We start from the raw sequence: 72,089 nt of genomic DNA, 5'->3' as shown, positions 1-72,089 counted from the left end.
CTTGCGGGGATGTGCTTACAGTAACGTTGAAAATATTTTTCTAAACAGCATCCATATAAACTATCTTTACTGCTTTGTTACTATCCTTACTGCTTTGTTAAATTAGTTTCCCTTTTAGTCTCTAGTTGCATTGATTATATTGAGTTGAATGAATGATTTGTGTGAACATCGCAATGACTTATCATTATGGTTTTGGGATAAGCATTGCGATCTCGGTTATACAATGCGATGACGAGTATGTATTGCGTTGGCGGGTATGCTTTGCGTTGATGGGTATGCATTGCGCCCATCTTCCATTTAATAAAAATAAAATAAAATAAAATTTACGGAGAAGGTAAATGTGTGAACGTTTAAACTCCCGAGGTTCATTATTGCATAGCAGACGAAAGGACGTCTTTGTCTGCTAGGTCATAATGGAGAGGGGCGTGACAAGCTTTTTGGATTAGTAAGGCCCGTCGAGCGCACTATCGGTATGCGTTAAGCCTTTTAAGGCCCAACCTATAAAATCTCTCCTCAGCCTTATCAACGAGAGTACATTCGCATTTTTCAGCAAACCTCCCCAAAACCCTCTGCACACTCAAACCCTACCATCCGTTCTTCTTTACCCAAAAAAGCACCACTCTCTTTTTCTCCCTTCACCTGAACCCATGGTCGGACAATCGTCGCATTCTTCTTCCCTATCATCATCCCCATCCAAAGCCCCTGTCTCCATGCGGAAGGCGGCCTTTCTTGCCACCAATCGCCGCCTCGCCACCCAGCTCAAACCAGTCCCCATAATTGTTGGAAAACCCAAGCAAAAACCTTCAGCGTCAGCATCTTCGTCTACCCGTCGAGAGGGGCCGAGCACAAAAAGTGCCCCTGCCACCAGTCTTGAGGTGGCGCTCCCATTACCTCCAACTGAAAGTGAACAACAGAGAAAGGACGACAAAGAGGTATTTGGAAGTGTCTTAAGTTATTTGGAGAAGAACGGGGGGTTGCCGGAAGCAGGAGTGGTAAACCAGCCCCTGCCGTCGGAGAAGGAGATGGTTTCAACATCGCAGAGGATGGCCCTCACAATCTTGGATCCTAAAGAGAATGCCTTGGCAGACTCCAATGAGGGACCCATTAGGGCTGTTGTGGAGGTCATGGAGGCGCGGAGGCGGATGGAGCTCGCCGAGAAGGAGGCGGGGAAGGGAGTCGATGATCAACGAGTAGAGAAAGATGAAGTTGCCTGCAAGAAAAAAAAGGAGAAGATGAGAAGTGAAAGAAGGCAGCACAGGCGGGAAGAGAAGCGCTTAAGAAAATAAGAAGAATGGAGGCAAAGGGCAGAAAGCCCAGATTTCGAAGGAGAATCCACCATCGCAAGGGTGGAAGGGGGGATGTCAACGCAACTTGAACCCTCATCGCAACAACAAACCTCATGGCCGCATTCAATATTAGTTGCAATGAAGGCTCAACTTCGCGGTTCGGACGACAAAGAAGATCCTGACATCTCCCCACTTATGCAGTGTCGCAAAGGGAATGCACTGGAAGGGTACACAGAAGACCCAACAATAGATGAGCGCATAGAGAAGGAGAGAGAGGAACGAATGAGGAAATTGAAGGAGAAGGAAATATGCCAAAGGCACACCAAATCATTGCCTCAGCCGATTTGGCTAGACGGCTACATGACGAGGAAGTTTGCCTTACCAACGCAAAGGCGGAAAAGGAAGAGAAGAGAAGGCTCGAGGATAAGCAGTGCATTGCACTCACCTTCCAACAGTTTGAAAAAGAAATGCAAGAAGAGAAGGAAGCAGAGAGGAAAGAGAATGAGAAAAAAGAGTTGCGCCGCAAAGCCAAAGTTCAGCGCAATATGGAGTTGAAAAGAAAAGAGAGAGAAGAATGGGAAAGGGAAAAACAAGAGTAGGGCAAGGAACGGGAACGCATTCTTCGACAAAAATCCCACCTTGCGTTCGCTCAAGAAAAAGGAAAAGAGAAGGTGGAAGGTAACAAGTCTTCGCCGGCCAAGAGGCGCCCAAAGGTCCAGAAAGTAAATGATGATTTATTAATGGAAATGGGTTTCTTCCCTACGCCGGCCCCACTACCAAACCTTGTCATCAGTATCATAGTGGAGCATGGATAGGAAACTTTTTGCCAATGCCCATCCATAGTCATCCCCACGGTAGCGCGGGCTTTTTACCACGACCGGATCCACGACACCGAAGATGCGGTGGTCATTGATGGGAGAGTAGTGTCTTTTAGCACCAAAGACATCAATCAGCTCTATCAGTTAAAGAATTTCTCGGAAGCACCAGGCAACAAAATGATTGATGATCCTGTTGAAGAACACATGGAAGACGCATTGAAAATACTGGCGCAATTGGGCACCAATTGGATGGTGTCCTTGACTGGCATTAGGACCCTCTTTCCAACCGTCTGCTACCAGAAGCACGACTTTGGGTCTATTTGGTGAAGAGATAGCTCATTGCAACCTCTCATGATAAGACAATTTTAAGGGATAAAGTCTTGGTCGCATATTGCATTGTGTTCAACATTCCGATCGACATGGACAGACTTCTTGCAAGGCAAATTAGAGGTTATCTAGGCCGCTCAGGGGCTAATACTTCTTTCCATGGACTGTCTCTAGCCTATGCCTATCTGTGGGCGCTGGCATTGGAAGAGCCGATGACAGAAGTGCATGGCCTCATTAGCACAAAAATCCTGAGAGTTCTTAAGGATTCGCCGCATTGCCCTGAGCCTCCAAAGCGGCCTCTTATCGATCTGAATGCGCCACAACCACCCAGACCCAAAAGATGGCGACGCAATGACAAAGGAAAGGAAATAATCTAAGGCAGTGCATCGCATCGGCCAACCAATTTACCCTTAGAGGATACCTTACCTTTAGTCATCCGGCCACCAAGCCTCACCACTGAGCCCCTTTCTCCTCTTCCCGATCATTTTACAAACCTTCTTCTTACGCCCGACTCCAACCCCTCATCCTCAGCAGCATCCATTAATCATCCATCGCCACTCCACCTTTTCCCTTGAACATCACCGCATGTTGATGACCCACACGGTTTGGGTGCAGGCCCTTCCACTCAGCCCCAAATCGATGCAGGTGAGACATTGACAGCACTACCCCCCATTGCATCCATAGTTACTGCCCTTAAGGATATGTGAGGCTTATTATCCTAAGACTCTCCTCATTCCGCCAAACCTTGATGGAGTTGTGAGAAAGCAATGCAGAGTTGCGTTAGGCGATGATCAACATTCAACGCAATATCTTTACTCTTCGCCTGAATCAGAGGCAGTTGGCAGACTGCAGCCACAAGTACTTTAACTTATTGACCGCATATTTACATGGTCTCGTGGTTCCTCAACATCTACAACGACCTTTTTTCTTTCAAGAAGCACCGCCTGGAGCTCCTCTGCAACGTCCTCCCCACAATGAGCCCCCGCCGCAAGTTTAAATTTGGAGGTATACCACCTTCTTTCTTACCTTTGTATTTTCTTTCTTTAATTATTATTATTATTTTTTTTTTTTGAAATTTTTGTGTTTACGGTCATTACAATTTTTTTGTACTTAGTATATTTGTATATATTGAATGACTATCTTTCCTTATTCCTTGGCCTTTTTATTTATGTCATCCTTTGTCAATTCAATGCGGTATTTTCTTTTTTTTTTTTCCTTTTGCGTCGTTTATTTGCACTGCTATGATGAGTATTATGCGTAACCTTAGCGCAATTTCTTTATATATCACATTTTCTACCTAACACTTAGACAATTCATCGCAATAGTTTCAACTTTACCTTCTCTAGCACAAGACTCTGCTCAAACCTTCTTTTCAAACTTTTGATTAAGTGTTTTGCCTTTTCTATCCAAAACGACGCAATGAGGACCTTGAAACCCTCTAAATTGGGGGTGGAAAGGGTCTGAGCAGATGCAATCAAGTAGATGCGTTCATCTTCAAGCAAATGCATTCATACCACAAAAAAAAAAAAAAAAAAAATTTGCTGTCAGCGCAAAGGAAAATCCCAGCTTGATAAGAGTTAGGTCGTGAAAGGAACCTGCCTGTAGTTGGATATTCGCATGACACCCGTGGGAGCAAGCCAAAACAAAGTTAAGTTACCAAGATCGATGCAATACAAAAGAAAAAAAAAAAGAAAGAAAGAGACAACTCCACTAACCAGCTAAAGTAAAAACTTGGCCAAGGGACAAGAGTTGAAGTTAAGCTTGGTACACAACCAAAGTTGGATATTCGCATGACACCCATGGGAGCTGTTGGCTTTTTGGCCCTTAATCTCAAATTAATTAATTTTAATTAATTAATTAATCAATGTTTTGATGATAACAAACTCAATTTTTAATTACTAAAAATCTTAGTGTTTTAATATTAATAGCGTAGAGCTCGGAACAACGATTCCAACACCTCTTGAATCACTCAAATCAAAGCTAAAACGAAGACGATATGACCGAAACAAGTCTATAGAGAAAATACCGTGGTGGATGACGTGGCATAACCAGACCATTTGCATGTAGACATGTGGCATCATATTGGTTGAATGGTGGATCATTAAGAGATTAACATATGATGGACTTTTGATTTTTGGATTAATTTAAAATAAAAAAAATGAAATTTAAAAGGAAAATAAATTTAATATTATTTTATGTTTGTATCTAATGGCTAGTTTTTTACACATGATATGTTTTTTATTTTTGGATTGACTTGAGAATGAATTTAAAAAGAAAATGAATTAAAAGCAAATTGAATTTAATATTAGTTTATGTTTGTGTCTAGCGGCTAGTTTTTGACACATGGTATGTTTTTTTATTTTTTGGATTAATTTTAAAAATAAAATGAATTTCAAAAGAAAAAGAATTTACTATTATATTTTGTTTTTATCTAATGACTAGTTTAGTTTAAAATCTCCACCGTTGATTTTTCTTTTCCAAAATCCAATGATCCAAATTAATTGTGGTTTCTAAAAATTTTTCCATCTCTATATAAACCATCTTCCTCTCCAAATTTTAAACCAACAAATTTTATATTTCATAATCCTCCAAAACTCAAAAGTTCCATTGTTGCTCTCTCTAAGTTCCCAATTTTTTTTTCTTTTCGTCTTATTCTTGAGAGAATGTTATTGTATTGTGAGGATAAATTTGTTGAGTGCTTAAACTTGTAAATCCACTCTAGTGAGAGTTGTATTGTGTTCTTCAAAAATTCCAACATTTGTAACGGTTTGATCCTAAACCGTGGAAAAGATCGGGTTTGCTCTTGAACCCGTAAAAGGAGCGGTGGTGTAACGGTTGGGCTCTAATCCGTGGAAAGAGTCGGAAAGATTTTATTCAAATTCCTAAGAGGCACTTGGGGAGTGAAGTAGGTCGAGTTTGACCGAACCACTATAAAAATTACGGTGTCTTCTTCTCTAACTCTTTCCTTTTTATTTTTGCAATTAATTTAAACAATTAATTGTATGTTTTAGTTTGTTCTTATTTATTTGCTAAAATTTGATAGAATTAAATTATCACATTTTTTGTCATCTTATTTGTTGCATAATTTGAATTTTTCTTATTATTTATAAAAAGTGTATTAATTAGTTTAATTGGGTTAATTTAGAAAAAAAAAGTTTAATTAAACCCTATTCACCCCCTCTAATGTTGCCATATCGATCCAACAGGAGAAATCCAAAACGAAGAGTGTAAACATGATCAACGATCTCTATGATAAGACGCAAACCAAGCTATAACATAAAAGGCGCATTTCGTGTTTTTTTAGAAAAAGAAAAAAAAAACATCTTTTCAAAACAAGAAGGGAACTTTGAGCAGATGTTTGTCTAAGGTAAGACTAAAGTAAAGCATGTTGAAGAAATGTTCGAATGATAGAAGGAACTAGTGATTTTGAAAAATTATGTAGAGGAATAGCATTCTGAGTAGCCGATTGGCACAAAGCAAAGACAGGACTTGAGCTGAATTGCCTTAGTAGAGGATATGCTTGAGAACAAGCATATATCTAAATTTGGGGATGTGATAACTTGTAAAAATACAAGTTATTTATATCATCTTACTTAGAATATGCGGCAATAGGAAGGAAAAGTTGCGTCAAACATATTAAAATTGGCTTAGAAACGCAAAGATTGTAAAAGTATCGGAAACATACCCGCTGACCACATTGCGATGGCAAACATGATACCCAAATTTTTGTTTTTCAGGTAACAGGTATCACCGCATGCGACGATTGCTCGTAGACGAAAAGAGCAACGTATTCTCAGAGATTTTGTATCACTGCATGCGACGATTGCTCATGGACAAGAAGAGCAACGCATTCTCGGGAATTTCTGAAATTGTATAGCTTTTCTGATGTACGACCTGACAAATTGAACGTGGAGCAGAGCGGACATTCCCACCAAGCCTCGAAAGGAAAAAGTAACTTTTCAGAGTGGGACCACTAACGCATGAGGTGCTAAGGTCTATAAATAGCTATATCAACACTCGGCAAAGGAATAAGAAGAGAGGGGAGAAGAAATCACACGGAAAAAGTGACACTCTTCCCTCGAGAACTCTCCTAAGAAGAAAGTTCTCTACTTTATTCCTCCATCATGCCGGCAAGCAAAGTAGCTCCAATCGGGATCCGTGCCAAGACATTGACATGCTGCTCTCATTTATTCTTACTTTCTGTTCATTGATTGTTGTTCATTTCTTGTCTTTCATTCATATCTCTGTAACAAACGCTTTATCTTTCCCAGTTAATATCATTATCATGTTCATCTTTATCTCTCTGTTCACCTTAACGCATTCATCTTCCATTTCTCTCACCATGAGTAACTAAACCTCGAGGGTCTAGGGGAAGGATTGAGCGAGTGAGTCAATCCATGTTGAAGAAGTCAGCTAAGTTTAGTTAATGCATGCTCAATGGCATTTTCACTTGTGAGAGCATAAGTAAAGATGCTAATTCATCTCTCGAAATAAGGTTGATAGAATACGTTAACTAAAGCAAGAAGTATTTCTAGAGATGGAAACAACCTTGTGTTTATAAACGTTCATCCCTGATCATCATAGAGATATGGTGACACAGGCGATCACCGAGAGGTGTAAGCCGAGGGAAGACGTAACCTTAGTTGTGTCCTCAACAAGATTGACAAACTTGCGATGTTCTTTCCCCAAACCTATTCTCACTCTGATTCTATCCACAAGACTTGTCATAGCATTCCCTCATACACACTTTGTGCAACTTCAGATTTATTTACCTGTTTATTCATTTATCATCGTATTTTACTCTTTAACTGTTTATTCATTTATCAGCACATTTTACTTTTCAGCACCTCACAATATTAATTTAATTACGGTCACATATATCACATCATTGTCGCATTAACATCGTAATCCCCATGTTCAACCTCAGATCACTCTAAGAAACTTGCAGTGGAATTATACTTGGTTTCAACGTAAGAAAACTTGTAACATGCATAAACTACATGAACGCATTCTACAGTGAATTTTGTAGCATCGTATATATTATCTGGAAGCGTGATTAAGATATCGCATCGCATAACGCATATAGCATATCATCAAATCTTGTGGTGGCATTACATCCGCCACACAACAAACAAGTAGTTTTTTACAGACAACAGCCACTCAATCGAAAAATGTTTTGTACTGAACGAATTGATCCTCAAATTGGCCCGTGAGAGGAAAATAGAGCTGGATCTAGACAAGGTGGTCCAAACAAATCATACTGCAGTGACGATAACTCCAAGCGTGGTAGCACCAATCATATATTATGAAGAGCTCGGTCTAGTTTGAGACCTTCGAACCTGTGGTAGTGCGGTTTCAGCAGGAGGTCCAAGCCACAGATACTCAAAATAGAAGAGAGTGTGCTGACGATGACGATAACGAAGGTTGGATCCTTATGGCATGCCGTAAGAAGGAAAGACTAAACTCTACCCAAAAAGAGTCACGCTCTCATAGAAGCTACGGGAGATGGACCAAGATGAAAAAAGGAAGGATAGCAAGGAGGCTCGGAAGCTCAAGGCTGTTGACGAGAAAGACGAGGATGTTTCTCGTCCCAAGCGACAAGTGACATTAGCAGATTTCCTCTCGAAGAACTTCTGCAATTGGGATTCAGCGAAAATGTCAGAGGCTGTTGCATGTCATTCTGTCAATACCATGGAAAAAAAAGATACCATTCCATACCCATTAAAATCGATATGACAGCCAAGAGGTTTGCCACCATTCAACATAGACGACCTACTCTCGCTCTCGCGAGAAGCTAAGACGACCCTTATTGAGGCGCTATTAGAATCCAATGCATCTGGTGCATCGACCTCCGCAGCACATACGTATGCCTCGTGTTGCACATCCATAGGCTTCTCAGACGAAGATTTTCTACTGGGATCCAAATTGCATAAAAGGCCTTTGTACGTCTCTGGATACATTCGAGAACAGAGAGTAGGTCGAATCCTTATTGACAATGGATTTGTCGTCAATATAATGCCTAAGACGACTATGAAACAGTTGCGCATACTCATGGAAGAGCTATCAAACAGCAAACTAGTAATCCAAGGTTTCAATCAAGGCAGCCAAAGGGCGATAGGCATGATACGCTTGAAGCTCCTCATTGGCGATCTGAAGGCTGACGCGCTGTTTCATGTGATAGACTCAAGGACCACTTACAAGCTGCTATTGGGACGACCTTGGATTCATGAGAATGGTGTGATTACATTGACACTACATCAGTGTTTCAAGTTTTACCAGGATGAGATTAAGAAGGTTGAAGCAGATTCTAATCCGTTTTCCGAGGCCGAGTCTCACTTCGTAGATGTAAATTTTTACCTAAAGAGCGAGAATTCCAGTGAGACTATGCCAGCAGAGGACTTGTTGGCTAAGAAAGCAGGTGGATCGCGGTCGAGGTCGCCAATAGACACAAAAAAAGGGGCAGGTAGCAAAGTACAAGCCTCCAGCCCAAAAGAGAGTAGGACATCCCTCGGCATTGGAGAAACATCTGTGGTGAGGGGCAAAAAAGCCTCAAAACCTTCGATTCTGCACTATGTCCCTTTGTCGAGACGAAAAAATGGTGAGTCACCTTTTATAGAATGCTCAAAAGGTTTGTAGGTCGGTGACATAGAAATTTTAAAGGAGGGTTTCGCCACACCCTTCACGCTGATAACGAAGTAGGAAGTCCACAAGCTGGAGGCGAAAGTGATGGGGTAAAAGCTGCCCGTGAGGCGAACTGAAGACGGATTTGATCCCAAGGCTTAAAAGTTATTGGCGAAGGCGGGCTATGACTTCACAACTCACACTGAGTTTAAGAGTTTGAAGATTTATGAGCAACCCCGACTCTCGCCGTCCCAAAAGAAGCTTTTTTAAGAGGGACACTCTATACCCATGTCGAGGGCGGGACTCGAATATGAACCGTCAGAGCCGGTCCACATAATCAGAAAGGTGAAGGGGAAAGTAGCCAACAACAATCATATCACTATAGAAGAAGTCAATGATACAGGAGAAAAGAAGGGCAAAGATAAAATAGCCTCAGCCTTCGACCGTATTAGGTCGTCTGTCACACGTGTCTTGGTCTTCGAGAAGTTAAGCATGACAGAAGCAGAAAGAGGAAGCCCACATACTATTCCCAGAGCTACTCGACACTCAGTCTTCTGAAGGTTGACTCTGCCGAATGAAGGAAATGAGGAAATCATCTGTCAATCGTCGGTGGTGGTCACCGTCAGCCTTCAAGAGACTATGTGCAGTTCCAAAGGAGAGGTAAGAAAAACCCTGCCATTTTTTATCGCCTGAACCACGAGAGGGTTGAAGATCCCCTCGACTAATATGTCCCTGATAAGACAAAAGGGAAGGGAAAAGCCTACGCTGACGCCCCCGAAATGACTGTAAGAAAGAGGGGGCCGATACCCTTAGCGTCCATCTGGCGACGAATCGACCTTAAAAACGTTGAAGGGTCATCGGACCAGAAGCCATCAGAAGAGGCAAGAAGTGATGGAGATATCTGTAGTACCGACCTCTCACGCATGAAGAGAAATACCTTCGTTACTCTAAAAACAAGTGAGGGCTCGCTCAAAGTAAAGAGGCGTGACATCATTTTCACCAATCCTCATATGAAAATTTAGAGCAGGAGGAAGGCGAAACTTCGTCACCACATCACCATCATAGAAGAATACAAAGAAGGTATGACCGAAGAGGAAGTGGAGGACGCTCTGTGTCACGGTATGCTTGTCTAGGGCGTGTTGCCCATGGCCGTATGACCTCCTCCACCTCTTTTTACTATGCTTTCATCCTATGTATTTCCTTTTGCTAGGTAGTTAAGTTTATATGTACTTTTCTTAGTGAGTGACCGCTCACCCATTTCCATATGCAAGGGTGGCGGATGTATTTTTGTTTAGAATGCACTATATGGGGATAAGACTAACCATCACTTCCCCATACCTGGAGTAGTATGTTATAAAGTTGTTGTTGCTTATTGCTTTCTAACCTACTACAATCTTCCGCTTCTCTATTCTTATGATTAAAGTGTTTGTTAAAACCTTTTCTCCAAACCCGTTTTATAAAACTGTTTTATCCAAAACGAGGGTGGAGGTTGCGAGAGGCACTCGGTGTGCCATTGGCTATTCATATTTGAATTGGCTGACTTGTTTGTGAGCGGGAACAAGTGCCGCACAATCGCTAAGTGAAGCTTCAGAAAGCACAATTGTGACACTCCGCAAGGTCTAGAGGATGGTGATCAATCCACGGTGGACGAACTAAAAGAGGTGAATCTGGGCACCGTAGAAGAACCGTGTCCGACTTTCATCAATTTGTCCCTCTTGGAAGGGGAAGAAGACGAATACATGAGTTTGCTTACCAAATGCAGGGGTGTTTTTGCCTGTCATACAAAGAGATGTCAAGACTAGATCCAAAAGTAGCAGTCCACCATCTCGCGATCAAACAAAGGTGTCGACCCGTTAAGCAGGCTCAGTGACGCTTTCGACTAGAACTTATCCCCAAATTGAGGTTAAGGTCAATAAGTTGATTGAATTCGGGTTCATTCGCGAAGTTAAATATCAACATGGATAGCCAACATTGTCCCAGTTAGAAAAAAGAACGGACAGCTTCGTGTCTGCATAGACTTTCACGACCTAAACAGCGCATGCCTGAAAGATGATTTTCCATTGCCCATCATAAAGATCATGGTTGATGCAACGATGGGGCATAAGGCATTATCCTTCATGGATGGATCTTCTGGGTATAACCAGATACGAATGGCCCTCACAGACGAGGAAATGACGGCATTTCGAACCCCAAAAGGGATATATTGTTACAAGGTAATGCCCTTCGGGTTGAAAAACGTTGGCGCTACTTATCAACATGCCATGCAGAAAGTGTTTGAGGATATGTTGCACAAACACGTGGATTGCTATGTGGATGACCTTGTGGTCAAGACCATTTGAAAGATCTAAGAACTGTGTTCGGTCGTTTACGAAAGAACCAGTTAAAGATGTACCCTCTCAAATGCATGTTCAGCGTAACTTCAGGAAAGTTTTTGAGCTTCATTGTGAGACATCAAGGGATAGAGATAGACAATCCAAGATTGATACCATCCATGAGATGCCAAGACCAAGGAATCTACATAAGTTGAGAAGTTTGCAGGGACGTCTGGCCTACATCCGGAGGTTTATTTCTAACCTAGCAGGGAAGTGTCAAACCTTTCAAAGACTGATGAGAAAGGAAGAGACATTCGAATGGGATGAGGCCTGCCAGAATGCTTTCGATAGCATAAAGAGGTACCTGATCATCCCTCCTATCTTAGGAGCCTTAGTAGCGGGCAAGCTGTTGATATTGTACATTGCAACGCAAGAGAGATCACTGGGGGCACTATTGGCACAAGAAAGAGAAAAAGAAAAAGAACGCGCTCTCTATTACTTGAGTAGGACCCTGAATGGAGCCGAGATCAATTATTCCCCTATAGAGAAGACGAGCCTTGTGCTCTTTTTCACCATAGATAAGTTGAGGCATTACATGTAGGCCTTCACAGTCCACTTAATTATGAAAGCCAATCCCATCAAGTACGTCCTTTCCAAGCCGATCATCTCAGGACATTTAGCCAAGTGGGCAATCATGCTTTTGAAGTACGACATTGTTTATGTACCGCAAAGGGCAGTTAAAAGGCAGACATTGGCCGACTTCCTGGTAGATCACCCAGTTCCATCGATTTGGTAGTTAAGTGAAGATTTGCTCAATGACGAAGTTCTCTTCACAGATACCTTAGGGTTGTGGGTTATGTTCTTTGATGGTGTGGCACGGAAAAGTGGTGCAGGGGTAGGTATAATCCTCATTTCGCCAGAAAAGCACATGCTACCTTATAGCTTTGCACTTGCCGAGTTATGCTCAAACAACGTCGTTGAATTCCAAGCCTTGATAATTGGTCTCCAAATGGCCTTAGAGATTGGAGTAGCTTGTATAGAGATCGTCGGTGACTCAAATTTGATAATCAATCAACTCTTATGCCAGTACGAGGTGAAGCATGACAAACTGAAACCCTACTTCACTTATGCTCGCCAGTTGATGGAAAAGTTCGAAAGCGTGACGTTCGAATATGTCCCAAGGACGGAGAATAAGAAAGCGGATGCCTTGGAAAACCTAGCCACTACCTTAACAAACTTGGATAATGTGCCCCTTAATATATTGCTTTGGCGGAGATGGGTTGTACCTCTAGTTGGGACTTCATATGGGGAAACGAATGCAATATCAGTCTACCTAACCGATAAGGAAGATTGGCGGTAGCCCATCATAGATTACCTCGAGCATGAAAGGCTTCCAGATGACCCCCGCTGTAAAATCGAGGTTCGAAGGAGGGTCGCGTATTTCATTTACTACAAAGGGGTCCTATACCATCGATCCCTTGAAGGAATTTTCCTTCGATGCCTCAGTAAAGAAGAATCAGAGAAGGCTTTAGAGAAAGCACACTCAAGCATGCAGCGCGCATCAAGCTGGACCAAAGCTATAGTTCCAGCTAAAAAAAAGGGGTTACTATTGGCCGAGAATGATCCAAGACTCAATGGATTATGCAAAGAAGTGTAAAGCTTGTCAATATCACATGAATTTCATTCATCAACCACTCAAGCCTCTGCATCCAACCATAGCCTCGTGGCCTTTCGAACCATGGGCGCTTAATCTGGTCGACCCTCTAACATCTAAGTCGTTAGTAGGGCATACCTACATCCTCGCAACCACTGACTACTTCTCAAGATGGGTTGAAGTTGTCGCTTTAAGGGAAGCTAAGAAAGAAAACATGGTGGATTTTATATGCACTCATATCATTTATCGGTACGGTATTCCCCATCGGATCGTGACGGATAACAAGAGACAATTCTCCAATAGTTTGATGGACAGATTGTGTGAAAAATTCAAATTCAAGTCGTACAAGTCATCCATATATAACACCGCCGCAAATGGGTTGGCTGAGGCATTTAACAAGACATTGTGCAACCTGCTGAAGAAAATTTTTTCCAAGTCGAAGAGAGATTGGTAGGAGAAGATCGGTGAAGCGTTGTAGGTTATCGCACTACTCATCGTACCCTTACAGGAGTCACCCCGTACTCTATCGTTTATGGGGTAGAAGCTGTCCTTCCTTTGGAAAGAAAAAATCCATCGCTAAGAATGGCAGTGCAAGAAGGGCTGACTACAGAGGACAACGCCAAACTGCGGCTCCAAGAGTTGGAAGCACTTAATGAAAAACGATTAAAAGCTCAACAAGCGTTGGAATGTTACTAGGCGCAAATGTCTAAAGCCTTCAATAAGCATGTAAAGCCTCGGTCCTTTCAAGTCGGTGATCTAGTGCTCGCCATAAGAAGACTAATTATCACGACAAGACATACGGGGAATAAGTTTACACCTAAATGGGATGGGCCCTTCGTCGTCAAAGAAGTCTACACAAACGGAGCGTACAAGATAGTTGATCAAGATGGGCTAAGAATTGGCCCAATCAACGGCAAGTTTCTTAAGAAGTTTTACGCTTAACAAACGTAGTAAAAAAAAAAAAAAACAGACACACACACATTTGTACGAAATATGTTACGACTTGATCCCTATCATTATAAAGGGTACGTAGGCAACTTAAAGAAATTTAAGTCCAATCGCGCAAAAAAAAAACATTCTTTTTTAACTACGTTATGACTTGATCCCTGTCATTATAAAGGGTACGTAGGTAGCTTAAAAGAATTTAAGTCCAGTCACATGATAAAAAATTATATATATGTTCATGTACATGAGTCTAATGAGAGATAAGCAAATAAGAGAAGCAGAAATTTAAAAGAGGCTACAAAACGCTAGAAAACATCGCTGAGGAAATAAATAAATAAATAACTTTCATATAAGAGACTTCGGCGCTACAATAGTCGACTCCAGTAATTTTTTTTTTAAAAAAAATAAAATAAAAAACCTCCAAGGCCACTGCCTACTGAGGTATGCCTAGTCCAATAGGACAAACAACGTCAAGTCAAGGTACCTAGTTGTAGCTCCTCAGCTCCTGTTGCATGGCTTCTAACACATGATGTAGGACATCCAAAGCCTTGACGTCCTTGTCAGAAAGGATTGGGGTGGTCTCGATCTCGTTTACCACCTCTCGCATCTCCAAGGCCTCAAGCTTATGCCAAGTCAAAAGGCCTTTGCTCTCGAAAATCAACCGCGATATTTCGGCCCGTTCGGCCCTGATGGCCTCCAACTTGGCTAACAGTTTCTCTTCTTCTTGTAAGGCCCGAGAGTCGCGTTCAAGGAGCACCTTTTATTTAGCAAAAGCACTACTCTCATCGTACAGTATCTTCTCTAAATCAAACTTGGCCTCCTCCAAACATTGCTCCTTACTTGTCTGAGTCAATGAGAGGAATAAGATAACTGGAACTGATTATACTTCTCCACGTTTCAGAAGTACTCATCTACAAGTTTGTTGAGAGGAGAGAGGTTGGCACCACAAATGTCGGAAATGGCTCGAAATATCTCATGCATTTCTTTCTCCAGGCTAAGAACCTTCTCGAAAGGAGTACGCATGATTTTCTTATGCATAGTCTCCCACATAGTCAAGGCTGCGTGGCGTTGAACGTCAGAAACCATAGTGGCAGCACAAAATTTGAAAATATTGGGAATAGTCAGAGGTGGTGCCCTATTTGCTCGCCTCAGGAGCTCACTATCACTTGGATTCGCCAAGACCCTCGATGCTTCTCTGGGTTGGAGAACCCTTCCAGGCGCAAGCGTCAGAGGGCAACTAGTTTCCTTGGCTACTAAATCTGACATTTTATTGTTCCCGAAAACCATCGCCTCCTTGGCATAAGGGATGTCTCCAGGGATAGCACGCACTTGACAGGACCTTAGCACGGGATCCACTGGCAGCGCTTCAAAGATACCAACTCCCTCAATGGCTGAGTCAACGACAAAAGGGCTCACCAAAGATTCTTCGCTTCGTGATGCTTCAAGTCCTTGGAGAGAGAGGTTCATAAGCGACTACAAAAACGGAGACTAAATGTAAATTGTATAAAAAAAATAATAAAAATAAAAAAAATGACGTACCAGTGAGTTGAGAGCGTTAGGAGCCATGGGATCATTGTGAGCCTGCTCAAGAAACTTAACATCCGATGCCTTGTGTTTTTTGGAGCATCACTTCCAATAATGGTCACCGGTACTACTTTGACTGTCCTCCTCAATTGGTTTGGAAGCGTCTTTTTGTGCGATCGTTGTTGCCCCCTCAGTCAGGCGAAGCTACTTCCCTCCATGGTTGATTCCTTTACCTTTAGGTAGTCTTGGTGGCGTTGGGGGAGGGATAGCACTGGTCACTAACAGATGACGTTCTCTTCGAAGTAGTTCCCATGCTTCGTTAACCACCAATCCTTGAACCGCGAGGTAACATGGGTGTACAGATCCAATGTAGGGGCCGACAAGAATACCTGAGACGAGGGCTTATGTCTCATGTATACTCTCTAGTAATATAAAATTTTCTTCGGCGTAGGGGCGGGAGGTATTCCCCCTATATCATTCGGAATGTCCTGATGGAAGCCAAATTGTTGACCGAAGCAAAAAAAAAAACTATACGACTCTATAATTCGAACATTCCCACACTGGGAGGATAAGTAACTTGATCGCATGCTGGAAAAATAACTGGACTTCAGGAAAGGTAGGTCTCTACTATCAGTTAGGCGTTCATGCCTGCTCTTGTTGTGAATGCTTGCATGCCACTGAATACTTACGCTGCTATGGATCAATTCCAGTTCCTCATGCTCGTTGAAGTAAATCGAGCCACCTTCGCCAGAAAAGTGAGCCATCTTGGGACTTCGAACATCTGCAGGAATGGGGTAATGTGTGTTGAAGTAATGGGCCAGCCAACCATGGACATAATGCATAGGGAAGTGAAATTCCATACGCCCGATGAGGTTCGAAGCCTCTGTTATCAACCCTAGGCCATGATAGATGTTGGCCAGGACCGAAACAGCGAGACTATAAATAGTTTCGTAAGCTATCAAGCAAGCCATTCTAAAGACCCCAGGGAGAAGATAACCTCCCTTCTGGGAAAATACAAAAAGGCATAACTAGCAAGATAGAAAGGCGGCCATATAGGTCTTGTCCTTCACCTCGTCTCCTACCTCTACCTCTATGAATAGCATGTTCTCCCTGTTCGACCAATCTCGAAACGTGATCTGCATACAGTCAAGATTTTGCATGGACCGAGACCGAGAGGCTTTCTTTTGCTTCCGTGTAATGGGTTTGTCATATTTTCGAGCCTCCAGGAACCAAAAAGAGATCAATGAGCTGATAGACACTGAGGAATCATGCTTCATGGGAGTCATGCGATTTTCTCTCTACGAGCACACTATCAAAAAATACGCTCGAAAAAAGGTGTTCGCACGTTTTCGACAAGTATTTCTCTTTGTCATGGTGACCAGTTAGCTCTTTGAGGGAAGGAATCACTTCTTCGTAAAAGCGCCCTTTGATCGAAAGGCCCCCGAACAACCAAAAGTCCCATAAGGAAATTGGCACTTTGCTCGCCACCGTATGAAAAGTGTTGGTTGAAGGGCACCAGGCTTCATATAAAGCTCGAACTATGTCACCGTTGCGATCATATGTGTACAGGAAGGCCATCACTGCGCCAAGCAAATTAATGTCACGAAGGAATCGCTCGTTTCGACCTACTACAACCTCAAGCCACTCCTAATAATAGTCAACGAAGCCTAATTCTCCAGGGACTTTTGTCACAACGGTCCAGCGGACCAACCATCAATTATGCGACGTCTGAGACTTAGCACTCGATTTAGGTTAGGAGTCTCCTCATGAATAGAAGATCGTAGGATCCATGCATGCTCTCCTCGGGTCAAGGGTACTTCCGTTGATAATTTGGAAAGGATCATGTTGTCATCTAAACTTGGCTAGCGATCAGCGAAAGGACTGGCAAACGATTTTACCACAGGAAGGTTGAGTCCTTCCTTCATGGGCTGACTCCAGTCTTTAAGAATCACAAGGTACCTCTCATCAAATGAAACATGCTGAGTGAAGTAAATCATTGTTTTGCAAAAAAAAAAAAAAAAAAAAAAAAAAGTCACAGGGGAATGAGCTTCAACCATAGGGTTAAAAAAAAATCAAATTATCCCTAGGGCGATCGGGATGCTCCCAAGACGATCAAGATGCACGAATGGTGCCACAAGATAAACCTTATCGGGATCCTCCCTAAGGTGATAGCGTGGGAGAGCTGTAAGCCTTGGCGAGGCCCCTCCCACGACGATCAGGATATGCGAATGGTGCTACAAGGTAGACCTTTTCGAGATCCTCCCTAGGGTGACAGCATGGGAAAGTTATAAGCCTTGGCAGGGCCCCTCCCATGACGATCAGTATGCACGAACGGTGCCACAAGATAGACCTTATCGTGATCTTTCCTAGGGTGATAGCATGGGAGAGCTGTAAGCCATGGCGGGGCCCCTCTCATGACGATCAGGATATGCGAACAGTGCTACAATGTGACCTTTTTTGGATCCTCCCTAGGGTGATAGCATGAGAGAGCTGTAAGCCTTGGCGGGGCCCCTCCCATGACGATCAGGATGCACGAACGACCCTATAAGGTAGTCGGTGATCGAATGAGGGGGTCATAAGCCTTTACGGTCCCCCATGACGATCAGAAAGCACTAACAGGCATACAGTAGATAGACCATACCAAGGTCATCCTTATGTGCACCAAAGATTCGGTCACGCGGCCGAATATTTCTACAACAAAAAAAATAGAGATTTTTTTTTTGTTACAAAACCAAACTTATAAGAGGAGAAACTCACCCTTCTAGATTATGACGGGTTGGCTAAAAAAAAAAAATTGATTGTGTTCCCTTGAGTTGCACTTTAACTCCTACAAAAGAGTAAGGGGGACAAGTTAGTAAACTTACACAAAAAAAAAAAAGTAAGGGGGCCAATTGGTAAAAAAAAAAAAAAAAAAGTGATGATGATTGCAAAAAAAAAAGGGCAAAAAAAGGAAGAAGAAAAAAATACGAAAATTTTCTTTATAAAAAAAGGGGAAAAAATGGAGGACATCTTTTTGGAAAAAAAAAAAAAGAAAAAGAAAAAAAGAGAGACAGAGAAAAAGAGTAATAAAAAAGGAGTAAAATAAAAAAAAGAAGAAAAAAAAAAAAAAGGAGAAAAGAGGCGAAAAATGGGGGGGTGTCGGATCCTTATGGCGCCCCCGTCGCCGAAGTGTATGAGCCCGGCGAGCGGTAGCACGAGGGCGGTGGCGAGCCTCGGCGAGCCTCGAACGATAAACGGTTGCGGCGACCAGTGTCTGCAGCAACCGAATGAACAGATCGACTTCGACGGCGATCGACGTTTGCGACAGCCGAACGGATGAGCAGGTGGTGGCCTTCGAGGAGCAGACGACAAATGCGGCTTTAGCACGATCGACGGTGGAATGTGCGTGGTAGCTGGGCCGGACGAGCAGGTGGTGGCCTTCGACGAGCGAACGACAAGCGCGCGGTGGCTGGGTCGATTGAGCGAAGGTATGAAGAAGAAGACTAAATGCGGCTTGACTTGATGCAACAGAGGCGTGAAGGCACTAGAGATGGCCGAAAATGGCTCGGCTCGGTAGCTGTGTGAAAGACTGAGGCTATCGCATGTGGCTCGGCTCGGCTCGACTCGACTCGCCGGTTGAAAAAAAAGGAGAAATGAAGGAAGTTTTTTTCTACCTTTGACACCTGGGGTGAAAATACATAAGGCTTTGAACCCTATTTATAAGGAGTCCACTGAATCCAGAATCCAATCAGGAAATCTTTTGATTAAATTTAGATTTTATTGGTTAAATCTAGATTTTATTAGTTAATATGATAATAAAAAAAATTTACTACCCAAATCTTATCTTTCATTTTTTCTTTGTCCCTCATTTTCTAAAACTTTTGGCCATGCACTGAACCTTTTGTTAATCGCATTTTTGGCCCCGAATTACATTAAATTAGGGATGAATCCTTTATTTATTTATTTATTTTCGTAAATTCGGCTATATCTCAAATTTGATCCCAAACTCAAGTTAAACTTATGTACTAAATTCATAGTTTGACTGACACATCAATTGAGGTCAAATTCAAGAACAGATGTATTTAGATTTTGATTCCAGCTTTATATTTTTCGAGATTCATCCACCCATATATGTACATAAATCTCGAAAGGGGGCATTTGTTGAATGAAGAATTTTGGACCAATCACAAGTTGCCACGTCGTTTACTAAATTAATGACGACATTCTAAATCATTAAATTTGGGTCCAATTAGAAGTTGACATATGTCCCAAATTGAATCGAAGACAAATTTCGATGACGCCACGCGGTTGGATCAGATGAGATTAAATGGGTCTAATTTGATGAATTGGACCTAAATTTCAAATTAGGCCTAAAACTAACTAATTTTGCCCAAGGGCAAGGCCCATAAATCAACTAAGCCCAAGTTCAACTAATTGGGCCCAAGGGCCAGGCCCATGGACTAACCAAGCCCAAGCCTACGAAGCCCACTTGAGAAGTTTATAAATAGAGAAGTTCTCTTCATTTGTGGGGGTCAACATTTGTTACATTCAGAGAGCCCAAAGAGAATTCATCAATAAGCAGAAGACTCTTGAAGCTGCAATACTAGAAGACAGAAGACTCTTGAAGACACAAAGAAGACACAAAGATTCAAGAACGTTCGATACTTTTCTTCTTCAAGTCAAGCACATTCACCCAACTGAGAGAGAATCAGAGGATCAAGTATTAAAGATCGAACCACATCGCATCAAATCAACCTCAACATCCGCACCAACTCAAGTTTAACTCCACAAAACACGTTTCTCTGGAAACCTCGTGTGAACACCTAGATTTTACAATGTTGCACATTTAGTCCTTGTTTTGAGTTTGGTTTCACTTCAGTCCCTAAATTTCAAAATTCTACAATTTTATCCTTGACATTTAAGTTTTGCTTCAATTTGGTCCCCATGTTTCAAGATTTACACTTTTATCATTGATTTTTCCACTAAATACCCACTTTTCATTTTTAGAGTTAATTTATGTTAATAAATTTAAAAACGTTAAAATAATTTTAATTAATTAATTTTCACCATTTTTAATACTTTTAAAATAAATTTTATGTCACATCATAATTAATTTTAATTAATTAATAGAAAGTGACGCCAATAATTGAAAGTGAACATTTAATGAAAAATTGAGGCAAAAAATGTAAAATCTTGAAACACATGGACCAAATTGAAATAAAACTCAAATCTCAAAGGTAAAATTGTAAATAGAGCCAAAAAGTAGGGACCAAAAAGATATTATCTTTTTTTTATAAAAAAAAAAAAAAAGAAAAAAAAAGAGAAAAGTAGTAATGGTTTCTATCTATATACTACCATAAAAGTATTTTTTTTAAGGGTAGATATTTTTGAAACAAAGTAGCAATGATTTCAAACTAAAATTAATGGTAATGATATATGTTATTTCTTTTAGAAAGTTTAAAGATATTATTGAAACTTTTTAAAGTTTAGAAGTATTTTTTGAAATAAAGTATAAAATTATGTAGTATTTTTTTAATACATTATTTAGCCAAAAATATTTTTTTAAACAACTTTATAACAAGTAAAGACTCATGTGATTAGTTGAATTGGTGAACAAGTGAGATAAAGTTTAATTGAAAGGTTGAATTCTTTTTTCCATTTATTGTAAAAAGAAAAAAAAAACTTTTAGTTTTAGGTGTACTCTTGAAAATAAAAATATATTAATATATTCTTACATTGAAATAAACTTACCAAAAATTTTTAATTTATTTAAATCAAATGAGACAAACAAGCAAACTTAAAAAGTCAGAGCTCACCAACTCAATCGATTTGGATTGATTCAATCGGTCAAACCGAATTTTTGTTTGTAAAAAATACATAATAGACATGTGAACCATCCATTCCATTCCAGGACGGCGAAGAAGAATAGTCAACGGCTAAGCCCCCAAAAGTCATATTAATCAACGGCTGCAAATTCATCACATCATTTCCCTCTTTTTTAACGCACCGGATCATTTCCTTTCCTTGCCACCGGCCACCACGTGTATAAATTATAAAATGCCTTCTCTGTCTCTTTCTCCTACAGCTTTCTACTCAACTTCTAACAAATTCTCCCAACTCCGCTAAGTGAAGAAAAATGAAGAGAAGAGGCAAAATAATTCAAGTCAATTCCAACACCTAATCTTCGTAGCTAAGTCTTCTTCTTCAAAATCTGAGTTCTAATCGGTACTTGAAACTTGATGATGAATTTAGCGAGTGCTATGGCCTTGGGGGATGCCTCGTCTTTGTGGAGTTTGATACCGAAGCCGCTGCCGTTTGCCGTCTCGTTGAAGCTGGAACTCAGAGGAGGGATTTTAGGATTGCCGGCTTCCTCGATGACTTGCTCTATTGAAGCTGAGAGGCCGCCGAATCGAACCACGGAGTTGCAGCCGGTTATTGATCAGTCTGACGGGAATATTGTTCGGAAATTGAATAAGGATGTCGCGTCCTTGGCTAGTAAGTTTTGTTTTGCGAGAAGATGAACGTGGTAGTTTGATATTGTATAAAACGTTCCGAGTAGATTGTGGTGTTTTATGAATCAATCATAATGCACACTAAGAAATACTTCTGGTCTCTGGATATAATGATTATCTGAAACTGTAATGGATGCGACTCTTTTTTTAGTGAAATTTAAAACTATTCAGATGAAGATGTTGGTTCTGGTTGTTCGGCTGCAAGTTTAGATGTAGGTCAACGAGGAAACCTTGGTTGAAATGATTGGCCAGGAGGTCTAAGACTTGTTTGGGAGATTTTTTCAGAATAGTTTTTGAAACAAAATCGAGGAAAAACATGTTTGGATAACTTTTTCTTTGAAAGTGATTACGGGAATATGTCCTTAATGTTGTTCTAATCTAAGTTCAGTTAGAAAATCGGTGTGACAATGCAACCATTGGCATGAATAAATTAGTCAACCAACAGAACAGGAAGTATATTTTCGTAAATCAATTCTTCAAGAGCAAATAAACTTTAGTGCACACGTTTAGGAACAGTCAGTCTCATCAAGCCAGTCTTCCCGATGTATGCTCCCTTATCATCGGTCTTTTCATTTTAACTTGTTATGTTTTCATCATAATTTGTTTAAATATAATGGACAATGGACATCTTCAGTATACTTGAGTTTAAACTTGCTAAATTTTTGGCGATATTTGCTGCATCTAATGCATTTTTTATTTTATATAAATGGTTGCAGAACCATTATCTGTGTCAAATATATCAGCTTATCCAAATGATGATAGGAAGGTTCGAATATCATTTAAGGTAGGATTTATACTCATTTAGTTCACCACCAATTTATTTAGTAAATTTTATCAGCCTTTTCATCTTAAGTTAATGATGCAGGGGTTGCCAGGTTCATACAGTGAGGATGCAGCACTTAAAGCATACCCTAATTGCGAAAGTGTTCCTTGTAATGAGTTTGAAGATGCATTTAAGGTTTATAACCTATTTCATCTTGCTGGTTTTGTTTATGAAGATGATATGTGATTATAGAAAATTCTTGCCCACATTATGGGTTTCAAGTTTCAACTTGCCATGAATTCACTCTACTCAAGTCCTCCACAAATACTTTGTCATGATTTTCCCTCTTCGTAGGCTGTTGAATTATGGATGGCTGATAAAGCTGTTCTTCCAATCGAGAATTCATCAGGTGGGAGCATCCATCGCAACTATGATTTGCTCCTTCGACACAGGCTACATATTGTTGGTGAAGTGCAGTTAGCCACCAATCTGTGCCTTCTAGCTCTGCCAGGTGTGAGAGCAGAACAGTTGAAACGTGTTCTTAGCCATCCACAGGTTGAGCTTCTGGCTTCCATTCCATTCTTGTCTCTTCTCTTTTTTTAACTGCGGTCTCATGGCTGCAAGTGGTCAGGATTTGTTTACTTCACATACCAGTTAAGGTAATAGTTGAAATGGCTGTACAGAATTTGGTGGATTATAGCTGGATTCGCTCTTAGAATATTCATGAACGGCACATCAATTTGCACCCTCCCCAAAAGAAGTTATTCCTAATATTTGCTCCGTTGCATCTTCTCCATGAATTTTTGGGTATTATTTGAAAATAAAGTGATTTTTTTGGAAGTAGAAAGTACAGACCTTTCTAACCATAGTATCTTCACTGGGGGAATTTAGTTGGTTCTATTCGGTATTTGGTCTCTGTCTTCATTAAAAAACACAATGACACTTGAGTGTTTGTTTGGACAGGCACTTGCCTTGAGCGATACTGCCTTGAATAGGTTGGGCGTTGTCCAAGAAAATGTTGATGATACAGCCGGTGCTGCTCAGGTTCTTATATGTTAGTTCCGGTTCTTATTACGAAGTTTCTCCTACTAGGTTAATTTTCTAAAACAATTTGTACATCTTGATTTTGTATCTAGTACGTAGCATCAAACAATCTCAGGGATGCTGGAGTTGTTGCCGGTGCTCGGACTGCAGAATTATATGGTCTAAACATACTTGCAGAAGGAATCCAGGTAAACATTCTCTCTTTCTAATCTTCATTTCCTTCTCGTCTCATCTTACCATATGGCCTGGTCCTTGCTTTGCTTAATTAAAATTGTGTGCTTGACTTCCTTCTTCTATCTTTACAAAGGATGATTTACGTAATGTGACCCGTTATCTGGTACTTGCAAGGGAACCAATCATTCCAAGAACTGATAGACCCTATAGAGTAAGTGACAATCTCACACGCGCTGATCACAGTGCCTCATATCTGCTGAACTCATAGCTTTAATAAACTTGTAGTTGAATATTCTGTTTGTTGCAGACGAGCGTTGTTTTTACTTTGGATGAAGGGCCTGGAGTCTTGTTCAAAGTCTTGGCGTTGTTTGCTCTAAGAGAGATAAATTTGACAAAGGTACATTGCTGCATCATCAATCGAGATAATCTAATATTTTCTCTAGAAGTATTGTGATATTTATCTCAAAATTAAACTTATATAAGAATTCTACATGCATGACTAGATTGAAAGTCGACCGCAGAGAAATCGCCCCGTACGGGTAGTGGATGACTCTAACATGGGTACTGCTAAGTATGTATCATCATCATCATCTGTGTCTTGCGGAATACTATTAGCAGACCTCAAAATTCTAAGATCTTCGTTAAAAGCTAATTTACCTCAAATGGCTGGTGGTCTTGATTGATGAATCCTTTTAACATTTAATGTTTGCAGGTACTTTGACTACTTGTTCTACATTGATTTTGAAGCTTCTATGGCTGAACCACGTGCGCAGCATGCCTTGGGGCTTTTGCAGGTTTGTTGTTATATTAGTTAAAGATGTCTTAAACGTAAATAAGAATAGTATTAACCTATCTGCATAATCGTGTTTTTTCTTTACATGCTAGACTTCATGAATTAAATTAATATCCGAGCCCACACATACATGAAGGACAAGTGTGGTAAAAATACCATATTTGAACATTAAACATTTTTATTTTCCGACCCAAGGCTTCTCGTCATTGAACCCTTTTCACTAGCCACGCTAACAACAACCCAGATACACATCTTTAAATCATATATTCTTACACATCCTTAAAACATATATTCTAGGCCATGCTTTATGCTAATAATTACACACTCAAATCACTGATTGACCGAAAAACTTAAATTGATGGTTGAAGATAAATTTAGTATCATGTCATCTAACACTCTTCCTCACTTGTGGGCTTAACATATGAAGAAGACCCAACACGTGAAAATCAATATTAATTGGGAAGGAAATAACATTGCAGGGGTTTGAATATAGGACCTCCCTGGATTACCTGCTTTAATACCATCTTAAATAATCGATTAACCGAAAAAGCTTAAGTTGATGGGGAAGGAAAATTCAACATCATATCATCTAACATTATGCTTTTACAAACAGTCTCAACAACAACATACTAATTACCACAACACATCTCACCATGCTAAAACATCACAAAATTACTACAAACATCTAAGGAAACAGCAAGCTTAAACATTATTTCAACACCATAACAAACATCTCAACACTTTACATATCAGTACACATAAAACAGTACAAGGTTAGCATTCAACTAAATCATATTTGTCAAACATGTCATATAAAGCATACTAGTGTTGCATTCACACATAACATAATCAATGTGTGATGTCCACTACTTCCAAGTCCTGTAATGAAAATTCTTGTGTTCCTTTTCTTGTAGGAACATGCAACATTTCTTCGGGTACTTGGTTGCTATCCCATCGACATAGCTAGCTAGTTAGCAGCTGCATTCGGAGCATCTATGTTCTTCAATTTCAGACCATTGCCAGGTAGAGTGGTTAGGTCATGTTCCAAAATTGGCATCTTCAATTGGAGGTCAAAATGGTAACTTCCTCCAACCTACTAGATGTAATGTGACCATAGTGTCCGTCAAATAATAAGAATGTTAATAATAGTAACAACATACTCAAAGTATTATATGTAGTCTTAAGGTCTACCCCGAGTAATATTTCTGCTTTGGTGGGTCTTTATCCTTTGTATTTTTCCAAAGTATGTCATTGTCTCACAGTTTTAATTAATTTGTATTTATGAAATTTCAAGTCCAAATAGTTTATGTGCCAAACTTGTAATCTTCTTTAGTTTGACTATGTGGGGTATAAAGAGTATATATCATATTTACCTGATTCGTGTGCTAGGTTTAATCTTCGATAATATACTTTTTATAGTTTTCATTTTGACATGTGATTTTTTTTTAATTCTGACTTCGAGCTAGCACTATGTTAGTTGAGCCATGCGCATTTTAGTATCTTGATATGTGATTCAGTTTTCACATTAGATACTATAGTATATATACTCATCTTTTGTCATCATGTATTTATAATTTGTTCATATATAAAATTTACTGTTAATACTATGTTAGAAAAGATCAAATTGATTACATCCTACCTCATTAACATTTTTTGTTTATGGGTGGTTTAATACATTATTAAAAGACAATTGATCTTATATTAAAATCTTAAATTATTTGGTCTCCAATTACTCAGCTCTCTTGGATTTTTCCAAACCAAAAATGAGAAAAATGTGTCAAAATTATATTAAATGCCTTTTGTTTTGTTGAAGATTAAATAATAAAATCTGTACAGTATACCAAAAAAAAAAAAAAGAAGAAAATTAAATTATTTAAGTTGTCTTGTGATTCAAATGGACTCTCTTACTAAAGAAAAATATGAACTTACCACTTATTTATGATAGTGACTTTTGGAATCATAATGAATCTCGACTCAATGATCATTATTCATCTTCGAACTTTAAGTTGGAGCAATTATGTCTAATACCTTCAATCTTTCTTTCTACATCTCCTTAGTCAGTTTCTGTGGGCTGAAATTTTCTACATGAAACCATCTGGTTTCGTAGGATTTAGGGTCTAAATTTTGTATAATGCTCAGAAAGATCAATGTAAAAGCTATTTGAAATAGTGAAAATTTTCCACGTCCTTTTTTTGCTAAAGGACCAGACGAAAAATGTTGGAAAATTGTCAAAAATAACATTGTTAAGTTTTTCATCTTACAAAATTAGTACTTTTTTTAAAACTTGTTCAAATAATTTTTTTTGGTTGTGAGATCTCCAAGATTTAGTTAAAAAAAATTAGCCTTTTCTAATTTATCGATTCTTTTATCCTTTTGGACCTTTCTCGGTACATCTTGGAGAGATTACACCGAGATTCGAATAATTTTTTCAAAATATTATGTGATTTTCCTAAATTTTATACCAAATCTTATATATTTTCAAATATTTACTAAATTCGATTATCTTTATCGAATATTATATCAAAATCTTATGTAATTTTTTAAATCTTCAGCCCAATTTCTAATTTTCAAATCAATTTAAATTATTCAAATGACTTTTTTAGATGAATCTCAAGGGATTGATTTTGATTTTTAAATTTTTGGAAAGATTAAAATTTTCACAAAAAAAAAAAAGATAAAATATGGAAAATATATAAAATCTCGATATGAATACCAAGATTTTATATATTTTCCATATCTTACATTTTTTTTTACAAAATTTAAAAATCAAAATACAATTATCCATCTAAAAAAATCTAATTGGGAAATTTATTGGGAAATTTAGAAATTCATATAATAGTGGAAACAGAAATGGGCCTAAAATTTTGTAAGAATTGAATATAATATTCCATAAAGATAACCAAATTTGGAGAAATTTGAAAATATATAAGATTTAGTATAAGATTTAAATAGATTATCTAATATTTAAAAAAATACTAGAATCTCAGTGTTTAATCTAGATGTCCCGAGAAAGGCCCAAAAGGGCCAAAACAATCAATACCTTATAAAATGTGAATTTTTTAACTAAATCCCAGTGGTTGATCTCACTACCATGAAAAACTAGTTTAACAAATTTTTAAAATGTGTGATAGTTTTGAAAGATAAAAAGTTGAAGATGCTAATTTTTAGCATTTCCCAAAAATGTTGAACAACTTGTTTTAAATATTCTTTGGTCTTAGAAATATAAGTCAATTCAAAATATTAAATCGTTATTTTGTGTTTGAAAATCAAGGTATTCACATTAATTTTCCTACAAAATCAATATTTTTAGTTATTTATTAAAAAAAATTTGCAAAGAAAAAATTAAGTTTATATTGATTTACTACGACGTTTTTTCTCCAAGGAAAGCAATATATCACCTTTTCGCCGCCTGTGGGGATCGAACCCACAACCACGTGGTTAAAAGCCACGCGCTCTACCACTGAACTAAGACGGCCTGTTTAACTACATCACATTTTAAAAATTATGGTAAGTCACTGATTTTTGGACTGCATCCAATTTTATGTCCATGTTTTTTCCATTAAACCTAACTCCAAATTTACTTTTCATTTGTATTTAGTCTTGTTCACTTAAGTAGTTAGTAGATATAATTTTTTTTCATGAATTTAATAGCAAGATTTTTCGAGAATTGTTTTTAAAAAATTTCAACATGGGTAGATTAAACTTTTCGAGGTTGTTTGGGACAAGGAATTGTTATTATAGTCATAGGTTATTATAATTGGGTTATAAAAGTTTGTGTTTGGGTTGTAGATTATTTTAGTTTGGGTCATAATATTTTGTGTTTGAGGTGTAAACTATTTTAGTTTAAATAGTAAATAGTAAACACTCTAGCAAATAATAAAAAAATTGATAAATATAAAATAGTAAAAATTGTAGCAAATAGTAAATAAATACTGTAGCAAATGGGATTGTTATAGTCTTAGCGTAGTCCTTACTCTAAACACCTTTTCAAGGTTGTGTTATAGTATTGTTCTTTATGTATTATGTATGTGATGTACATAGTGTTGGATTGCAGAACATCTAGACAAGGGAAAGTGTGGTGTGGCTAGTGTGCTAATTATTTGAATTCGATACCAATGGGTATCATTTCTCCTCAAACAATGTTCTCTTTCAAACCTATCAACGAATTGATACTTCAAGTAGTGCGAGATGGGCTAATCACCATGTTGCTATAAAATATTTTAATCATCAAAGTCAAGAGAATGGAAGGTATATTTTTTCGAGGTTTGGCTTAAAATCTTATTTGTTTTTGTCTTTCTTCTCTTGAACCAATGTCAAAGGCTTCGGCATGACATATGTATGGGAAAGTCATAAAGGTGATGAAAGTTTAAGTGCCCTTATAGGCAGATGGAGAATTGTAATTGTAAAAGTAGGATTTTTGACAAGTAATAAGCACTTAAATAATACAATTCGATCTTCAGCTCCAAAAATGTTAGGACCAAGCTGCTTTAGGTTTAATTCCTATTTCATGCACGTCAATGGACTTTCCATCTTTTTTATAACTAGTAATGGACATGTGTATTGCACGTGAGAATGTGGAAATTCTAAGTTTTAAAATAGTTTTTATTTGTCTAAAGAAAAACCTTCAATGCAAATACATGATATAAGATATATATAAAATACACAAAATGATTTCTTTTTTAAAATTACAATATAATAAGAAAAACAAAATCGAACTCATATATTACATTATTTATGCTATAACTATAAGCATCCTAAATTTCAAATTTACCCAAAAGTAATATGGAATATAAATAAGGTTTGCTGTCATAACAAAAACAAATTAGTATAATTTGTTCATCCGTCTAGACTTTTCTTTAATATCTCTTACTTTTCTCCATTTTTTTAGTATTTTTGTCAAAAAAAAAAAAATCTTTAATTATCTATATTTTTTTCTCACACCTATGCATCAGTTTGATATGTGAAATATAGATGATACGTGTTTTTTTTTTTTTTTTTTAATTATACATGCATCTATTCATAAAGTGAAAGAATGCACCAGTTCAACATATAATCATCTCCACTTGAACTGTCGCAATCTATTGATACTGATTAAGGAAAAAAACAATTTTATTAAAAAGGTAAGGGCAAAAGAGAAAATAAAAGATTCTTCAACATTGTCCCCTTTTGTGTATATATATATACATCCCTTTTGTGTGTATATATATACACATACATACCGATAAAAAGTGTGTGATGCACGTGATCAAAAATTTGTAGAACATAAATTTTTGGGATAAAATTTGAATACTCGATGGAATATTTTACATTTATTTGAAATAGTAAATATTTAACATAATTTTACAAAACAAAGAAAGAAAAAGGTGAAATTCGAATACTTAATGACATAAAGTTTGTCTATCCGTCTCGAGCTCATAGGGTCAATTCTCTCACCCTACAAATTGTATAAAAAAAACACAAGTTGTTTATAAAACAAATATGAAATGTGTTAGATGTAGTTGAAAATCTCTCTATTGTAAATTGTATAGTAAAATACAAAATTTGAATGAATATACGTTTTTTTCCGTTCAAATTATAAATATTTAACATTAAATTTTGAAGTAAGGAAAAAGAGAACAAAATGAAAAAAATGATGAGCTTATAGATAATGTAATTAAACTAAAATTTATATATTAATTTTTATAAATAAAAATGACATAATGAGATATCTTACCTCATTAGTAATTATTGTGTGATTTATTCTAATGAGTTGGCTTATGAAGAAAAAAAATAAATAAATAAGCATTTTATATAAGAATTACATTCCTTGACATTTTTCAAATAATTAAATAAGTCTTTAATTAAAAAAAATATATTAAACAAATTAAACATTCATAAAAAGAATATAATAAAAGGAGAATATATATAATAAAATAGATTATGAAAAAAGAGGAAAAAATAGTTGATTGGGATTTTCAAATTAAAAAAAGATTAAACTATTTTTTTGTTTTTTTTACCGAAGATTGTCCTAAAAATCATTTATATGAACATCTTCCAACAAAACAAAATAAACTTTTAACTATCGAACATGCTAATTGTCCATAATTGATTATGCTTTTCACTTTTGATTATCATTTGAAGTAAATTTTACCACAAAACTTTGCAACAATCATTCAATAATCTCTTTCTATATTTGTAGATTTGTTTTTCTTCTCTTCTTTGTCGTTCTAGTGGGATATAAGAAATTGTGGTTGGATTGAAATATGTATGAAGTAGTAAAACATTAAATCTAATCCAATTCAAATTTAAAATCTATCTTAATTCTTTTTTTTTTTTTTTTCCATTTTCACATTTTTAATCCTTTCACTTAAAAAAAAATTCAAAGCATGCAATCATTCGATAATCTCTTTCTATATTTACAAAGCCTCATTTTGATTTTCTTTAATGTTTTCATTCTGAAGAACAAAATTTTTTAATCTCACAATTTTTTGAAAGATTTATTTGATGATAGGAACTTTTTGTGGCATCTCATTAACATGAAAATTGACAATGAGATTATCAACTTATTTATTTTTTGATAGGTAGAGATCACATCATACAATGGAAGAGTTGTATTGTTTTTAGTTGGAGGAGTTGTGTTACTTTTATTTGGAGGAATTGTGTTGTTTTTAACTTGGAGCTGCTTTGGGAAGTTTTTTTTCTTTTTTTTCCATGCACCTATTCATTTGTAAACACTATGGGTGTGTTAGTGTTTAGGGGCAGGACTAGTATAATAACCACATTTTGCTATAGAAAATATAATTTCGTAATCCCCAATTAACTATAGTTAATACTATTTCAAAACTTCCATTGATATTTATCATTTTACATTCATAATTTTTTTTTATTATTTCCTATAATATTTACTATTTACTTCTCAAACTAAAATAGTTTAAGATAATGTAAACAAAACCAAGAGTATAAGTATTATAAAAAAATGTAAGGGTTAAATGAAAAGATAAAGATCGTCCTCGATTACCCTTTTAATTGTAACAAACATTATAGATTTGACCAACAAATATGAGAAAGATACCAACTCCAAAGACACTAGAAAGTAGAATCTATAACTTTAACCAAAATTTTAACAACCATCCACGTTGCTCATCTCCAATTCAAGAAACCAACTTTAAAGTATAACTTGGAAGACATCATCGGAATCGAAACTTAAAAAAGAAATAAAAAAAAATAAATTACTATTTTGGTCCCTATACTTTGAAATTGATTTAATTTCAAACTCTATACATTCAAATATGTAATTCAATCCATGTACTTTAGCAAATTTTAAACTTAATTTCCATTACAGGTTTATTGTTGATTTTTTCTTTTTTAAAAAGAAGTTATCCATTAACATTTTCGCTATAAGTTTTGGAAAAATTTTCACAATGTTATATTTTCTTGCTTGCATATTATTATTATTTCATCGATTTAATTTAAACTTTATTGAAAGTATATGAACTAAAATTAAAAAAAGATAATTGCATCATATAGTGATTTTAGAGATAATAATTAATTTTATAGCAATATTTTTAAAGAATTGCAAATATAAAAGAATCCAATCAATTATAGACTCAATAACTAATATGCTCTAACTAGTGGTATGATCAATTGCGGATAGACTTTTACTAACGATATGGTCTCTCACAAATATTGAAAATAAAATCTAAATTTTGTTATATCTATGAATTCTTTTACAGATATGTTATATCTACAAATACTCTAAGTCTGATGGCTATATTTGTAATTACTCTTTAAAAAGTTAAGGAGAAGAGGGATGGAAATAGGATTCTTTTTATAAAAGAAAAAGGAAAAAAAAAAGAAAAAAGAAAAACAGATTGAGAAAACACCGGCACGTGAAGGCAGCTCCCAACAAACATTCCCATCGGACGTACGCCATTGAGGCCGTACAGTCACAGAGCACGACCAGGTTCACTGAACCTCCGACTCCGTCCCCTCTTTATTTACACCCCCTCCACAAAAATATTTCATAAAACACAGAAAAAAAAAATCACTCCTCATTTCTTCTTCTTCTTCCTTCTTGCCGCAATGGGGTATTTCCTATCTTCCCTTTACATTCTTTTTCTTTTCCTTTTTTTTTTTTCTGTTCTATAAAGTAAAATCAACGTATCTCTAGAAAACGTTTGTGCCTATGACGATTTCTATGACATTTTATTTGAATCCTGAAAACCCTAGATCAATTGTTTGATTTGCATCTAGTTTTTCCTTTTTTTAGTTTCTAAAATTGAAAGCTGGAAATTGAAGTGTATGGAATTAAGTCTTGTTGTGGAGTGGTCTCTCTCTGTTTGTAGATTGGTGAGATTTGTGATTGTGATCAAAAGAAAGGTCATTTCCTTTGGATTTATAAAATTTTCAAGTCTTTTGTTTGCTTAATTTAAGACCATTGCTTTCCATTCCAATAAAATGGAGCCCATTTTCATGTAATTGTCTTTACTTTCAGAAGGGCTTTCAATTTTTTTTTTTTTTTTGAAAAAAATAAAATTACAATAGTTGCCTTCAGATATGCTTTAGATTTGCCAATTTGGGGATAATTCATGGATGTTAAATTGAACTTTCTCTGTGGACTTTTCAAACCAAATAGTTGGCTTTGTTTGAGTCATTTTCCTATAAAAATCCTTATAAAACTCTGCTTTTTTGTGTTGAGTTTATCCCATGAGCCAAATGCCCAAATAATGAGAAAAAAGTGTTTTAAAACATTTAGAAAATCAATTCAAATGGGCCCTTATTTGGTTCATTGCTGCTTGAAATTTTGTACCATTTGGTGTTTGATCATCTGGTTTTGTCTTCTTGTTTTTCTTCTATTCATGTAGGAGATTTCTGTCAAAGTATACTAACAATTTTTTGTTCAAAATTTAAGGATTAGGACAAATAAGAACCAAACTTCAGAAATCAACATGGTTTCTTTCAATTACATCATTGTTATATGTATGGAGTATGGAGTCCAAATAATTGCTTGTACATTGGCTAATTATTGTTCATGGATGCAGGTAAAGCAACTCAGCATGAGGCATTGCTTTCTTATCCGGAGAAAGATAGTCAAGAATGATTTGCCAATATTCACATCTCATGAGACCAACAACTTTCTTTAGGCTTTTTTTAAGATGAACAGAAATCGCACTTTTGGACTTGGAATTTGCAGCATCTCTTGTAGCCATTTGACTGCTTTCCCATTTATGTTGCTCTTGAGTTCAGCTATTGTGGCCTTGTCATGCCGTCGATGACCCGGGAGAGCAAGTCCAACGGCAGCTATTCGCTCGGTCCGGTCGCTCTTCTGCAGGAATGTGATTGAATAGCAGAGCAGAGAGAACATTTTGTTGTTCTTGGAAGAGTTCCCCCTATTGAAACTTCAAATGCTTAACATTTTTTCTGTCCTTTGGCTGACGATGTTTTTATTTTCGTCATATGGTTTTTCAATAAAGCGTCTGTTGTAGTCTCCTTGATATGAACCGCTCAAACATCAAATTGTTATTTATATTTTATTTAATAATTTTGATGTAATTTTAGCATTTTTCAATTTTAACCTTTTTATGACATTTAATTAGGGATAATATGATCTTTTTATATTGTATTAGGATTTTTATTGGAGGCTATTTAAACCTTGCTATTAGGTTGTTTTAATCAAGTTACAATGAATTGAGTTTTAGCTTTGTGCAAGCGAGTTTTTTGAATTTACAATTCATTTGAGTTGCATGCCAAGAACATTTAAGTGGAATTGATCATCCTTGTTCGGGAGTGTTCAAATCTTGGATTAGGGAACTTATTCTTTGTCTAAGATATTTAATCACAAGATGATATGTGTTTAACCTAATCCTTAGTTTGAAATCATATTGATTTGAGGATTTTATAATTTGATATTAGGGGTTTAACATTTGGGTTCTTAGTTTTCAATAACTAAGGTTTTCATATTATTTGGTATCAAAGCCTAGGTGTGCGATCGGATAATGATGACTTTAATAATTACATTGGTAGATTTCGCTTCTTGTTTATTTCTATGTTGAATCTCGTTGGGAAAAAAAAACATGAGGCTACAAAATTGAAAGGAAAAAAAAAAAAAGGAAATCCAGGGGGCGACAGATTTTTAAACCGGAAGAAAGAAGACAAAATTGTTTGAAATTGGAGAAAATTAGGAAATGTAAAAAAAAAAAAAAAAAAAAAGAAAGAAAATTACGGCTGCCAAAATTGAGAAGTGTTGAAGAAAGAAATTCTTCAAATTGGGTATGTGTGAGGGCAATTGATTGGAATTGAAGAAAAAATAAGATAAAATTGTTTGAAATGGGAGAAAATCAAAAAAAGAAATTAGAAAAAAATCGAGAAAGAAAAAGAAACAGGTAGGTCAATTAAATTTTTCATGAATTATAAGAACCTGAATTTTGTAAGTCATATATACACAAGGACGGGTTTTGAAGAATTGCATGAGTATCTTCATTGGGATGAAGAAATTGATGTTGTATTTGATCACCACCACTTTAGTGAAAAAAGAAAGGTAAAATTTATTTTGTCTTATGCACCAATATGGTGGAATCATTTATTGTCGAAAAGGGGAATGAGCGAAAATCATGCAATACCCTCATGGAAAGAAATCAAGGTTCTTATGAGGAATTATTTTGTACCTAAATCTTTCCACAAATTGCAAACTTTGAAATAAATGAGCAAAAATGTGGAAAGGTACTATGAAGAGATGTTGCAATTACTTGGGGAGATGACTATATATGAGGATGGGGAAGCTACCATAGATCGATTCTATAATGGACTTGATGAAGAGATTGTTGAGATGCTTGCCGATCTTGAAGAAATTCGACCTTGTGAGGATTTGGAAGAAATGGTACACGTTGACATTAAGATAGAAAGACAATTCCAAAGGAGATCTTAAAGATACATTAACTCTACATCTACTACTAATACCAACAAGTTAGTGGAAAAAGTTAGTTTATCTACTATATCTGAGTATTTTGATAAGGTAGGAAATAGTAAAGAGAAACTTAATAATGTTGTATCAATGCATGATCATGATGTTTTGTCTAGTAAGTCATTAGATTGCAAGGACTCACATGACTGTAATTTTGGAACTGTTGTTGAACCACTTATTTCTAGAGAGACATGTACCAGTGGTAGTGGAGTAGAGAAAATAAATGGTAGTGAATTTGAAACGAGCATACTTTGTGCTAACATTGCTAGTCCATTGGAGTCCAAAGTAACTTTTGATCCTATTGTTATATCATTACTTCCAAGAGAAGTAAAACTTGATGTGTGTGAGTTGGAAAACAAAAGGCATGAGACTGAGACAAAAGCAATAGAAATATATGTTGAAGAAAAGCATGTGAGTAATACTCAATCTATAGACAAAAATGAGAGAAAAGCCAAAAATGAGAGTTTAGAAATTTGTGAGGTTAACAAAAGTGTTCATTTTCTGACTAGCAAACTTTCAACAAGTTTGCCTAGTTTATTCTTTGAGGTTTTGCATGATGTTAAAGCTTTGACTATGAAGCAAAGTTCAATGATTGTGCCTAGTTATTTTTTAAGGAACGGTGAAGTTCGATTGCGGAAGTGGGATCGTTCCAATTTTAATTTTACACAGAATTGGAAAATTACAGAACAATAATTTAGGCATAATACAAAAAATTACAGCATGTTTTAGAAATAAATCAGAGAAATGATAGGGTTAGAAAGTGCTTACCCTTGAAGGACCGTTATTCACGTAATCCCTCTTCTTCACGAACTATCGCGAACAAGAAACCACAATGGTCACCACCACAAGAATTTTCTCTATGTCTTTTGTAAAAAATCTTCTGTGAAGAAGATGAAGATCTCCTAGAAAAACTACCTCACACTACCACACGTATTATTCCACTCAAGAGAAAACAGGGGGAGGGAGTTACTCCCTCCCATATTAATTTTAAAAATTAATATAAAATTTTAAAATAATTTAAGAAATATATATATATGATAACCATCTTATCATATAATATACATTAAACTATATATTATATCAAATATAACATATAATCTATAGTTTTAATATCGTATCAAATACAATATAACATATAGTTTTATTTCTCTCAATAATGCATGATATTTAATATAAATTATATTTATACTAAATTTAATTATATGAATCTTATCCATATAATTAGTATTTTAATCAAATTCAAATTTTTACTTTCTCTCATAATAAACTTTATATCATAATGTATAAAATACATTATATTAATTATATCACATATAATTAATTTAATTTAATTATGTCACATATAACTAATTTCCTCAATTAATTTGAACAATTTAAATTGATCCAAAATTAATTCTTAATAATCCCCGTTAAGCTACAAAAGGACCTTATGGACTTGTAGATTGAAGCTCCAATGGTACTTGAATAATTAATTAAACTCCTTTACCATTTTCCCCTGTAATTACATTAGATATAACCAGTCAATAGTACGATGACTCTTCACAAATTGTTTGCAAGTACAACTGGGTCTAAATTACCATTTTACCCCTGTAATTACATCTAACTCCTTAAGTACCACTGATCCCTCTAATGAACAATAAGTCAAGTCCAGCTATGACCAAACCCCTCTCGGGCCAAGAGAGGGCGTGACGCCACATTGTTCAAGCCTCGGAATCAGTCCTTAAAGGAACAATTTATCTACGTATCCCGTCATTAAGGAATGAGTGAATTCTGTCTTGTGTAGCTGTGTTCCCAGTTTCCTAATAAAATGAATCCCCAAAATAGTAGGCTTATTGAGTCAACGATTTGACCACTCTCACCCATACAAATCAAATTACTGCCTTCATAGGCAGGAGTTCACAACTCAATCAGGGTTCATGTCATGTCACCTATGGTCATGTTGGTGAAATGTAAGTCTTTATTATTAAAGGTGTTATATAATGAGACTATTCATTTCATGGTCCGATTTTATACAAACCCTTTTGCATAAAACACCCCCGCTCACATATCTCCACATGAATGATCAGGATCAGATCATTTGTACCACTTTACAACAATTATAACATCTACAAAGCGGGTCGTATTCATATTGTTACTAGGATAAAGTATCCAATCTTGTCCATCTACTACAAATCATTTAGGTTATCACTTAAACATGATCCACTTGTATGTCTTTACATATATATTTAAGCTAGAGAAGATAAAATTGGATGATAGTTTATCAGTTTATGGGTTAATGCTACTAAATGTCGAATAAAATATCTTAGATTATATTAAGTAATAAATCGTTTGTACATTACAATTACAAACTACAGGACCCATAAGATTTAGGGCATCAACCCTAACACTTTTGATGGTCACAATTAGAATAAGGGTTGGAAGGATCAATGTTCTTTCCAAACTAGATGAAATCCAAGACAACGTCAACCTTTGACATCTCATGATTACAAGGATGCTTTACGAGGGAGACTATCTAAGAGGAATGCTAAGAAATTGACATCATCTTCTTCCCATGACTTCAAAACTGCTTTACAAGTCTTTAACTTGGATTCGAGGATGAATCATTCAACAGAAGGAGAGGATGATATGAACCGCTCAAACATCAAATTGTTATTTATATTTTATTTAATAATTTTGATGTATTTTTAGCATTTTTCAATTTCATCCTTTTTATGACATTTAAATAGGGGTAATTTAGTCTTTTTATGTTGTATTAGGGTTTTTATTGGGAGGCTATTTAAACTTTGCTATTAGGTTGCTTTAATTAAATTATGATGAATTGAATTTTAGCTTTTTGCTTGTTTTTTAAGAGAGCTTCTTGAATTTGTAATTCATTTGAGTTGCATGCAAGAACATTCAAGTGGAATTGATCATCCTTCTTGTGGAGTGTTTGAATCTTGGACTAGGAAACTTGTTTTTTGTCAAAGATATTTGATCTTAAAGTAATTTGTGTTTAACCTAATCCTTAGGATTGAAATCATATTGGTTGGAAGGTTTTAGTCATTGAGAATTAGGGTTTTTTCATTCGAAAGGGTTTCTAATTCTAATTCGATAGGGATTTCATATCATTGTAAGAGTTAATCCTAGCCTCAACATTAGGTTCAAAATAAAAGTGATTTGCATAAGAAAACTATTTGTTTCATTTAAGTGTTTTTTTAGTATAGTTTCGTTTTAAGTATTTTGTTTCTTTAAATTACGTTATTATTTCTATTATTTTCTTCCTTCTTTTCCTTTTTATCTTTTTATTTTTACTTGCTAATTCTCGTATTGGTCCAATAAGAAAAATACCATAGGTATATGATTAAGGATCAACCATCTCTCTAAAACTAAAAATAAAAATCACAATAACTTGTAACGTGGAGATATGGAGAGAATCGTTATCCCTAATAATTAATATCAAAGTCATGTTATTGATTGAGATAAAATATATGTATAACCTTATTCACTTAAAATAATAAAAACCATCATTGGTTGAGTGGTAAGTGAGGTAGTGGAAACATGGTGGTGTTCTAGAGTCTTGTGTCTGAATCCCACAAGGGTGAAATTAATGTCGATTTAGAGTTTCATAGGCTAAATTTCATCACATTGGAGTTTAGTGTTTGGCTACCTAAAATAGACGTAAGGTGCTATTTTTGGCCTAACATTTATTTTTTCCCACATTTAAGGTAAAAACTACGATGTACATCAGTTTAGAATATAATTTATCGGAATTGAATAGTTTGTAGATGGATAACATTTGATTCGATTAGATTAAATTGCAAGTTTAGTCTTCCATTTTTTTTTTAATTTTTTAAAAATATCTAATAGATATTAAAATTTTAATTTTGTTTTCAATTCATTAAACTTTGAAAATTCCATCCAAAACTAATGACAAGGGCATTCTTTGACACTTTTTGAAAGTTTAATGATATTTTTGAAAGTTTAAGATATTTTTTACACAAAAGTACAAAGTTTATGAGCATTTTTTATAAGTTAATCAAACTTTTAATTGTATGTCTAATATTTCAATTTGTATATAATAGTCCAATGACTTATTGAATATTTTTTGAAATTCATGAATGACTTGATACTAAGGAAATGTTTGAGACACTAAATTGAGTTGTGAAGTTTGGAGTTAGATAGTGGAAGACGACTTTCTCCATTAATGTGCATACATTAAGGGGGCGTTTGACGTGCAATAAAAGTACAGAGTTGAGTTGAGTTAGTAATTATTGTCTGGGGAGTTAAATTATTTAAAAAGTTAAATTGTCTGTGTTTGGGGTGAGAAGTTAAATTAGTTGGAGAGTTAAATTATTTGTGTTTGGGTTGCATAGTGGTGTTGAGTTGTTAATTATTATCTATGTTTGGATACTGAGGTTTTTGCCATATTTTATCATCTCATAAATCTAAGTCAGAGATATATGGATATATCCATTTCATGTCAAAACGGATCCTTTAATTTTATTTTTATGTGTATATTGTGGGTGGCCTTTAGGGTTTTTTTTTTTTTTTTTTTTTTTTTTTTTTTTTTTTTTTTTTTAATAAAGATTATCCTTGTCTTTATTTATGTCTCGGATTGGAACAAATTACCATAATTTGTCTTCGCCTACAAATCAGGCGACATTTTTCACAAATTTTTCGAATGGAGGCCCTTATTTTCATAGTTGAATCAGAAAGTCTATGTTTTGGAGTGCATAGTTGAGTTGAGTTGAAATATCTGGTGTAGTTTTTCTAAATTAAATTGATTTTGTCTTTGTCTTTTTTTTGCTAGTGTTGATTTTAATTTTCAACAATACACATATTTTCCAAACTTTTCTAAGACAAAAACAAAAGAACTTCCAATTCTTTTCCATTTGCATAACATAACAAATTCTCTATAAAATTTTTATACAAGAGACCTCAAGATTGTGTATATCTCTTTCTTGGCAAAATTCCAACTCTAAAAAATTAAAATTATCATATGAAAATTTTGTAAAACTGAAGTTCAATTTCAATGTATAAAATAGGAAGAAAAGAATACTAAAATCAATTTAAATGGAAGCAAAAAAAAAATCAATCGATTAGTTAAAAAATGGCAGACTGATTAAGATGTATAAACATAACAATTAGAATACAAGATTTGTAACTGATCATGAGGAAACCAAAATGAGAACATACAGATCCAAACCTAGGACATAAATTCCAAAAAACTTTAAAATTGTGGATTACAGAAATTGTACAACCATAAAAGGAAAATAAAAAAAGAGAAAAGAGGAGTCGAGGAAGAAAAGGAAAATAAAACCCGTACAAGCCAAACAAAGTAAAAAAAAGAGAAGATGAAAAAGGCGAACTATATAACGAGAGAAGAGAGACGATGAGAGAAGAAGAGCACATGTGAAGAGATGTATGAGAGAGATTAACTATAAATTGGGAGAGTAATGAAAATACATGAAAAACAAACGAGAGCGAGAGTGATAAATTGATGATTATTAAACCTATCGTTTTATTTTTATCCGAACAAAAAATACGGGTACAACTTGTTGTACTCACTCAACACAACTCGAGTCGGGCTACCAAACCGTCCAAATAGAATTTTATCATTGAAATTGAGTTTTTTTTAACACCCTTTCCATTGGGAAAATTGAAAGTTGTATTCGACATAATGTGGAGGGTGTAATTTGTAATTTAACAAGTGTTTCTGAACTAGAGAAATTATTCCAACATCAGATATCTCACGTGATGTAAGTCACGTCGGAATGGTCGGCCGCCAATGTAAAATAAGCACACAAACATTTACTACTAATACGATAACTTGTTGGGGAAGTTTTAAGCGTCTTCTCGGAATGAACATGAAACGCACCGTTTGGTGGACCCCACTCTTTAACTCATAAACATGGATTTTCGCGCTCGCAATCACAGTAATCATAACCAACCCCTTTCCCGCCGATCCTATCACACTCATTCAACTTCAACGCATCCTTCACTCTCCCTTCGTTTTCTTCTCCGTACTTTCCCTTCGCTGCCGGTCCTTTCTCACTGCACAGCTGCTGTCGCCTCCTCCTCCTCCTCTTCTTCTTCTTCTTGCTGCTGCTGCTGCTCAAGCGTCCGTCATCGCCCGGAGAGGAGAATTAAAGAGGAGAAGATCGCAGCGTTTCGTTCTTCCGATGAAGCTTCGTCCTCGTAAAACGACCTCCAACGTATTTATCGAAGGTACGGTTTCGATTTTGTGCGTTTTGTTCATGTATCGTATACTGTGTATTTCTTTAGAATTTTCTGTTTCTTGAAAACCTAATGTTTAATTTACTAGAAAACAAGGAGGTTTTGCTATGCTTTTAAATCCATTACGGCATTGTAGGATTTAAGATTATGTTTGGCGTGTTTTTGAATTAAGATTGTTTGAGTTATTTGATATTGTTGTGCCGGAGGAAATTCTGTTTAGATGTTGTGAATTTCTTGTACTGGAATAAGCGATTGTGGCGCAACGAGGATGTATGGCTATGATTTTAACTCGATTGCGGCACTGCAGGATCTAAGATTGCGTTTCAGCGTGTTTTTGAAAACAAAATGTTTTGATTTTTTTTGATACTGTTGTGCTGGAGGAGGTTTTATAGAGATGTAATGTCTTTCGAACTAGAAATACACAATCTCTCTGCACATTCTGTGTTTTTTGTTTCCTCTTTTTCCCACTGTTTTTGGGGGAAAGATCGATGAATTGTGAAATAGTTATGTGATTACATCGTTTTGTTATTGGAGCAGGAAACGGAGACCGAGATGCCTCTGATGATATAGACGTGTCATCTCTTGTTTCTGACAGCGGATGTGAAGGTATCGTGGTTTCTTTTGGCTGTAGATATTTTAATTATGGTAGTCCTGGTAAGAAAATATGTTGCAAGCTGGATCAGTTCTGGTGTCAACTATTTCTGTATAGGTTTTCTTTTTCTTTCTCATTTCATCGGTGTACGTGCATGTTTGTTCGGTTAAGTGAACTTTTCTCTCGAACAATCTCTTCAAAAATCTTTTGTTCACGTCAGCTGTGCCTGCAACGCCTTCCTTTGGTTTTACTCATTTACCTAACAGGTTATATCATCATGAACAAATAGTATAACTGGGATCGACGTTAAACCATGAGTTGACAGTTTTAATTGGGCAGTTCTTTCCTCGAGTTCTGAGGACTCCGGTGAGCCTTCAATAAAGAAGTCTAGAGCAAAGACACGGAGAAAACGTATTAAAAAGGAGGGGCCTAGCATTGAGCAGGAAGTGGGAAGCAATGTAGGTAATGATGAAAACATACACAATCAGAAACCAGAAATTGCCAACTCCCAGGGTGTGGTTGATATAGAGAAGCCAAAGACCAAGTACTCAAGAAAGAAGAAGCCAAAACCTACCCTTTTGTGGAATGTCTGGGAGGAAGAATATGAGAGATGGATCGATGAAAACATTGAAAAAGATTTTGATTTGGCTAATCAAAATGAAGTATTGACTGAAGCTGTAGAAACACCCTCTGCACTTACGATGCCCCTACTACGGTACCAGAAAGAGTGGCTAGCTTGGGCACTGAAGCAGGAAGATTCTTCAATTAAAGGTGGGATACTTGCAGATGAAATGGGAATGGGAAAAACCATCCAAGCTATTGCCCTGGTACTTGCTAAACGTCAACTATCTGGAACTTCTGGACTGAGGAGACCCTCAACACATCCAAGTTCTTCCAAGGACTTACCTTCGATCAAAGCGACACTTGTGATATGTCCTGTGGTTGCTGTGAGCCAGTGGGTAAGTGAGATTGATCGTTTCACATCAAAGGGAAGTTACAAGGTGCTTGTGTATCATGGTCCAAAACGTGTACAGAGTCTTGAGATTTTATCAGAATATGATTTTGTTATTACCACATACTCTGTCGTTGAGGCTGATTACAGGAAACATCTGATGCCTCCCAAGGATAGGTGCCCCTACTGTAATAAACTATTTTATAAGAAGAAGTTGAAGTTTCACTTGATGTACATTTGTGGGCCTGATGCTGTCAAAACAGAGAAGCAGGCTAAGCAACAAAGAAAAAGGCCTATACAACCACAAATATATAAACAGGAAGAATCTGCGAAAGGTAAGAACAATAATGTTCACAAGCGTGGTGGCCAGAAAAGCACTCTTGGACAGACAATGGGGCAGAATGAGAATGATGAAAAACCTTGTGGGAAATCAGTATTGCATTCTGTGATATGGGACCGTGTCATTTTGGATGAGGTGAGATTCTAAAACCATCTGTTTTCTTTTTGTTTGTTGTTCTTTTTTGTATGTTTTTTTTTTTGGGTAAGAACAAGGGAAAAAAGAAACCTGCACAACTTGATTTCCATCAGTAGTTTGATTGGTTCTAGTTGCTGTTGAAATATAACAAAATTTTATGCAAACGTAGGCGCATTTCATAAAAGATAGGCTGTCTAATACTGCAAAAGCTGTTCTTGCGATTTCTTCTTCATTTAGATGGGCTTTAAGTGGCACACCTATCCAGAATCGCGTAGGGGAGCTTTACTCTCTTGTAAGTTTTGCTTTGTTTAGAACATTGTCTACCTCTGAGGAAAGTGTTCCTTCTTAAATTAACGTGTTTTTGGATACTCTCAGATTCGCTTCCTGCAAATTGTCCCATATTCTTTCTACTTTTGTAAGGACTGTGATTGTAGAACACTCGATCATAGGTATTAGTTGAGATTCAAGATTGTTCTGCATTACTTCGTAAATTTTCATTTGAAATTTTTATAAGCTTCCTTGTTTTTGGACTCATTAATTTTCTTATAAAAAATCATGTGATGTTGGACCCTCATGGGCAATTACAGTTCTCCTACCTGTCCAAACTGCCCTCATAAACGTGTGCGGCATTTTTGCTGGTGGAATAAGGTAAGTTCTGCAATGTGTGTCATTTTTATATCTCGGTAATGTTAAACTATGTTTTTTGATTATTATGTTTTGCTTTGGAAGAATATTACTCTACGGATTCAAAATTTTGGGAGAGGTCCAGAGTTTAAAAGAGGTATGATATTGCTGAAGCATAAGATTTTAAGTAGCACTGTACTCCGACGCACCAAAAAGGGTAGAGCTGCTGAACTTGCTCTTCCTCCAAGTATTGTAAGTGGACATACACACTTAAGTTTGTTAGTTCTTATCGATGGAGAAACTAACTTTAGTTCCTACCAATCCTCTCATAGGTTTCAATTAGGCGAGATACCCTTGACATTCAAGAAGAAGACTTCTATGAATCATTGTATAATGACAGTCGAGCAAAATTTAATACGTGAGTGACCATCATTATCTACTGCCTTTTTGTTTTGTTTTTTATTAACCTGTTTACGCAGCTTTGATCCATCTTAAGATCAAAGTCTCTTCAGTGCTTATGAATGCAGCTGCATTTGATGCAGGCGATTAAAAATGTGGGGACTACTTTGGAAAATGTTTTATTACTATATGAAGTCTTCTAGTTCTGGAATTTAATTTGAAGATGTGTGAATATAGAAAATGATTGCTTTTGTAGTTGAAACTATTCTCCAAGTTTTTGCTATCACTTTACTTTTTTACCTAGGCTAAAATCTTAGATGTAGAAGCTTGAGGCTTTTGTCAAGGCCGAGACTTGGTAATTTGTCTCATTTGAATTGCATTCTTTTTTCCTGGTTCCATTTGAATCATTTTTCGTTAGATAGCTATGGTGGAATTTACTTTGTGTGGGTGAATATGGAATGGCTGCATAGTTTTTGGAAGGAAGATGTTACTGTACCGTGAAAAAAAGATCAAGGGGCAGGAAGTAACTGAACTGAGAATTCATATTGTACTACTCTGAATGCATATTTAATGTTATCAATGAAAATGTTGATTATTCAGAAAGCTATTCTCTGAAGCAGCACTATAATTGAGAAAGAACTGAAGCGTGTATGAAAATTTCAGTTTAGAATTGGTTTTTACCAAACACTCAAATTAGTTATTATTTTTATTCTATTTTATTTAGGAGATCAGACATAAATTAGTTAAAATGATTGAAGGGGCACTTTTTAAGAAACTCAAAATAATTCCTAAATCCTGCCTCAGTCTGCTGAAGGGAAAGAGTTAGGGGAATGGACTTCTATATAACCTTGATACTCAATTTTCCTACTTGACAATTGGCAAAAAAATGCCGTTGGTCTAATCTGCCATTTCTTGTGTGTGTGCTTTGGAGGTTATTTCCAATCATTTCTTTAAAGATTATGTTTTCTTCCACTATTCAGCCAATATGAGAATGCAAACATTGATGATAGATGCCATGTGAGATTGTTTAATGTATTTCTCCTTTTAGTTTTGTGGCAGCTGGAACAGCAACAAGTAATTATGCACACATATTTGACCTTTTGATTCGCTTGAGGCAGGTCTGTGGCTTCTGGTTAGGCTTGGAAATTTATATTGATTGTTAGTCTTTGGAGTTTGAGGAAGTACTAGAATTTAAATTGAGCATTAGATTCACGAGTTTGATATGTGAATTGCCCAACATTGTTTAGAAGTGGAATAAGTTTCAGCATGGACAATTTCATATAATGGAGATGTTGATCTTGAGACATTATATCGATTGTTAGTCTTTGGAGTTTGAGGAAGTACTAGAATTTAAATTGAGCATTAGATTCACAAGTTTGAAATGTAAATCGGCCAACATCGTTTAGAAGTGCAATCAAGGGCAACATGTGTAATGATTTTTTGGAGTAAAGTTATGTCAAAGAATAAAACCATACTAGCTATAAGTTTCAACATGGACAATTTATATAATGGAGATGTTAATCTTAACAGAACTCAAATAAAATGATTAAAGAACTTAGTACTTTTATTTTGAGAAATATGGATAAAGAATTTTATTGCTTTCTATTTTCTCAATTTATGCATTGGATTGAATTTATCTTATGATGATTCCTTACTTCTCTCACTGGCAATTTAAATAGATGTATTTTATCATGTTAACCTCAATTTAACAAAAACTTTTGCCAATAGATTTGTTTTAAAAACATTCCATAGTTGATCTACTAATGATTTTTATTTATTTCATTTTCTCATAATGTTCCAGGCAGTTAATCATCCATATCTCGTGGTGTATTCTAAAACTAATGCCATAAGTTGTGGAAGCATTGCTGATTCTGATAATAACAACCAATTATGTGGAATTTGTCATGAGCCAGCAGAAGAACCTGTGGTGAGTGTTTTTGTTGTGACAAGAAGCTTTGGTGAATCCCCACTATCCCTCCCTTTCCTATTTTCTTTTTTCTGCTGTTTGAGAATATAAATTTTCATTGAATGTATGAGGTTTCAAATATTCATCTTTTGTGTGCTCCAGTGTGCTCAAGGGAGTTCAAATCTCTCCCTTTCCCTCTAATGCTCAAAAGAGCTACAAAACAGTATGCCCAAAAGATAATAAGTTAAAAACTGACTCTGGGCATAAGATAAAAACTCACTGCCTCCCTCTCTGCCTCTATATAGACTTTTCTCCAACTAACCGAATCCCATGGACCCCACACAATCAAACACACTCACCCAGGTAAAACAACTTTCACTCCTCATGTTTGACATTATTTTGCTCGCCCCTTTTCTCCTTATTCCTCCGAGTGTATACCTTAGTAACTGGGGGTCTATCAGAGGACGTTGCTGGAAGTGGAACATCTGGTATTTGATCGCTACCATACTAAACTGAATTTGTAACGGTAGCAAATTACTTAGAATAAATCCCTCAACTAGTCTTGAAATAACTAATGTGTTGAGATTGAATCTCTAACAGTTAATATTGAATTTGATGTCATTTAATATTATTCTAGAGAGAAATTTATTGTTCATTATGTTTGAATTTAATACCATGATTATTGCTTCTGTTCACTTCATATATGATCTACAAGCCACTTTAGTAATGTCTTATATTCTATCAGGTTAGCTCTTGCGAGCACACATTTTGTAAGGCCTGCATAATTGATTATACCAATGATTTTTCGAAGCGTGTCTCATGTCCTTCTTGCTCAAAGATGCTCACCATTGACTTCAGCACAAGTCTGGCTGTTAGAGATCAAACCGTTAAAAATACAATCAAGGGGTTTAAATCTTCAAGTATACTTAACAGAATACAGTTGGAAAATTTTCAGACAAGCACAAAAATAGAAGCTTTGGTATGTTTTATTCAAGACTACCCTATTTGTATTTAGTCTTTGAATGTAAATGAAGAAATGAGCATTTTGTCATGTACGTTACGTTTTATGTATTTGGTGACACTTTGACTTGGTAGCTGCTAGCTTAATATTATACTTGAAAATTTGTACCGTGCTGTTTTCTTCCAAATTGAGTAAGTATTTCTGGATTTCTTTTTCATTGTAAGAGAAATGTATCTCTGTTGACGAAAGAGTTTGTAGTACAACACTCTGGAGTCTTGTCTTGATAAAGATCACTCCAGTTGAGAATGTGTGGTTTTGTAATTTCTGTTGTTTTTATCTTCATAAGATTATAGCTATTACACAAGACTCCGGAGTCTTGTCTTGATCTCATTTTTTCATGTCTTCATTTTTTTTCCTACTCCAGAGAGAAGAAATTAGATTCATGTTTGAACGAGATGGTTCTGCCAAAGGAATCGTTTTTAGCCAATTCACGTCATTTTTGGATCTCATAAACTATTCCCTAACCAAGGTGAGTAGAATAAGCATTTAGATTCCTCTTCTGATTTCAAGTACAATAATTCACTTTATGGAATGCAACGAACCCTTTGCAGTCTGGTATTACCTGCGTTCAATTAATTGGAAGCATGTCCTTGACTCAAAGAGGTGATGCTATTAATAGATTCATTGACGATCCTGATTGCAAGATTTTTCTAATGAGCTTAAAAGCTGGAGGGATTGCCCTCAATCTCACTGTGGCATCGAATGTAAGGAGTTTCTTTTGATTGATTATGCAATTAAACATGCACATGACCTCAATAATATGCAGATGCAGCATGGTGCAGTTATTTGTCGTGCATAAATATGTTTTTGCTCATCAAATTAATCGTTTGTGTTCGGTGATGAATACACTGTATTTTCCTCCTTTGATCTTCACTTCAGGTCTTCATCATGGACCCTTGGTGGAATCCTGCTGTGGAACGGCAAGCACAAGACAGAATCCATCGAATTGGGCAATATAAACCTATCAGGTGCAGTATTTTGATAAATATAATTGCCATTTTTCTACTATAGTCTCAAAATACAGGACTAATATGCGTTTGACATCAACAGAATTACGAGATTCATTATTGAAAACTCTATCGAGGAGAGGATTTTGAAGCTGCAAGAGAGGAAAGAACTGGTATTTGAAGGGTACGTTAGAATGATATAACACAACTGACACATCATTCCTTGTCGTGCCTGCCTTTTGATCTTACAAAAATGCTTTCTGCTTCTCTATGCAGAACTGTAGGTGGCTCTAACGAGGCCCTGGGAAAATTAAGCTTGGATGACATGAGATTTCTGTTCCTTTGACCAAGTTCACAACAAAATAATACCTTCGCTCACAGAACAGACCTAAGGTTATGTTCATGTACATGCACACACTCATACCCCTTTTCTCCATCTAAATCCAAATTTTGATTCTGTGTAAATGCTTTTGATCATATTTTGGTTGAGTGAGTCCATTTTTGTTTACGGGACTGAGGTCTGTCAAGTTGTGGGCTGAAAGTGAAAGCATCAGAACATTAGTTCAACGATGCTTTCGACATTTTCTGTAAGTCTCTCTCTCTTTCTCTCTTAAGCACACATGACGCAATAGAAGGAAAAGGAGTTAAGAGAATAGGATCTTGACTTTTCTGTGGCAAAGTTCATAGGTTCTCTAATGCCTCTACATTCATTTAACAGTTGCTGAAAATATTATTGATTAGTATTGTTTTTCCTAGGAAGAGAACAAACCATCCGTTGGTTTATTGGTTCATAACTTGGATATCTTTTAGTTGAACAAATGTAGGGGAGGAATTTGATCATCTATTCTTTAGTAGTTCATAACAAATTTGAAATGGTTTTGGAACTAGTCATTTAAAAAATTGTAACCATAGAAACAAAATTGATCTGTTAATGAAAACGTCTTTGATGCATAGATTAATCTCTGATCGTATATTATGGCTTACTACCAACGGGGAGCTCAAAATAGAGTGCATCCCATAATTTGCAAACTATGCGTTTTTGTCCAGTCCAAAACAAGCTTAGTAGTAGTAGTAGATGTTTTACGTGTTTTCGATATGTTTGGTAGTAATGGCTATCAATTGATGGACAACCTTTTAGGTTTTTTTGTTAATTGCTCTATGACGGAGAAAGTCGGTCGGTAAATTTCTCTCTTTTTAATGTATCACCAAGCCTTTGGCTGATGTGTTAAGTTAAAAGACGTGTCTAAGTGTTTGTTTAAAAGACCAATTATTAGGGTCGGTTTAGTAACTATTTAAAACTTATTTTTGTTTTTTGAAATTTGATTAAGAATACTACTCATCTTAAGATATTAAGAGAAAATATGCTTAATTTTCAAAAATAAAAAACATTAGTTGAAATGGTTATCTAACCGTTTGGTTTTTTAGACTTTATTTGGTAATGATTTGTTTTTTGTGTTTTTTTTTTTAAAAAATTTAAAATTAAGTCTATTTCTACCTCTAAATTTATTTATTTGTTATCTACTTTTTATCAATGGCTTAAAAGTAGTTTTTGAAAACTTGTTTTTGTTTTTAGAATTTGGTTAAGAATTCAATCATTGTACTTAAGAAAAATGTAGATTGTTATAAGAAATGGGAAGGAAATAGATTTAATTTTTAAAAATAAATTACGAAATCTTTATCAAATATGACCTCAGTTTTTAGTTTTTGAAAAGTAAGTCTATAAACATCTTTTCTACCTCTAAATTTATTGCTCTTTTATATACTTTTGACCATTGTTTTCAAAATCCAAATCAAGTTTTGAATACTAAAAAAAAATAAATTTTAAGACTTATTTTTGTTTTTGAAATTTGGTTAAAAATTTAAAAATTTTTTTACTTAAAAAGATGGAAATCATGGTAAGAAATTAAGAGGAATTAAACTTAATTTTCAAAAAAAAAAAAAATAATAATTATTAAATGGACCTTATTTTTTATTTATATATTTTTTGTTACCTATGTCCAATATTTGAAGTATATTATCTTTGAGCCTTATAGTATTTTGATTATTGATGGATTAATATCATCAGTATCATTTTGTGCATATTGATAGATTGTTCTTTAAATTTAATCACTTTGGTTTCTTTTTCTTTGAGAGAGAATGGTTTTAATCACTTTGGTTTTATTGATAGTCTATTAGCAATCAACCTCTATCTATTGTCTGAGATAGACTTGCATCATTGATTTATGTGCATAGTTAATTTACACAATATCATTTTTATGTTGATATCAACTTAGTTTCAATTTGTTGGATTGAGTTTCATCCTGAATGGAGCTACGTAGATCTTGACATGAATATACCTCTAGTTGTTAAATGTCAAGCAGGATAACACCAAAGGCAAAGGATGTACTGCCAATTGGTGAAAAGAGAAATAAAACTTGTGCATGTAGTCCATCAATGATAGACTTGAGCATCCTAATTGAATTCTATCAGTGATAGACGACTTTCGTTTGTAGATTTCAACCAGAATACATATAGTCTATCAATGATAATTAAAAACATATAGTCTATTAGTGATAACCTACTATTGTTAGACAGTTGATATTCTGATTGAGGCCTATAGTTGATAGACTTCAATTAGGAATGTGTGTTGTTTATGAATGATAAAAATCTATTTCTATCGCTAATAAATTGTTAGCATAATGACGTTTATGACAAGTCATTTGTATCAATGATACGTTTTCATGGCCAACCAACCACATGCATAGAGGATGTTTTCATGGCAAGTGCACAAGAGATGATATGTCAAGTTATGTGATCAACTAGCAAAAGGGATAAAACTTTATCATTGATTGAAGCATTTGTGATAGGCTTCTATTAGTAATATATAGAAGCATATCACATGTATGCAATAAGTGATGTGTTATGCTTCTATCAACGATAGTTACTGATATAATTCTATATATAACTTATAGACTTCAATCACAGATATATTTTGCTATTGGTGATATAAATCTATCACTTATAGAGTTTAATTGGGCATTTTAGAAAATTTCTATGAGTAGGGATGTATATTGTGCTATGTTTTCTAATCTTTTTGTATTGTACTATATCTACTATTATTTTAGGTCTGATTGTTATATTTATGTTGTTCCTAATATATTTATTAAAATTTTCTATCTTTTAATATAAATTTACATTATAAATTTTAAATTTAAAAATTGGATGCAATGAAAATATAAAATCTTTTCTTTTAAAAAATTGCATTGTTTAGATCTTTGAATTTAAAATAGATTTAAAAAATACAACTACCAAATTCATATTCAGTAAAAACTCTATGAATCCAAACACATTATTTTTTTTATTGCTTACCAAAGAAACCATTCGAGACTAATTTGGGCTCCAATTTCGAATGAGTTGAGTGGGGTTATAAATGACCACCCAATATTTATGGCGTGTGTTAAAACATGGGGTAAGAGTTATTTTAATCCCTTGTTTGAATGTCCATAAAAAATTGCGCCTCTCCCAAATCTTTCATTTAGAATTAGGTTACTAGCCAATTCTTAATTTCAGTCAGTAAACCTACATCATTCCTAATGAGTAGGATATCGTCTACATACAACATTAGAAAAACTACTGAACTGTTGATGATTCTCTTGTATATACAAGGCTCAACCACATTTTGATCAAAGTCATAAGATTTGATCATAGTATCAAATCTTATGTTCCAAGATTGAGAAGCTTGCTTCAATCTAGACACGAACCAATTAAGCTTGCAAATCTTTTGCTAAAGACTTTGGGTTATGAATCTCTCAGGTTGCTCCATATAAATGATCTCCTTAAGATTACTAGTCAGAAAAGTAGTCTTAACATCCATTTTCCAAATCTCATAGTCATAATATGAGGCAATGGACAGAAGGATCTGGATAGACTTCAACATGGGAATAAGTGAGAAAGTTTTCTCATAGTCGACTCCCTCAACTTGGGTATAACCTTTTACCACAAGTCTAGCCTTGAATGTTTGCACCTTCCCATCAGCACCCCGTTTTCTCTTGTAGATCCACTTACAACCTATAGATTTAACCTCATTAGGTTGATTTACAAGATCCCAAACCGAATTGAAGTACATAGACTTCATTTCGAGATCCATAGCTTTGATCCACTTATCTTTGTCAACATCCTCTGTTGCCTTCTTGTAAGAAAAATGGATCCTCAACATTTCCATCAGTTATGATAGCGAGAGTTTCTGTTAAACCTATATAACGAACAGGTAGGTTCACAACCCTCCCACTACGTCGAGGCTCCCTCAGCACTTGAGGTGGATTTTACCTACTAGATGATCCAACTTCAACAACTATTGTTGAGGTATTGGGTTCTTCAATAACTCTTGTTGAAGGTTCAGTAGTTTAATTGGAAAGTTCACTTAACACAATCTTACTGCAGGGTTTATGCTCTCATAAGTGGTCATCTTCTAAAAAGGTAGCGTTTGTCAACACAAACACCTTATCATCCTTAGGATCATAGAAGTAACAACCTCTCGTTACTTTAGGGTAACCTATAAAGAGGCCCAATTTTGAACGAGATTCCAATTTCTTAAGATTTGTCTCAAGCACATATGCTGGGTAACCCCAGATCATGAAATGATGTAAATTACCTTTAGGATAATTCCATAATTCTAAAGGTGATTGAGTAACACTTTTGGATGGAATGCAGTTTAAAATGTAAGCTGCAGTCTGTACTGCATAACCCTAAAACGAGTTCGGTAGGGAAGCATAACTCATCATAGAACGAACCATGTCCAACAGGGTTCGATTTCTCCTTTCTGATATACCATTCTGATGAGGTGTACCAGGTTCTAAGAGTTGGGATATAATTCCACGTCCTATCAAATAGTCTTGGAATTTTAGATCCAAATACTCTCCACCTCGATCAGATCGAAATGTTTCAATAGTTTTATTCAATGCGTTTTCAACTTCAGCCTTGTACTCTTTGAATTTTCAATGGTTTTAGACTTATGTTGCATTAAATAAACATACCCATACCTAGAATAACCACCAATAAAAGTGATGAAATATTCAAACTCTCCTCTTGCTTTAATATTCATCGGACCACAAAGGTCCGAATGTACAAGTTCTAAGGGTTCTTTGGCTATGTGACCTTTTCGAATAAAAGATCCTTTTCTCATTTTTCCTTCAAGGCATGACTCACACACAGATAAAGATTTTTTTTCTAACTCACTTAGAAGTCCATTCTTGACCAGTCTCTCAATCCTTTAAGATTTATGTGTCCTAATCTTAGGTGCTAAAGATGGGCAGTTTCCTTAGTGAAAAATTTAAGTCTTTTATCATGAGTTACCGTAGTTTTAAATAGTTTAGTATTTAAGAGGGTTTTAGTTGCTAATGTTACTAGCAGATAAAAATTATTCAGCTTAGCAGAACAAAGTTCTATACCATTCTTATAAATAAATGCTTTATACAAAGAAAAATGTATAGAATATTTTTGTTCAATCAAACACTTTACAGAAATTAAGTTTCTTTTTAAATCAAGAACAACAAATACATTTTCTAATAAAATATATCTATTCTATAAAGTAAGCTGGAGTCCTCCTACTGTCACAGATAAAACGATGTGCCCAGTTCAAACTTGCATTGTCATCTCCCCAGCCTCCAGTTGCTGCTTGGAACTAATTCCTTGAAATGAAGAACAAACATGGTTCGTGGCACCTGAATCTATTATCCAGATTGAATCATCATTCTCCATTAAACAAGTCTCCAAAACAAGTAAATCATATTTACCAGCTTGGTCTTCTTCTTTTCTGCCAAGTATTTGAGACATTCCTCTTCCAGTGTCCTTCTTGGTTGTAATGAAACTAGAGTCCCTTTGCAGCCTTGGCCTTTTTGCCCTTCTGGGTAGCAGCTGGTGTGTTAGCTATCCCCTTTCCACCTTTCTTCTTCTTCTTCTACTTTTTGGTGTCGGAAGAAGAAAGTACAGACTTAGTTCTAGAAGTCGAATCTCTATAAAACTTTTTAGAGGATGAAGCAACATTTGTCTCACCCTTTTGTTCCTTGGTTTTCATCAAAGATTGGAAGGTTTATAGCTCATTGAGCAAAGTGGTCAGATATAATCAATCCTGTTCATAGCAGTATTATTACAGAACTACAGGAAACTCTTAGGTAAATATTCTAATATAAAGCTAACTTGGCTGGCTTCATCGATGACAAACCCATTCATCTCCGCCACGTTGAAGTGGACCATCATGTTGAGGATGTGTTCTCTAATAGATGCCCCTTCTTACATATGGGCATTGAAGATGTTTTTTAGAGCGTCATGCCTGAGTTGTGTGGACGGCTGTCCGAACATCCCCGCAACGACTCCATGATCTCACGTGCAATGATCATGGGCTCATGCTTCTTGGCCAAGACTTCAGAAAGACTTGCCAAGATATACACTTTGGCCTTCTCATTTGTCCTTATCCAACGCTCATATGCCTCTCGAATGTTTTGAGAAGCATTTTGAGCAGAAACAAGAGGATAATCCTCCATTAGGACAAATCTCAAGTAATCAGTGATTAATATTGTGTTGATTGTGTTTTCCATGTCGTGTACTTTTCGCCGGTAAGTTTGTCAACTATGAGTAAATTTAGCATTGCAGAAGTCATAATGAAAAATTGTTGAAACAAACAAATTATTTGTATTAGTATTTAAGCATTATCCATTTGAAAAACCAATCAAATTTAGCAAAATAATTTAATGCACCCTGTGTGAGATCTATTTTGCAATGGTGTTTTAGTGAGGTAGGGTAAAAGCCTGTTGAGATTGGTGTCCTAATTCTCCCAGAATCTTGTTGTTTTATAAAGATACACATTGTTTAAGGAATAAAATAAATGTTATTTAATTCTGGCATTTACTCATATCCAATAACCAAAGCTCCTTGGTTATCTTACGTGAACTTAAGTATGTATATGTGATATACAAATGGATCATGCCTTAAGTGATAACCTGATCCTGGTGATACTACGGATACGACCCGCTTTGTAGAGGTTTGCAAGTATTGTAAACTAGTACAGATGGTAGATCCTAACCATTCTTGTAGAGATGTGCAAGTGGAGGTGTCCTATACAAAGAGTTTGTATAAGACCTGGACCACGAGATGACTAGACTCTATACATAACGCCATTGATACTAGAGACTTACATCTCACCTACGACCATAGGTGACACGACCTCAATCTTGAGTGTTTTGGGAACTCCTGCCTTTAAGGGCAGTTCTTTAATTAGTATGGGTGAGAGTGGCTAGATTGCCAACTCAACATGCCTACCTTTTTGGGGACTTGTCTGATCTGAGAGCTGGGAACTCAATCCACAAGATGGAGTTCACTCGTTTCCCAAAGCAGGGATAAGTAGAGAGATTGTTCCCTTAAGGACTGATTCCGGGGCTTGAACATAGTGGCCACAACTTTTTTTTGGAAGAGAAGACTCAGTCATAGTAGGACTATGACTTATGTTCATTAGAGGGATCAGTGATACTTAAGGAGACAGATGTAACTACAGGGGCATAACAGTTATTGGCCCAGCTGTACTTACGAGCGATCTGTGAAGGGTTGTTGCACTGCTGATTGGTTAAGATGGGCACATAATATATCTGTGGTTAGGAGAGTTCAGCTGTCGGCCTTTAGTGGAGTGCCTGACAGTTAACGGATGGTGGATCCTGTGACTAAAGAGTTTAGTCAGTTATTCACGTATCGTTGGAACTTCGAGCTACAGGTCCATGAGGTCCCCTTGGTAGCTCAATGGATTCAGTTGAGGATCAGTTCTTGGTGTTGATTTGAAATGTTAAAATTGACAAGATGTATTTTGATTATATATGATATAATCGGTTTGATGTATGAGATACATCTAGTGGAGGATTGATGTAAATGAGATTTACATTAAGTACCATGAAATAGAAAAAGAACTATGGTTTATATGTTTCATGAGATGAAATATTAAAACTATAGGTTATAAATATAATATGATAAGTTGGTTATCATTTATATTTATAATAATATTAATTATTGAACAATTAATTCTTTTTCTTTAATAACCAATTGAGTGAGTGGTTATTAGATTCATGGTAATCGTGAGATAAAAGGAAAATGATTTTCCTAATTTTAGTAAAAATTAAAAACTGTTGAAAAGTTTTCATAAAAAAGTTTTGGAGATTTTCTCTCGGCATAAAAGGATCTCACGGAGTTGTCAAGTAAATACAAATTTACTAAACGGCAGCTTGAGCTAGCTAAATGATCGTGCAGTGGCGAGCTAAACGATCGTACAGTATTTACTAAACGATTGTATAACTTTTGCTAGGCGATCTCTTGCCCAAATTAAACGATCATGTAGTGTTGTAGGCGATAGACCGAGCTAAACGATCGCATAGCTTTTTCTAGATGATCACTTAGCTTTAGCTAAACGATTGGGCATTGACCTATACGATAGATCTCCGCCATCTCCCACTTGCTTAGTCGTGTACACGATCGATGTTTCCTCCTTTGTCTGCCTCATTCCAAGTCTGAACAGAGCCCACCCTTTGGATTCTCACATCGAGAATACCAAGGTAGCCTTGTTAGTGATGTCATACTCAACTCGACACCGTCAAGGTGTTGTGGAGGCTGTTCGTGCTGTTGCTGAGGAGTTCGTGACCGAGGCGATCGCTGAGTTTGAGCGCGAAGTGTTCGTGTTGTGTTACGGTTGTGTAGATCGAGCGTTCGAGGTTGCTGTTGTTCGAGTAGTTGTGCGCAAAGGAGCGTGGAGACGCATCTTCAAATGTTCGTAGAGTTTTCCCTTTGTGCATTTGTGTTTATTCATGTTGAAATTTCTGTATTAATTGTATAACCGCTTGTTTTGTATTCGATTGTAAATGTAATGTTTATTCATGATTGTGATTTGGAATAAGCTTTTTTCCACTGCTCATGGAAATCTTGAATCTGATTTCCTTCAAAGCCAACCGTAGGGTGATCAGATACTCCTTCACTGAAATGAGACCATCTCAACCAATATACAGAATAACTCCTTGTTACTATAAATATTAGTCACCATTGTTCGGTCCATAAACTTTTAACTTGTTTAATATTTTCTTGTAAGTGTAATCCTTCAATTTTAGATTTTAGAGTTCCACCCCAATGAGCCATCCATAGGAAAAAATCGGTTAGGGCGAAAACTAAAGCAATCCTATCCATTTTTGGAGTTTGAGTAAAAAGTCATGCAAATGTCATCCATAGGGAGACACAAGCAAAGGTGCCTCGAGGCCGAGCATGAAAATTTACTACAAACTATTGAGAGAAACCAAAGGATGTGTTGACACACATCCTACTCCCACTTACTATAAACACTTTTTCCATTCACCTTGGTATTAACCTATACAAACACCACCCATAAGAGGACACAAGAAAATGTGCCTTGAGGCCGAGTATAGATCTAATAGTGTGAACTTATAGGGAGATATGTGAAAAATGAACAATGAAGTATCATATACCAATTTTCCTCCCACTGAGTGTTTTACCTAGGGTTAATTTAACTTAGAAAAATACAACTAATTGTTTTACTAAGTGATTGTTTAAATTTGCCCAAAAGTAAACTTACTTTGGATAGTTAAACAACTTTGATTAATGTTCATTAAACACTTTAATAAACCTTAATCAATAATTGCATGCTTGTAGTAAATCTATCTAATTCACCTTTCCAGGCCAGTTCCCAGATAGGGGTGTTCCGTTTCCGTCAGCTTAAATGCCCTAGCCAAGACAAAACTAGCCTTAGACAAAAGGTCTTTTATCGATACATTTGCTACAAATTTAATCTTTTAGTTAAAACTGTTTTATTCCTATTAAACTGATTAAAAGATAAAACTTATTTCTAATCTCATTAGAAATGTGATCTTAGGTCTATGTGAATCATGTTTTAAAACTATTTTAAAAAATGATTTGAACCTAAGGTTTGCATGCAATTTTTTGAATTATTGATTTTAATTTCTAATTTCATTAAAATTATAACTTTTATAAAAAAAAATGAAATAAATTAAAACCAATTATTGCATGTGAAAGCATATTTAGGTAAATTATAACCATTATAAAATAACCTAAAGTAGTGATATGCTTCATGCAATTCCATTTCATTACTTAACATACATAACACTTATATATAAAGTAATGAAATAATTAATAACATACATCCATCCATACATTCAACTATATATTATAACACTTATAACATAAATGATGCATGACTATGTTATTAATGCATGCAAACATATATTATAAAATCTATATTATATGATGCATAAGCATGCTATAAAATTAAATAATGCAACTATATATTATAACATTTATAATATAAATGATGCATGAATAATGTATAACCTATGGTGGGATTTTACCATATGACATACTTATGACATATAATTATATAAATTAAATCATACATCATATGCATAATTTAAAACAACTATTGTACAAGGATTGGACTCCTAAATAATTAATTAAATTAATATAACAATTATATTAATTAAATTAATTAAAAAACAACTAATTATTACAAATTAAAATCTTAATCTGTTCAAAACAAGCGAATGACCTTGAACGCATGAACCAAACTACCCAGCACCTGAACCAGCCTCGAACCATTTAAACCAAGCGAACCGAATGCGAACCAACTGCAACTCAAACCAAACTGCACGCGGACCGGAAAAAATTTTCCTTGCAGCATTGTAGCGTTACTGTACAATGGCTCTATACAGTTGCGAAATTCATCGATCCTTCTCTGATTTTGGCCTTGTTTTCTTTAGAAATCCACTGGAACAACACGAGCGACTCAAGACTAAAGAATTACAAACTCTATCGCAAATTATGCCCCAGAACAAAGGGCACTTATAAACCAAATTGTAAAATAAAAACTTTAAATCTATGATCTAATCCAGAAATTATCCAATAATTGCAAACCAAAAAACATTCCATTCATCACATAAATCAATTTACAGAACTCAACCCACTATAAAATTGTAAAAGAATTCTGGAAAATTGAAAAAAAAAATTGGACCAAAACCACGCTTTGATACTAGTTGAAGGAACTGTGAAGTTTCGTAACGAAAGCGGGGAACGACCCAATTTCTATTTTAGTAGAACAAAATTATGAAAAATTTTAGAAATTTTACAACATGGAATTGAAGAGGGAATATGATTTAGGAAGAATTTGACTTACACTTGAAGAAAATTTCTTCACGGATTCCCTTGAACTAGTCACGAATTTTCTTGGAAACACGATCTACAAAAAAATGCAGCAAATAAAAAAAGGCCACCACGACAAGAGTTAAGGGAAAGAGAATACTCAAGAGTATGTGGGCTCTAAGATTTTTGAGAGAGGGAGAGAGTTTATTTTTTAGAGAGAGGATTTTTTTTTTTCTTTTTGTGTATCCAGTGGGAGAGAAAAAACAAAGATCTACCTCCTTGTGCGTAAGAAACTGGAGAGAAGAAGATCATCCCTTGGTAACCCGCACTCCCACGTCTGATGCGAGAAAATTAAGGGGTTTAATTTTGAAATTTAAAATTAAATTAATATATATATATATATGTTATATCAAATATAATATATAACCTATAGTTTATATTGTATCAAATACAATATAACCTATAATTTTATTTCTTTCATATATGTAAGGTATTCAATATAAATCGCATGTATACTAAAGTCAATTATATGAATCTCATCCATATAATTAATATTTGAATCATATTCAAATATTCAATTTTCTCTCTACCATTTATGATATTTAACATAAAACATATATATTCAAATTTAATTATATGAATCTCATTCATTTAATTAGTATTTGAATCATATTCAAATACTTAATTCTTCTCAAAATAAATTTTATATTATAATGTATCAAAAACATTATATTAATTATATCACATATAATTAATTTAATTAATTAGATCATATATAATTAATTTTCTCAATTAATTTGAACAATTCAAACTAATCCAAAATTAATTCTTAATAATCCCTGTTGACCTACAGAGGGGACCTTATGGACATGTAGATTGAAGCTCCAATAGTACTTGGATAATTAATTAAATTCTTTAATTAAATTGCCCAAAATCCATTAACTGTCAGTCACTCCACTAAAGACCGACAGCTGCACTCTTCGCACTACAGATATATTTCTGTGTCAATTGGATATAACCAGTCAACAACGGGATGACCCTTAACAAATTGCTCGTAAGTACAGTTGTACCAAAATTACCATTTTGCCCATATAGTTACATCTAACTCCTTACGTATCACTGATCCCTTTAATGAACAATAAGTCAAAGTCCAATTATGACCAAACCTCTCTTGAGCCAAGAAAGGGTGTGACTACAATGTTTGAACCTCGGAATCAGCCCTTAAGGGAGCAATTTATCTACTTACCCTGATATCAGGGAATGAGTTAATTTCATCTTGTGTAGCTGTGTTCCCAACTCTCCAATCAGATGAATTCCTAAAATGATAGGCATATTGAGTCGACAATCTGGCTACTCTCATCCATACAAATCAATGGACTGCCTTCACAGGCAAGAGTTCACAATTCACTCAAGGTTTAAGTCATGTCACTTATGGTCATCTTGGTGAAATGTAACTCTCTATTATTAACGGTGTTATATAATGAGACTAATCATTTCGTAGTCTGGTCTTATACAAACTCTTTGTATACGATACTCCTACTCACATGTCTCGACATGAATGATTAGGATTAGATCATTTGTAACACATTATAACAATTGTAACATCTACAAAGCGGATTGTATCCGTAGTGTTACTAGGATAAGGTACCCAACCACCCAACCTTATCCATCTACTATAGACCATTTAAGTTATCATTTAAACATGATCCACCTATATGTCTTTACATACATTTTAAATTACATAAAACAACCTAGGATCTTAGTTTATTGGATTGAGTGTATGCTCATAAAATAAAATAATTTTATTAATAACAATTTCTTTGTACAAAGTTTACAAATTACGAGAATACAATAGAGATTTAGGACACCAATCCCAACATGTGTTACAGCTAAGTTGGCACCTGGGGATGAAACAGCTTTACAAGCTTTACAACAAACGATGAACTAGTGTGTCACATCCTAAGTTAGCATATAAGGATGCAAAAACTTCTCAATAAAGGATGGATCAGTATGTCACACCCTAAGTTCGCACATGGGAATGCAACAACTTCACAACAAAGAATGAACTAGTGTATCACACCCCTGTTGGAATTACACGCAATTAGTGAAAGTAAACAGAATCTTTAAGGACTTTAATTCATCAATTTTAGAATTTAAACAAGCATGTTCATGACATAAAATAGGGTTTGATGATATACCTTTGAAGATCTTCTTCAATCCACAAATTCAGCTTTAATCTTGACTCCAAAAATTTTTACATATCTATTTTCTCATCAAAATGAAGCTGGTTTTTATCACCTTCTTCATGCAATCCCAATTGTCATGAAGATGACAATACCTACTTCAAATTTGAAGTGGATTTATGAGTTGGAATTTGAGTGTCTGAAAGTGGGATAATTCCACTTAGTGGAATTTTCCAAAAAATTGAGTTTTCAAGTTAAGAATCAATTTTTCTTTTAGATTTGAAATTCATTTTCAAAATTTAGAAAATTCAAATTTCCAATTTTAAATATAATTAATTCAAATAATTAATTTTAAATAAAATATAATCAATCAATTAAACAATTTAATTAATTAATATAATCTAAAATGTAATATTAAAATATTTAACCACCATTTTTACAAACATGAATCTCTATTCATGTAATCTTAATATTTAAATCATATTTAAATATATTCAATTCTCCAATTTGGTTTAAGTCAATAATTAAATATGTAATTGTATCGTATATAATTACTAATTTCCTCAATTTGAATTTGAACATTCAAATTCTCTCATCACGCTATTCTAATGAACAATTAGTTGTGATCCAATCATTAAACCGCCCCTCTCAGGTCAATGAGAAGGTAGGGTCCCTTGTTCAAGACTCGGAGTCAGCATTTAATGGAACAACCTCTCTACTATCCCTAAAAGAGGGTAGGAGTGGATTCCATCTTGTACTCTATGTCCCCAGCTATTTACCTAAGATTATTGAACCGACATTGTTGAGCCAACCCTCACCAATGTATGTATAAGGATAATCTCGAATAAATAGGAGTTCATAGTTATCTCAGGATTAAGGTTAAGTTACCTAGATCATCGTTTTGAAATAATCAGTCTTAAACTGTAAATAACATTATAAAGTAAGAGTGACTTATTTTTTGGTCCGATCTTATACAAACTCTTTACATAGGATGCCCCCACTCGCATGTCTCTATATGAACAAATCAGGCTTCATTCGTAGCACTTTACAATAACTATAACATCTATAAAGTAGGTCGCATCCAATAGTGTTCCCAAAATAAAGTACCCAGTCTTCTCCATATACTATAAACCATTTTGGCTATTTACTCGAACTTGATCCACTTCTTATGTCTCCATATAAAGTTCAAGTACTTCTATAATAGACATGAATCTTAGTTTATTGAATTTAAGTTATTTCTAAAATGAAATGAGCAATTCAAACATTCAATAACAACTTTATTGAATCAAACTTCAATAACACCTATATTGATTAATAGAATAAGTTTATTGTTTACAAACCACGTGTTTTAGGATATAAAACTCAAAAAACTCCCACTTGGACTAAAACTTCAGTGGTAACACATATTTGAACATATAATATTGAGTTTTTGAGTTTTTAGAGAGAAATACAATAAACTAGGGCATCACATACCCATAGTTTGTCTTTACTAGGTATCATATACCTATGATTTTTTCTCCCACTTGCCCTAGATTATATAACCCAAAGTCTTAGACTCACTAGGTGACCCTCATATACTTTAGCCAAGAGGACTCCTGTAAACACATCAGTATACACAATATACTTCTAATTAATTAACAAATAGGGAATGCATCTATAACTTCTTGATTCTCCATGCCATCACTAAGTATTGGTGACTAGAGTTTCTACTAAACCCATATTATGGCTAGGCTGTCACACAACTTTTTCACAACATCAAGGCACTCTTAACTCTTTGAGAAAGATGCATCTTACCAGTCTTAAAACCTTTTGTTTCAGGGTCAACTTAATTAATAACTTTTGTTGATTTTCTATAACCACTACATAAACTTGATATAATGATTTTTCATGTATACTTCTTCAAGTAAAGTAATATTTTTCGAAAAAAATACTTGATTTTCTTCTGGGTTGAAGAAGTATACTACTTTTGGGTAGCCTACGGATAGACATACTATTTTAAACGATGTTCCAATTACATTGGGTTCGGCACCAACACATGTATCAGTCTTTCCCAAATTTTGAAATATGTAAACATCCTTTACTTGTCATAAACTATTTTTATGACCTCTCCACATCTCATATGGGGTTTCAGAAAATCTTTTAATGGAATGATGTTCAAAAAATATATAACAGTCACTACTGTATACTCCTAAAACAATTTAGGCAACTGAGCATAGCTCATCTATCAATTAAACCATGTCTAACATGGTCCTATTTCTCTTCCCGATACACCGTTTTATTGAGGCACTAGGTGTAGAGAGTTATGACTGGATTCCATATTCTATCAAATAGTCCTGGAAATCTCAGATTTTATGTACTCTCCACCTCGATCTGATCGAAGTGTCTTAATTGTTTTTCCTAACAAGTTTTTGTACACCTTGAATTTTTCAAGTGTTTTAGACTTATGATTAAGTTGATACCATAAGTTAGGTAAATATAACTGTACTTTGAATAATCTTCAATAAAATCGATGAAATATTCATACCCTCCTCGTGCCTTGACATTCATTGGACCATATAGGTCTGAATGTGTAAGTTTTAAGGGTTCTTTAGCTCTAAAACCTTTTCTTATAAAATATTTTTTTATCATCTCATCTTCAAGACAAGACACAAATAATGTTAAAAGGTTGTCTTTTAACTGATTTAGATGATCACTTTTAACCATTTTCTCAATCCTATTAAGATTTATGCGACTAAATCTTTTAATGCCAAATATAAGTACTTGAAGAAACCTTTGCCTTTTTTTTTTTTCCAGCTGTTTTAAATATCTAAATATTTGAATTTGGTCGATTTTAATATAGAAGTTGTTTTATGGTAGAACAAATAAAAATCATCTTTTGCTAATGAACACTTCATTTATGTCAAAAGATATTTTTATACAAATGTTCTTACAAAAGATAGATATAAAACTCTTCATTTCATAAACAAGAAGTACATTATCTAATATAATGGTTCTATCTTTTGATAATAACTTCAAGAACTTCCACTAGTTTTTCTAAGATAGCCTCCCTTGTTCACAATCCTAAGAGTTATCTCTTCTTCTACAAGCATTCTTCAGAAACTAATTTCTTGATTTTGCTTCGTTTTCTTTTCTTCAAGGTACTTCGGGTAATTTCTTTTCTATTGCCCATCTTCGTTGCAGTAGAAACACTTTTCTTTGTGTGCAACTTTAGCCTTTCCTTTGCGGTCAGTAGAGGCCTTCCTTTTTCCCTTACTCTTTTTCATCTGAACATTTTTGTTCTTAGAAGAAGAAGAATCAGACATTATCTTAGAGGACGTTCCTCTTATAGTGGCAACATTTACCTCTATTTCCTGTCCATTAGTTTCTAAGAGGGACTGATAAGTCTATAGCTCATCGAGAAGAGTGATGAAGTTATATTCTATCTTGTTCATCATCGCATTTGTGCGAAACTATAAAAAACTCTTCAGAAGAAACTCTAGAATAAAACTAACCTAACTTTTCTTGTCTATGACAGCTCCGTTTACTTCTATCACACTGAAATGGACCATCATGTCCAGGACATGTTCTATAACAGAGGTCCCTTCTTTCATATGGCAGTTATAAATGTACTTGATGGCATCATGTCTAAGGGAGAAGGATGGTTGTCCAATCATCCCCCACAGAGATTCCATAATCTCTTTAGCGGTACGCATATGATCATATTTCTTAGCCAAAACATTAGATATGCTGGCAAGAATATAGGCTCGGGCTTTTTCATTTTCCCTTGTCTACCTGTCATATGCTTCCCGAATAATTCGATTTGTGTTTGAGCTGGGGTTTGATGGACATTCCTTAGTTAAAATGAACCTCAGATCATCTATTACCAGTATTGTATTCAGGTTTGATTTTCATGTAGTGTAATTGTCCCCATTAAGTTTCTCAGAAACTAGTAACTGTATTAATAAGCTTGTCATTCTAAAAGTATAAACAAATTCTATTAGTGAACTGCTTTTAAATCCAATCATGTTTTAGAAAAGTAATAATGTACCCAAATTTTATTATTTTATTTGCAACGATACTTTAATGAGTCAGAATAGATGTTATTGGGGGGCAGTCAAATACTCCTTCACTGAAGCAAGGCATGCTTGACTAAATACTAATTCCAAAATAACTCATATTCCTATAGTAATTTAGTTATCGTTTTTTGTCAAGAACTTACTAACACTTAGTAATTCTCGTAAGTGTAACCCTCCATTTTCAGACCTCAAAGGTTGGCCCCAACGATGCTACCGAATTGGAGAGTCAAGGTTGGAAATCAACCTAAGAAATCCTATCCATTTCCAGAGATTAAGTTGTTCCAAATCCCATGTTACAACCTTCAAAGGGGATAGCCATCGTAAAACTTTGCCTCTACGAGTTGAGTAAACAAATCAAAAAGATTGATCGTTAGTTTATTTAAGGACTAGCTTAAGACGCATAAAAATTTACAAGCATACACAACATAGGAATCTCACGGTCCAAACTAATGGAAAGGACTGCAGGATATGTGATAGGACACATTGACACATATCCTTTACCCACTTACTATAAATTACTTCCTTTATTCACATTGCTATTAACCCATGCAAACACTTTCAGAATGGAGGTCACTTCCAGAGTGACATAAAGCCAAACATGAATCTCATGTGTGAACTCTTAGAGACATGAGAGTTAAGAACAACATATCATATATGTTACCAATCTCCCACTGAAGTGTTCTATTTTTTTGAGTAAATATTTACCTAGGTATATTTCGGCTAATAAACAACCTAAGTCTAGCTGATTATCCAAATATAACATTTATATTTGGATTTAACATACGATGTCTAGGTGATAAACCAGTTTTAAAATCTCACATTGCTCACACATGTCATAAAATTGGGTTAACAACGCTCAATTATTTGGTTATAATCCCCAGGTAAGAGGTGTTCCGTAAACTATCAACTTAAATACCTCCAGCCTTAGACAGGATTATAGATCAGTTAAGTTTGTAACCAAAGTTTTACAAGATAACGACCTATTTTAATTATTAAAACAAGTTATTTTTTAACCCTAGGTGAGCATGCATTTTATCTTTGTTATGGAATTCAAATGTCTAATCCAATTTTTATAAACATTATAAAACAATAAATATGCTAAACATCCATAACATCAAGCATTTCAGAATTTTAAGATAACACCTTATATTAAAAACTTAAAACCCTAAATATGCATAATATGTATTATAACTTTTATAACATACTTTCAATGCATGCTACATGCTTCCTATAGTGAGATTTTAAATCTATATGGCATACTATATGCACATACAAGATTTATTTAATTATAAGATACATTCATAATGCATAAATAATTAAATGCACACTGATATGAACCAGTTTTAGCATTACAAGCAAGCAAAATAGCCTAAAATATTACAATAATAATTAAAAACTCCTATAAAATTCTTTGGGTCTTCACAAATTAACCTAACCAGACCCAAACTGCCCAAATCGGACCTCCAAGGCTCGAAAAAAGGGTTGGAACCGACAAAAACCAGACTGAACCGGCCAAAACGGTTCACTTGAACCGCCGATCGGGTCACTCACGCACTTTCAGAGCATGATTGAAGCACTTAATTCATGTTAATTTTAGCTTGATGGGTGATTTTCATAGGTTGTACAAAAGTGGTTGCTGATATGGATAATTTCAATTTTGGCATTTAATTTCTCTTTCATTAAGTGTTAATTGTTGTAATTGCTCTTTGTTTATGGGTCATAATGTATGATTAAGAGTCGATAAATTTATTAGAGTCAATAGAGTTGCATTTAGGTTGTGATTGAAGAAAGAAGCAAGAAAGGTCAATTGTAGAAATTCAAGAGTGAAGCTACTGCTAGGTAGTATTGCAATGCTGCCCACAAAGCATTCCAACACTGTTCTTTAAGAGCCTAAGGCGTTGCAACGCTGGGATGAAGCGTCACAAATTTTTGGAGTTAGCATGAAATTAGCGGAAGTAAATAGAATCATTAAGAACTCTAATTCATCAATTTTAGCATTTAAGCAAACATGTTCATAACAGAAAATAAGATTTGATGATATACCTTTGAAGACCTTCTTCAATCTACGAATTCAGTTGCAATCTTGACTAAGTTGTAGACTATCACTAGATCTTCCCTACTATTCTCTAGGACCTTCGATTGGGCGGTGGAACCCACAATGAGCTAAGATTAGAGGGAAATCTATGGAAGAAGACACTGGTTTTTCAGCTGAAGTTGAAGAATACTTTCTTCAACAAAACCTTAGCCAAACCCACTTTTGCATGTCTATTTTCTTATCAAAATGAAATTGGTTTTGATCACCTTCTTCATACAATCCCAATTACCTTGAAGATGATAGCACACACTTCAAATTTGAAGTAGATTTGTGAGTTGGAATTTGAGTGTTTGAAAGTGGAATAATTCCACTTAGTGGAATTTTCCAAAAAATTGAATTTTCAAGTTAAAATTAAAATTTTCTTTTAACTTTGAAACTCATTTTCAAAATTTAGAAAATTAAATTTTCCAATTTTAAATAAAATTAATTCAAATAATTAATTTTAAATAAAATATAATTGATCAATTAAATAATTTAATTAATTATTATAATTGAATATTTAATATTAAATTATTTAACCACCAATTCTACAAAAATGAATCCCTATTAATGTAATCTTAATATTTAAAGCATATTTAAATATTATCAAATTCTCCAATTTCGTTTAATTCGATAATTAAACATGTAATTATATCGTAAATAATTACTAATTCTCTTAATTTGAATTTGAACGTTTCAAATTATCTCATCACGCTATTCTAAGGTTTAATCCGTTTGTGAGCTAGTAGGGAACCAATCATCCGAGATTAATTGGCTAAACTATTTGACCCGAATTAACCAACATTGGTTAACTACCAGATCACTCACTAAAGCCTAGTAGTTGCACTCCCTCATTGTAGATATATTTGTGTCCACTCGATATAACCATAATCAGTAAGTCATTGGTTGTTCGTAATAACGGCTGGGTCAAAAACTATTTTACCTTGAGATTACATCTTGTTCCTTAAGTCCCACTGATCCTCTAATGGACAATTGGTTTGTGACCTAATCACTAAATTGAGTTCCTCTTGGGCCAATGACAATGCGGGGCCCTTGTTCAAGACCCAACCTCTCTACTATCCCTAAAAGCAGGTAGAAGCGAATTCCGTCTTGCATCCTATGTCCATAGCTTCTACTCGGTCTTACCCCTGAGATAGAAGGCTTATTGAGCCGGTGTTATTGAGCCAACTCTTACCCATGGGCGTTGTTGAGCCAATCCTCACCCATGCAAATCTAAGGATAATCCCGAATAAACAAGAGTTCATAGAGCTCAAGATTAAGGTCAAGTTATGTAGGTCATCGCTTTGAAATAGTCAATCTTAAACAGTAAACAACGTAAGAGTGACTTATTTCTTAGTCGATCTTATACAAACCTTTGCATAGGATGCCCCACTCGCACGTCTTCACATGAACGAATTAGGATCACTTCGTTTGTAGCATTTTACAACAATTGTAACATCTCAAAGTGGACGTCCATCCGATAGTGTCCCCAGAATAAGGTATCCAATCTTATTCGTAAACTATAGAACATTTTGGCTATTTACTCAAACTTGATCCATTTACTCATATAATAACCATGGATCTTAGTTTATTGGATTTAGGTTATTTCTAAAATGAAACGAGTAATTCAAACATTCAATAACAACTTTATTGAATCAAACTTTAATAACATCTATATTGGTTAATAAAATAAATTTATTGTTTACAAACCCATAAAACCCAACAACCTCAAGTTGACACATGGAGTTGGTGTAGCAACCTGACAACAAAGAATGGACTAGTATGTCACATCCTAAGTTGATACATAAGTTTTTGTAAAAACAAGTGCACCAACGTGCTCAACATATCTGGAAAAAAAAAGAAAAAGAAAAAAAAGAAAAGAAAAGAAAAGAGGAAACTACCTTTTGCAAATATATGTGAATGTGAGTAGGGCAGAAAGGTTACTTCCTGATCAAAGTGCAAATAATGTTAACTTCTATTAAAAAATGGGGGACAAGTAAATTAATAAAAAAAAGTGATTCTTTAAGTTTTTTTTTAAAAAAAAAAAGAAAAAAAGAATGAAGATGATAATAAAAGAATGGAAAAGTGAAAAAAATAAAAAATAAAGAAAAGGAAGTAAAGGAATAAATGGAAGAAAAAAAAGAATGAAAAAAAACGTGAAGCAAAGAAGAAAGGAAAAGAAAGGAAACAAAAAAGGGAGGAAGAAAAAAGTGGGAAAAAAAAAAGAAAGAAAGAAGATCTTGAAATAGAACAAAGAGGAAAAAAATTAAAAAAAATAAAACCATTTTCTTCTCCCTCGCAATCGCCCTCTAAAACCCAAGGTCTCTAGAGCGTCTTATATTCTCTAATTTGGCTTAACAAAATGTTTTCCCCATCTCCTTTTCATTCAAATTGTCGCTCATAATTTGTCTCTAAGATCACAAGCCTCTTAAATTTTTTTGGCTAAGATGATTCTTTTTCAATACTGCTATCATAATGATAAGCATGAAAACAAGCTGAAGAGTTTGAGAAATTTGGGATTTGGGTTAAAAAAAATGGAAGATGCTTCTAACTTTACCATGCGGCATGACAAGCAACCATAATGCACCTTCAGCTTTATTATAAGTCATTCTGACATTTTCTGAGAGAATACTTCTTTGAACTTTGATGTCTTTTCAAAAGAAGTTTTTACCCAGCAGCAGTAGCGGCAAGAAAACCTCAAAACAATCGTGCATGGCCGTCGTCTGCATATTTCTCCCTCAACGATGACAATGTTCCTATTCCTTTAATGATAGCAACAACGACGATTCTTCTCTCATCGTTCTGCCATCATCCGCATTTTCCGTTTGCATTTTTTGTTCGAGAGAGCATAAAAGAGGTGGGAAAAGAAGATTAGCATAGAAGAGATGAAGATCAACCATCCACGTACCAAGAGATAAGAGAGGTTATTTGACCTCATAAATTGGATTTAAATCGTAATTAATTAATATTTTCATGAAAATCTTTTCAAATTGGTAGATTTTTAGATTTCATCTTATCTTGTCTCGTGTTTAACTCCAAATTTGAGGAGACTTAAGTAAATTTGGATGGATTGATTCATTTCAAATTCAATCAAATTGAGATTCACAAGATTTTCATCTTTAGTTAGATAGTATGAGGTTCCATCTCAAAACCAATTGGCAATGAGAGGAGTAACCCATCTTCTTATAAAGAGTATGAGTCCCCCTTGATTTTTCTAATGTGGGATTCTCAACATGCTCCCTCAAGATGGTGTCTTTTTTGGGTTCACCAATCTTGATCGGATCACAATTTCTTCTTATTGGATCGACATCACCCGTTTGGGCTTTATGGGCTCTGATACCAAGTTAAAGTGTGGAGTTGTCGTTTGAGGAGGTATATGACGAGAGGTAAACGATAGTAGTCAAAAGGTAGACGACAACACTAACAAGTAAACGATAGTGTCACGTGATAGATGATAGTGTTTAGGTGATAGATGATAGTGTTTAGAGGAGGTAAACGATAACGTTTGAAGGAGATAAACGATAGCGTCAGGTGATAGACAATAGATCAGATGATAGACGATGTCGTGTAGACGATAACGTCAAGAGGTAGATGATAGTGTCAAGTGATAGACGACGTCGTGTAGACGATAACGTCCATAGGTAAACGATAGTATTTAAACAGAGGTAAAAGACAACTTTAGCTAGGTAGACGATAGTGCAGAGGGTACACGACAGTGGCAGGCCAACCTTTCCTTTATATTTTCTTGTGTATTGAAATGTACATAGGTGTTGTATTTATATAAT

At 35.2% G+C, this 72,089-nt stretch overlaps 2 protein-coding genes, 1 long non-coding RNA gene and 1 other non-coding gene across 5 annotated transcripts; 3 read left to right on the top strand and 1 right to left on the bottom strand.

Annotated features, from left to right (window-relative positions):
• The first annotated feature begins 21,542 nt into the window (after positions 1-21,542).
• On the top strand, positions 21,543-26,129 carry LOC120087587 (arogenate dehydratase/prephenate dehydratase 1, chloroplastic-like). The gene is made up of 11 exons (XM_039044404.2): positions 21,543-21,961; positions 22,695-22,762; positions 22,844-22,936; positions 23,096-23,296; positions 23,705-23,785; positions 23,878-23,973; positions 24,093-24,170; positions 24,267-24,356; positions 24,463-24,530; positions 24,672-24,753; positions 25,667-26,129. Exons 1-11 carry the CDS (start codon positions 21,706-21,708, stop codon positions 25,721-25,723), a joined length of 1,170 nt encoding a protein of 389 aa, XP_038900332.2. The 5' UTR covers positions 21,543-21,705; the 3' UTR covers positions 25,724-26,129.
• A 2,026-nt stretch (positions 26,130-28,155) lies between these two features.
• On the bottom strand, positions 28,156-28,227 carry TRNAK-UUU (transfer RNA lysine (anticodon UUU)). The gene has a single exon. It is a non-coding gene; the product is annotated as a tRNA-Lys (tRNA).
• Positions 28,228-32,620: 4,393 nt separating this feature from the next.
• LOC120087903 (uncharacterized) lies at positions 32,621-34,439 on the top strand. Its single transcript, XR_005484721.2, has 2 exons — positions 32,621-32,818; positions 33,773-34,439. It is a non-coding gene; the product is annotated as an uncharacterized LOC120087903 (long non-coding RNA).
• Positions 34,440-41,600: 7,161 nt separating this feature from the next.
• LOC120088695 (Helicase protein with RING/U-box domain-containing protein) lies at positions 41,601-49,502 on the top strand. 2 transcript variants are annotated; one of them, XM_039046118.2, is made up of 16 exons: positions 41,601-41,898; positions 42,445-42,513; positions 42,839-43,926; positions 44,096-44,218; positions 44,302-44,375; positions 44,514-44,574; positions 44,656-44,802; positions 44,883-44,968; positions 45,998-46,067; positions 46,751-46,876; positions 47,601-47,834; positions 48,241-48,345; positions 48,428-48,580; positions 48,756-48,844; positions 48,927-49,007; positions 49,100-49,502. In XM_039046118.2, the coding sequence occupies exons 1-16, from the start codon at positions 41,853-41,855 to the stop codon at positions 49,167-49,169; spliced, it is 2,622 nt and encodes an 873-aa protein (XP_038902046.1). In that variant the 5' UTR covers positions 41,601-41,852; the 3' UTR covers positions 49,170-49,502. The 2 variants fall into 2 exon arrangements, with proteins under 2 accessions (XP_038902046.1, XP_090161664.1); XM_090305538.1 differs by having other exon boundaries at positions 41,643-41,898; positions 42,766-43,926.
• The last annotated feature ends 22,587 nt before the right edge of the window (positions 49,503-72,089 follow it).

This window comes from Benincasa hispida, chromosome 10, assembly GCF_027475165.1.
Source record: "Benincasa hispida cultivar pf3 chromosome 10, pf3_genome.v1.1, whole genome shotgun sequence".
NCBI lineage: Eukaryota > Viridiplantae > Streptophyta > Magnoliopsida > Cucurbitales > Cucurbitaceae > Benincasa > Benincasa hispida.
The sequence above is the reverse complement of the archived record's forward strand: the minus strand, read 5'-3'. Positions and strand labels throughout refer to the sequence as shown.

What these genes read in the sequence shown, in the direction of transcription:
- LOC120087587 (XM_039044404.2), top strand. Translation starts at nt 21,706, where the DNA reads ATGATGAATTTAGCGAGTGCTATGGCCTTGGGGGATGCCTCGTCTTTG. An exon ending in GGATGTCGCGTCCTTGGCTA is followed by an intron (nt 21,962 to 22,694) that starts GTAAGTTTTGTT and finishes AAATGGTTGCAG; the next exon opens with AACCATTATCTGTGTCAAAT. An exon ending in TACTTGCAGAAGGAATCCAG is followed by an intron (nt 23,974 to 24,092) that starts GTAAACATTCTC and finishes ATCTTTACAAAG; the next exon opens with GATGATTTACGTAATGTGAC.
- LOC120088695 (XM_039046118.2), top strand. Translation starts at nt 41,853, where the DNA reads ATGAAGCTTCGTCCTCGTAAAACGACCTCCAACGTATTTATCGAAG. An exon ending in TTGCTCTTCCTCCAAGTATT is followed by an intron (nt 44,803 to 44,882) that starts GTAAGTGGACAT and finishes ATCCTCTCATAG; the next exon opens with GTTTCAATTAGGCGAGATAC. An exon ending in AAAGAACTGGTATTTGAAGG is followed by an intron (nt 49,008 to 49,099) that starts GTACGTTAGAAT and finishes TTCTCTATGCAG; the next exon opens with AACTGTAGGTGGCTCTAACG.